Genomic DNA, 72089 nt, shown 5'->3' with positions numbered 1-72089 from the left:
ATGGGAAATACACAGAAAATGCTTAAAAATCACTTCCAACCCCAATATTAAAAACTTATTTCCATACAATGGGTGTCCAACCCTACAATCTAGTTAGGTATTATCTTATGTATGGTGGATAGTAATTTAATTACTACTTAGGGCTACTTTTCATCTATTTCCAACATTTGGACAATGTTGTCCAAGCAATTTTAAAAAGTTGCAAAGTTGCACAATGCAACTTTTACATCTCTTGGCAAGTTTTTTCACAACTTAACTAAATGAGCCAAAATGCTCCTGAAACCTCACCAAAGATCATAACTATAGTAGAAACATTATTCTAACCCATCCTAGACCCTACTAACCTCATACTAATGTCATCCTTAACATTGTGTAAATCAGGTTATATCACCAGTTGAAACCAATTCTCATTTATTTCCAAACCATTCCTTATATATCTCTTGACTCTTCTAGTGGTAGCTTGAAGGTTGCTAGGAGAATGAGAATTTTTCCTTTGTAGGCATATTTTCATGTCTTCCCACTTGGCTTTGCTTTGAACTAAAAAGAATGAAGGTTTAAATTTACAATCATATGGTACTAATAAAATACTTGCCTTATGAGAGGTTCTATCTATGGTCTGGCCCATTGATTAGCCCATACATTTTTCCAATTAAAATATGTTCTCTACCCTTTCAGTGATCCCTTCCTAACTATAAGATGATTGGTGGCATTTTCATATTTAAAGTATCAAATTCCTCACCTTTAGTGATGTCATTTTGGATCCATAAGATTAGAGCACTAATACGGACATCATCTACATAACATAAGAGATTCCATTTAGTATCTAGTGCAACAAAAAAGTTATGTAGGTAAAATTCACAAAGTAAATGTTTAATGTGATCAAGGGAATCTTGATATGTTTCATACAACTCATAATGAGTTTTGAATGAGGGATTTTTCTCTTGGGATAACCTTATCATTTGAACATTTAAATAAAACTCTTTAAGGTACATTGCATATACTAGAGATGGTGAACTACATTCAAGCATTTATGGAACTAACTTGATTACTTGATCAAGCTTGTCTTTGATATTAGAAATTTCCCCATCTTTACTATTGGTCTCCTTCTTTAGTTTCCTGATCTACATATTTTATGAATTTTTTTTATCAATCATCTCTAATCACACTCCATCACTACAACTAATAAACCTAGTTACATGAAGAGAGATTATGATATTATATCTCTTTTCTCCTTCCTATATTTTTTCCTAGACATGTGTCTCTATTTGTGCCCTAGAGACTTCTGCATCTTCTTCTTGAACTGCTTCAGATCCACCAACATTCTCATGTCACATATCAGCCTTAGCAGGATTAACATTTAGACCATGCTTCCTTAGAAAGTTTAGGGACCACATGCACTAGTTTAGCAGTAGGTGGTTGTCTATTAAGTGGCACTTGAGGCTCTTGTACCACAAGAAGAGGTTGTTCCTCATTTAATATTTTATTATTCTTAAGACCATTTCAGGTGTCTCTCTACTCCTCTTGCATAATATTTTCATCTTCAATCAATACTTCCCCCTCCTGTAGAGGCTCCTTTGGAACTTGCCCCTAAAATACTTCCTATATTTGTTCTATTGTTTCTTCCTACATTTTTTCTTGCATTTATTCCAAATTATTCCTTCTATCTCAACAAAAATTTCTATTATTATAACTTCTGGCATCTCCCATATTCCTTCCTCTATACTGCATTTTGTTTATCCCATTGATTCTTTGCCAAAAACCATTTGTTCCTTAATAGGTAATTATTTTTCTACCATGGTTGATACTCCTTTTGTAGTTTCATTTTCAAGTTGCCACTAATTCTTCCTGAACTTCATCTCTTTTATCCCTCTATTATTCACCTATTAGTTCATCTTATACTTGTGTTGTGACAACTACCAAATCCCAAGTCCTGACCCTAAAAAAGTATCTTCACCCCTAGGCTTCTTGCTTTCCTCTTGTAATGAATTAATAGAATGTGAGGCAATTATTTCCAATCCATTGACTTGGGACAAAGGGAATAAGAAATAATGTCAATGAAGGGTGGCTACACGAAGTAGATTCTAAAGGATTGGACTCTATATGCATAGTGGGTCACTCTTGGCTTAGCTAATGTTGAAGCCTAGTTCTTCTTATTAGAAAGATAGAAGTTAGTTTCTTCTTTATTTATATAGTGGCTATAGGATTAGAAATTATTTTATACTCCTTTCATTTATCAACTTTTTCGGTAGATGTGGGAGTGTCTATCTATGGGGTTTCTTTATACATTTTATCCTTCCCTTTATGGCTAGAAGGTCTAACTTTAGAATATTTTTTTTTCATTATGGCTCTCTTCATTCTTTCAAAAAGGGGAATATTATTAGAGTGAGGGGTGTCAGAAGTGGATTTAGAGGCTTGAGTTTAAAGGGTTTAGATGTAGAGGACTCAACTTCTAGTTTAGAAACTCTATGTTTATGAGTGAGTGGTTACCCTCTAGTGCCAACTATACCATCCTAAATTGGAATCACTTTAATTTATGACCCTTTAGCACCTATCCAATGTAATTTAATGATAAATTTTCATTTAAGTTTCTCACCCATCCTCCTCTTAAATGGGATCCAAGTAGGACCTTATAAGTCTTCATTGGTATTCCTATTCTGCAACACAAAAATTAAGGTAAGAAATATTTATCTAATTCATCCCCTTTCCTTTCACTTCAATCAACATAACTCCTTTCCAAATCGAAACAAGATTTCCTTAGAATCTAGACCTAATTTCTAGATTTTGGGACCTGCTATGGCATTCCAAGTCAATCCTAGGGGTTTTTACACCTAATTATCATCGGAATATTTCACCCTTGACCAATTAGGGTGCAATACACTCATGATGGGACAATCAAGAGTACAATGCACCATTTATATGGTCCCATTTTGGGTCTTGATAGTTAGTCACTTCTCAAGGTTTGTTCCAAAGTTAGGTTTTGAGCCCAGTTAGCCTACGAGAGGAAATTAAATCTAAATCCTTACATAAACACCATCAATTACTTCATTTGGAACATATAGATGATGTATGTGGACTATCAAGAAAGCAAGAATAATTAGGTTCAAGAAAGATCCGCCAAGGATTTATTATGTAGAAAAGCCATTGTGGACATCCCAATTTATCTTACCAAATTTGCAAGGTGTAAACAACAAGGCTTGGAAACATCCTTTTTAGCAAGAGAGTTTTTCATCTTACTCTTCTCATTCTACCATTTAAGCATTCAAGATTCAATCATAGAGTAACAAATATAGATCATGACTATAGCTTAGAGTACTTTAGCCTCAGGGGATTTGTATGCTTTCTAGGTTATCCTTAGATCTAGTCATTGTTATTTCATCCACATTCAACCATAATTATTTATTCTAGGGTTTCATATCTAAGAATTTGGATCCTTTCATTTGCACATTTAAAGCTCATACATGAGAATCACACACATTACATTTTCAAATCAGCTATCCATGGAGGTGGGAATCACCAAAACATTGGGTTGACAATTGAAAACCTATACATAGCCATCTAACCTCCCAAAATTTAGATGTTAGCATATCTTGAAAGGAAAAATCAATTATGGATCAGAGTATCTTTTTTATCATTTATTAAAACAATGAAATTAGAACCAACGTTGTACATCATTCATTAAGGGCACATGCACCCTTGATGATCCATTTCAACCCTGAAGATCCATTTCACCCATAACAGATCACTGAAAGATTTATTGGTTTTGTCTACCTCACAATTTTAGGCTTCTTATCCTTTCTTGTTCACTATCAATATCAATACAACACACAAAAATCAAGGTTCAAAATCTCAAGATAAGTAGCTTTATTTCTTTTTGTCAATTTAGCATTTCTTGTAAGCATTTGGTCTAGTTTAGATTGTTGATACTAAAGGCAATCATAGTGTTGTTAGTTAGTGAAAAACACTTAATCATTAACTATGCAAATGTTTGTTGGTCATCACTTTGATCGAGTCTATATACAGGCGAAGCTATTTAGTACTAAAGTGAAGAAGTTTAGTTGGTGTCGAGGTATATATATTTTCCAAGCGCACATAAGTTTCACTAAATATTTCAGTAGTTATCAAGTGATTTAGGAGGAAAGATGTGTCGAGTAATCTAGAAGGTAAAATTAGTTATAGTTGAGTGTAGTTTATACTGAGGGATAGCATGTTAGAACAAGCATAAATGAGTGCCAAAAGCTATATGAGCCAAGTAACATAGTTTGATGTATTTGAGTTTGGAATGTGACAAACTCATATATAAGCCATTTTTTCAAGTTGGAAGTGTGTTTATATGATTGAGGATTCATTGATAGATGTAATTATACATATAATTGTGGATCATTAATCCCTCTATTATGTGACTAGACAATCAAAAAAATGGAAAGGTCAAGCGATAAAAGCAATAAATTGTGATTGTTGATCAAGATCTAGAAGCTTCATCATATTGCTATTTAAGGAGGGTTTAAGACCTAATTTTGAGTTATTAGGTTATTGAGGTATTGTTAAAGTTGTAAGAGAAAGGATTGCATAGTTGAAAGTATTACAGAGGTTGAAGGACAAAGACGACCAAGTAGTGTAGAGAGGAGATAAAGTATATTTGTCACATTGAGGTGATGGCATATTGGAAAGAAAAGATCTATCATCATTAATTAAGTGTAGACTAAAGGATCATGGTACTAATTTCATTCTAACCAGTGAATCAGATGAATCTCTTAGTAGAGTGGTCTTAACAAAGCTACTATAAATCTCCTAATAGATTACTCACTTTATTATGATCTAAAATACTTTAATCAAGGTAGACTTAACATTTTTTTAAGGTCTTAACATGGCAGACTCCACATAGGGTAGATCATCATAAGTGATCAAACTTTGTAGCCCTAATAGTCACAGTTTATTGTTGTGGTGGTGAAGATTTCATGGGTGTCATCCCCACTATAGTTTTACCTTCACTTTGGAGGGTTTCTAGATTACCATATCTAGTGTCATGTGTTGGTGATTTCTTGTAAGTGTTATTCATGTTATTAGATGTTAGATTTGATATTACATGTTGACATAAGATGTTGAATGTTAAATTTTAAAGTTAAGGAAGAGATGTATGTAGTAAATTAAGTATGAATGTGATTCATGTTGTGGTGGTGAATGTTTTATAGATCTTGGTTCATGCCCTCCCCACCCCCTCCTTAGCATCTTACTTTCCCTATTAGATTTCCAACAATTTATTAGAATAATATTTATGTTTCTTTTTAATGCTCACTATTGTATCTCATTGTATCTCTATAAATATTAGAATGTTTCTAATATTTAGGTGTAGTCTAGAATAGAATGTTTCTATTCTATTCGACTGATCTCTTTGTATATATAGATAATTTGATCTCTGATAAACAAGTCAAGTATTCTACCATTTACGTTTGTAACATGGTATCAGAGCAAGGTTGGATTTTTTTTGAAAATAATAATTTCTTATTGAAAATATCTTAACCTTATTTTCAAAATTATTCTTTTCCTAAATTTTTTTGCTTCATTATACTAGGTCAAGATAGGGTTTGGGATGAGAAATATCTACAACTCGAGTCTGTAAAGTGCAGTATCAGTCTACAAATCATGAGTTCCTTGATTGAATCGTGTAGGGTTTTTTACTCATGATTTGCAAATAGCCAGTTCTTGACTCATGTAGGGTTTGTTACTAAGGGATTCAACTTTTGCAACTATAGAAATTATGCATCCTATCTGCAACTTACATGTTTTCTCAAATCACGTTCTCTACAACTTGCATTTTTTCTAAAGTCACAGTTTGTCAAACACAACATTTTTAAAGGTGAAATCATAGTCCTTTTTTTTGCTAAAAATTCCTTTCCTACGTTGTCACAGACAAAATCACCCCTATTTTGATCAAAATCGAGTACTTTCATACTACAAACACCATTTTTCTATTATTTTGACCTCCATGTCTACCAATTGGTTTTTTGGCTTAAAACCCTAATTTTTGGGGTTAGAAAAAAAAATTGTTTTTAGATTATTGGTGGGTTTTTCAAGATCTCAAATGGGTTATCATCAAATTTTTCTAGTGCCTCAAATTTTGAGCCAATGGATCCAAATTCTGACAGTATATTATTTTTGGATTTTTCAAGCTCTCTTCTGGGTGCTTCTCCAATTTTTCTAGGTCTTTAATTTTCTCACCTCAAAGTTTGTGCCATTCACATACTATGAGCATCTGTATCAACAGCATCAGAAGTCAGACTCAATTAAAAAGCAAGCTAATGTTGCCCAACACTCAGAGAAAAAATAATCTATCTACCATGCCTTTATGGCCAGCATACCTATAGATCATGTGAAATCTTCTGCCTAGTACATAGATTCTGGTGCCTCTCATCATTTCACTCGTAGGCATGATTGGTTTGTTGAATTCACTTACTATTCTAACTTAGTAATACTTGGAGCTGATGAAGAATACAATATTGTTAGCAAGGGCAATGTTTAGATTTAGTCTAGAGGAAGAAGACTCATGTTCCTCAATGTATGTTATGTTCTTGGCATGAAACATAATCTTCTATCTGTTAGTCAGAGTATGAAACACTCTTTAGGAAACTAGTAGGTAGTCTCATCTACCTTACTATTACTAGACCTAATCTTACTTTTGTAGTCAACAACATTTCACAGTTCATGATGAACCTAAAGATTGATCATTGGATTGCAGAAAAATGTGTGTTGTGTGATGTACACATTACTTTAGATTATGGTCTTCTTTACACAAGGAGTGCTACTCCTCAGCTTAATGGATTCACTGATTCTAATTGGGCCAGTTCAGTTGATGACAAGAAATCTACTTCTAGCTATGTGTTCAGTATCAAATCTACAATATTTACCTAGACCAACAAGAAGCAATAAGCATAGACACTCTCCTCTACAGAAGAAGAATATAGAGGAGCTATCAAGGTAGCTTGTCAAGTAGTTTGGCTCCATTAGATGCTTGCAGATATGCATATTCCTCAAGTAGGTCTGACTTCTTTATTTTTAGACAATCAGGGAGTACTGAAACTTTCCAAGAACCCATTGTTTCATGAATGAACCAAACACATAGAGCTTCATTTCCATTACATCTGACAGTTAGTAGAAGATGGATCTATTCAATTACTCTCTATCCATACCTTAGAGCAACTAGCAGATATTTTCACAAAACCCCTTCGTCCTGGCAAGTTTGTTAAATTTAGGGGATCTATTGGTGTAGTAAATAGATTAAGCATTAAGGGGAGGTATTAGAATAATCTTTATGTTTCTTTTTAATTCTCACTATTGTATCTTATTGTATCTATGTAAATATTAGAATATTTATAATATTTAGGTGTAGTCTAGAATAGAATGTTTCTATTCTATTCAACTCTCCTCTTTGTATATATAGATCATTTCATCTCTGATTAACAAGTTAAGTATTTTACCATTTACATTTGTAACACAATTGGTATCAAAGCTAAGTTCTCTAAGGAATAAATTCTAACCACTTGAGAGTCAAAGATCTTGGAGATGGAAGCCTACAAGTTGGGAAAGGTTATTGAGAGTCAAAAGATTGATTTGCAACTTGCATTCAAGAAACTCAAGACTACATAGGAGGAACTGAAGAAATACCTAAAGAGAAGGAAGGAGGTGACAATTCAGAAAAACCACACACAATACATAAAAGAAAGCATTGAGGACCTAAGTGATGAAGGCAGATTTAGTGAAACTAATGTAACAATAGAAGATCTATTGGATAAGAATAACATTCTAAATGAATAAGTAAGAGCACTAAAAAGAGAACATGAAATACAATTAGTAAGACTATGTGAAGTTACTAAACAAAAGAAAAATGTTGAAGAAGATAAAGGACAAGTGGCTACAAGTCTTGAAGAGAGAATCAATGAGGTACATAGGCTAACTCACAATCAATTTGACATGGTCAATCAATTATTAAGTGCCAATCATGAGATTTATAGCAAGGTGGAAGAAATTTCAAATATTCAATATTTGAGAATAATCAACTGAAAAATGAATTGAGAGGGGATAAGAAAACCATTGAGAGAATGAACAAACCCAAGCAAGCCATAAGACTATTTGATGAATAGATGCAAGCATAAAGAATAACTCATGACACTACTAGGCTAGGTTATATTGATTTCATATCATCTACCAAGCAAGGAGATTCATCAAATCATGAAGAGTAAAGAAATGATAAGAACAAGAAGCCTACCTATTATCGCTGTAAAAAACTAGGTCATACACCAAACATTTGCAACAAAAAAATTGTAACTCTTATCCTAAAGCTAAATTCAATGGCAATTGTTTCAATTGTAACAAGCATTGACATCAAACACATGAATGTAGATCAAAGACTAGTAAGAGACAAGCTACATCTAAATTTGAAGGTTATTGTTACACATGTTAGAAGTATGGCCATAAGGCACAAGACTATAGATCTAAAGAAAAGAAAAAATAAACACCTAAAGATCAAGACAAAGAAACTAGGCAAGAAAATACTATAAATTAGGATTACAGTACTTGAGTCAATAGTCAATTTTGTGCAAAGTATGGAAACATTGTAGAAAAGTGTGCAAGGATATATCTTTGAGGAAGACCAGGAAATTGGAGGAATTTTGTACAAGTATATTTTAATTGTCAAAATGTCAGTCACCTAATGTACAAACTACATGAACTGAGCACTAGTAATAAATAATAAAGAGAACAATGGAAAGACAAAGGTTAATGGTAAAGAAGTGACAACCCAAATGAATCAAACATGGAAAAAGAAAACTAAAAGAGAAAGAAGTGCAAATGGTGAAGTTGTGATCACCCAATCCAATGGATTAGGCGATTCCCTCACCTAAATCTAAGCAAAGCAATATGTATGGAACTGTATTCTAATTTGCTAAATCTTACATCAATTCCTAACATTGTAAGTGAAAAATTCAAAATCTGCATATTGTTAGTTTTATAAGGACAAATTTGAAGCTAGAACCAAGTAATGTGTGGAACTAAGTTGATAAGTTAGAGATGGCTAAGTGTTACTATTGAAGGATGAATATGTTAAGTGACCAAGTGTGATTGTTAGTATGGATTGAGTTGTGGTACTAGATTAGTTAAAGGAAGTGCAAGTTTTTTGAGTTTCATAGTAAAAGTCGAGACAGATGTCATACACCCACTATATGTATGAAGCATTTAAGAGGCCATAAAAAATAAGTTTTTGACCCTTATAATGAACTTCTTTTACCATATTAAATATCTTGCATTTGAGATTCTCGTGCAAAGAGGAGTTGTACAAATTTGAGAGCGAAGCTAAGTGATTTATGTCAAGATTCTATAGTGTGTCATTGATAATTACAGAGATTTTAAAGTTGAGTTATCATCGAGAGAAGTAGAGTTCAATTTTGAAACCCCAAATGCAGAAATGGCATAAAATCCTACAATCGAGAAGGGTGAGACATTGAATGTTGGTGATATGTAATACATTTGTAATGAAGCTATAAAACCACCAAAGTTCAAAGCTTATCCTCAAATTGCATTGAAGGGTGATGCATTAAGTACCATGTTATCCATCCCACATAGGGTTATATTGATTCATGATGTTAGCTCATGTTACACATGTAAGATTGGTGAGATAAGTGATTTTTTAGTTAAGAAATTCACATGATAGGTTATGCATTGATTGGAAGTTGAAGGATGAACACAAAAATGTTATCGAGGCCAAACTAACCCATGCCCTAGATTTCCCAAAAAAATTAAGGTTGAGTGGATAAATATTGTCTTAAGTCATGTACATGAAAAAAAGCTATGGCTTGAGGGTGGACTAGTGGAAATCACAAAGAAGATTATACAACAAGTGACTGGTTACCCTACCATTGATAAAGTAAATAGCATCAGATGCCAAAGAAAATATGTGATTGAGGCTAATACATTGGCTATGTGGAATAAGTTTGGTATGACAATATCTACTATTTAGGACACCGAGACAAACTTTTTTATGAGGGTAATAGCTCACAAGGGTAAAAGTACAAGGTCGTGTCACCTTTCAGGATGACTTATCAAAATGACCAAATTTGAGTATTTCTATCTAAAAATCTATTTTCTTTAAACATATGATCTAGATAAATTCATTATAGCTAAGTTATATATGATCTAACATTTTTCCAATTAGAAATATCTATTAAATGCATGTTTTATACTAGTTTGTAGCCAATTACTCAAGAAATAAAATTATTTCAAAAAGCTGATGTTGCAATAAGTCTTACCATTTTTTAAGATATTTTTTTTAGTAATATATAAACACAATTTTATAGAGCTCAAAATCAAGAATATTCTTATATAGAGTTAATAGTGTTTTAATTAGATATAGTAAATTGTAATTAAAAAATTCTACAAGTACATATTTTAACACTCGATTGAGAAAGAAAAAAAATACTAAATCACATTAAAAAAATTAAAATTATATGGCATTCTAGAGAAGGGAGTCCTCTTTTAGAATGTTTGATTTTTCTTCTTGTTAGAACAGATTTTTTTTGAAAAATGTAGTCGGAGATGAAAAGTATTGATTTCAGGTGAGATGAAATTTGAATCATTAGAAAGAGAAAATATAGGACTAAATCCAATTTTTATTTTTATTGTTCTAGCTATATATGTTATCTATAACATAGTCTGATTTCAAATAGAAATAAGTTTATTTGCATATTATTTTGTGGTGGGAACTAAAGCCCTAATTTTCAGCATTTTTCAGCTACTAAAAAATAAACTATAAAAATTGGGAAAATATATTAATTCTTATTTCAAATAATTGGGTGAATGTACAAAGTTGGGTCACAATTCCACAAAAATCAACTCTGTAGAATGAGACCTCTTATGAAATGGGTACCCAATTTTTAAAAATGGGCACCCATTTTCGGCTCGAGTACCTGATCCTAAATTTAAGAAATGGGCACTTGTTTTCTTTAAAATTAGGAACCCATTTTTTATTTTCAAAAAATGGGTACTCGTTTTTGAAAAAATAAAAAAATTGAGATTTTTAGAAATGGGTACCATTTTTTTAAAGTAAAAAAATGGGTACTTGGGTAACCTTTTTTTAAAATCGGGTACCCATTTTTTAGTTTTAAATAATGGGTACCCATTTCTAAAAAATATTTTAAAAAAAAAAAAAAATTGAAGGGATTTTGAATGATGCTTTTAATTTTTCAAAATGGGTACCTGTTTTTTGAATTTCAAATAACAGGTGCCCGTTTCTTACAACATGGAGTGGGATTTTTTTTTCCTGCCTTGGATTATAGATCGGGATAGGCTTGGTGAGACCAAGCCTATGCCTTGACCTCTCAAGATTTGCCTAAAGCATTGAACTAACAAATTCATGTCTTGCCATGATTTTTAGAGGATATTCTCGATCAGTTTTTTGTATGAAAGAAAAGACCATTAGGGCTCTCACTATCCTAATTTCAGAAATATAAATTTTATAGTGTTATGATTTTATTTACTATTTTTGTATTATTTTTTAATCAAAGGGGGTACCTAAGTGTAAAATAGTGATGTTCACTAAAAATTTAATTACTTTTTATTATATGATTTTTATTAAATTAATTTATATGTCATCAATCTATATTCAATTCTTTTGAAGTTTTTAAAAAAAAAAAAATTGAAAAAAGTGAAATTTTGATCAAATTATCGTGGCTGTACATGAGAAGTCTTAAAATTTACCTTTTTAGCCAATTAAAAATTATTCAATAAAAATTTAAGAAAAAATATTATCATCAATATTTGGTGTATTAGGTAACATCATTTAAAAGGATTTTTAAAAAATTATTTATTTGTGTCAAATTATGGTGTTTGTACACGAGTGTGGTATGGTCCTGAAACAGACATTTTTAAAAAGTGGTTTTCAAATATCCATACCAAAAAAATTCTATCAAATGGATACACAAATAAATTACATATTCAAAAAGTAGATTTCGAACACTACAATTTTCATTTCTGAAGTTTTTTCATATTCAATCTCTAAATGCATCAATTTTGACATCAATTTATAGGAAATTTCAAAAATAGGAAAAACACTTCCACTTTTTGCCCAAAAGTGAGACCCAACTTCTTGCACTTACCCAATTATTAAAATTTGTATTCCCGAACTTCATCTATTTCTACATATTTAATTAGTTTACTTCATTTTCAAATTCTAACTAATAATACCAGTTTTATGTCATTGAAGGTGAATAGTTATACTTTTGTTAGCCTTTTCCTTTACAAAAGGGTGGCATAGGTTTGTGCTTTTACCCACAGGTTCTATCAATCTAGAAGACCAGATAGTGTTCCATGCATTTTGGTTGATGTTGCTTTTAAAAATGTGAAGAAAGTTCATTCATACAACCTAGCTAAGCTTCAATTGCAACAATTGGAAGAAAATCTAAAGAGTATCAGGAAGGATAAGAATACTATGTGTATGTTTGGTTCTTTGTTGATTTATATATTTTTCTACATGCAAAATTATTTCCCTACTAAAGGTAATGTAACTTGGAGTAAGAAGAAGTTAGTGACGAAACAAATCAATCAATTCATCAATCGGTTTGGAGATGATTTTGAGACTTTGATGGATGTATCCTTTGATGAATCCAAGCATAGTATGAAGGAAACATCTAGGGTCCCTAAGTCTTTGGTTAATAAGTACTATGAAAGCATTATTTTTTTGGTAGATAGAGATCATATCAAAATCCAAGTGGACATACCTAGAATTACATGGCTAAAGAAACTAGGACATGAAATCAAAATTGATGAAGCAATTGTAGTAATCACAACATTTTTGGATGAACCAATAGATAAAGAAGTCAATCCATTAGGAACATATGAAACTACAAAGGTTAAGATCGTGATGGAATCAAAGGTTCCTAAGTTGAATAGGAAGATAAAAGGGATGATCAAGAATCTAGAAAAAGTTTTGGGTGAAGGTGTTGAGCAGGAGGCATCCCTATAGATCACTGAAGGAAAAGGAGAAGACATGTCTAGTGATGAAGAAGAAGAAAAAGGAGATGCAAAAGAAGGAGGTCAAGAAGAAGAAGAGTTTGAGGATAAAGGAAAAGAGATAGTTGTGGTCAATCCACATATAAGAAAAGGCAAGAAGAATGAGTCTAAGCTACCCTTGAAACACAAAGCGTGACAAGATAATGAACTAAGAAAACTTCTACTACACTTGTCAAGCCACAAAAAGAAGGGAGTAGTAAAAGTGATAAAATCTATTGAAGTAAGGAGTGCAACAAAGAGGAAGGTTAATCCTGAAGGGGTCGAGCCAAGTGAAATAGTAAAGAAACAGAGGAGAAGGCTTATAGTTGAAAGAGAAGATGATGATGAGGACAAAACATAATTTGAAGATACAAGTGAATTTGGAGTGGTTGTGCGCAAGAATCCCAAGAAAATTGATGAGGTATGTGAAAATATCAGAGGTAGTATCTTGTATTAAGTTTGATAAATTGAGTACCAAAGATAAGAACAAAGTGGAAGAGAGGATGATATATATGATGGCTAATTTTAAGTATGCATGACCATTAGAGTTGTAGATCATGATAAGAAATTAGCTCTATGGTATAATAGATGGAAAATGGAAATAGGTAGTGACAATTGAGAGGCAAATCAGAGAGGGTACACTTGCCCAAATCATGCCTAAGTTGAATAAGATATAATTTGCTAAATTTATAAAAGAGTTCAATAATAGATTTTTACCTAAGAGGAGCCTAGCTTTCCTAATTTTGAAGAGCAAAATTAAACCTTTTGTAGAGGAAAGAAAAATGATATGGAAAAAGATATATGGATTGATCTCAATGATGAATAAAAGAATGAGGAAGAAAAGGTTAAGCAAGAACATGTGGAGTTCAACAACACTAAAGATATTGATGATGGTCAAGATAATCTTGTTCATAAATTCAATAATTTGGCACAACTGAGTGAAGGGTAGACTAGGATAGTGGTTATTGATGATGAACTAAAGAATATCCCTAACAAAAATGTGTTAAGTGAGGGTACATGTGCAGGATCATGGTCAACCAAACTATGCTCTTAAGTGGCAATAAAAAATCAGCGAATTAGGGTTATGTCAACTTGACGTGCAAATTTCAAATTGTTATAAACTTTATATAAAAAATTTTGAGAGAAAAGAATCTCTAGGAAATAGAATTTATTTTCTAAAGTGCAAGGTCTTATTTGAAAAAGATAAAAATTAATTGGTCAAAAATTTGAATTTTAATGCAATGGTACAAAAATTTTAGGGCAAAAATAAGAAGTAGAAGTATGTCTAAACACCTTAATCAAAATAAAATTATAATATTTTTTCAAAATATTATAGACATAAGAATTAGACTCATGTCTAGATGTGACATATATTTTTTGGTATTTTTATTCTAAATAAATAATTAACTATGAATTTTCTAATATAGTATTTTTTGAATAAAAAACTCTCATGTCTGACCACCTTAACTAATTCAAAACCCTGCAAAATTTAATTTTTCCTTTTTCCCCTTATATCAGAAGAAGCATAAAATGTGATTCATCTTTTGAATTAAAAAATGTTGTACCATTTGAAAGTTATAGTTGTTTTTCAATCAGTGTGTCAATCAACACTTTATACATAACTCCATTAGAAAATAAGTAATAATTAAGTACTTATAAAACTTTTAATTTGAAAACATTATAAAGAAACCCTTTTCATTTCATCAAATTTGGGTGAAAAAAGTCATCAACTACATATTTGAAGTGAAAAATACACAAGAATAGGCCAAAAACACATTTTTGGGTCACTTTTAAAGTTGACCATGTGGGGTTGGTATCCAAAGATATAATAGGACTTATAAAGGTATTAAATTTTTGGTTTGGTGTCAAGATGGTGGGAAAAAAGGTGGAGTAGATTTTGAAAAGCTTTGAAGCATTCATAACTACATATTTTTTAGATCACCACTTTTTGGTACACCATGATCCTACACATACTCATGAAGGGATAGTAACAAATGAGAAAAGGGAGAAAAGTGAAGACCCTATACAGACCAAGTCAGTATCAATGCCACCTCATGATAATTTTTTGGGCCCCAATCCTATGATTATGCAAGTAAAATACTATCCAAAGATTGGTGCACAAGATGCCACACAATAGGTACAAACTACAATTATTATTCCTATGGTTCTCATTGTTAGGAATAAGGTGTTTCAACCTTGTATAATTCCTATTCTTATTATTATTTTTTTTGTTAAATGTATTTTTTCAAATAATATGTAAATGTGAGTGTACATGTCTAGTTGGCATGTTGATCACTTACATGTGTCGGCATCTTGAATTGTGTGAAGGAGATCATGGCTGAAATGGTTATGACGGATTCCTATGATGCGTAAGAGCTATTTAAGGAATGAGCTATGATAGGTGTAAGAGCATCTTATGACATGAGGCCTATTTGGGCACCCAAGAATGAGTGGTTGGTGTGTGTAAGAGAATATGCCAAAAATAGGTTGGTATGACAGATTCCCTTACACTTCTCTTGTGACCGCTATTTTTGGCGGATTCTATGACAAGCTGTCATTGTCTATTCAAGGGATGGATGCCCTTTTCTTGGTATTGGATGTACATGTGGAATTTTGCATGTTTCTTGGTGGTTGAGCCATAAAAAATGCCCAACTCCATTATGGGCATTTTGTTGGGTCTTAAGATGTTCATAAAATGGGTATTGCATGTTGTAATGCAATAGTGTGATAGATGAAAGTTTGCAAGTACTGAGATGCTGTTGGAGTCTTCTATTGTTGCTATTGAACTTTCATTGCAAGTGTATCATAATCTTGTGTTGAAGATAATACATTGTGCAAGTTTTGGAGGGGTGGGGTTGTTTTGCCGAAAGGTTTTTCCCCACCGGAAAATCTTTGTGTTATGTGTTCTTTCTCTATCTAATTTCTGTATGCATGGTTGGCTGCAATAATGTTGTTTACATGATATTGAATCTGTAAGTGTAGAAGATTTTAAAAGGATTTGCACTATACTTTCTTTATGAGATTAGTGTAGGAAGTTGTTTCCACACCTGAGTTTCCTTACAAGTGGTATCAGAGCTTGATCAACTTTTGATCCTAGTTGTTGGGTAGGGTTTTTTGAGCTAATCTCAATTTGAGTGGGAGTATTGTGTAGAGCATCCTGAATCTTATTTGTATATTAAGATGGCGAGTTCATCATATGGAAGAATGGAGGTGGAGAAATTTAATGGCACTAATTTTGAGTTGTGGAAACTCAATATGGAAGACATGTTGGAAGATCGTGACCTATGGGAAGCGACTACAAGCGCTACAAGACCAGCAACTATAACTCAAGAAGATTGGGATATCAAAGATTGTAAAGCTAAGGGTCTCATAAGACTCTATTTAACTGATGCAGTCCTTCTGAATGTTCTAGATGAAAAAACCGCATATAGTTTGTGGGAGAGACTTGGGGCCATGTATCAGGCCAAATCTCTAGTGAACAAGTTGTTCCTGAGGAAGAAGTTGTATTCTCTGCGAATGGAGGAAGGTGGATCCTTAATGGATCACTTAAATGCATTTAATCTGCTGGCTACACAGTTGACATCTGCTGGTGTCAAGTTAGAGGAGGAGGATCATTGCTACACACTTTTGTGTTCTTTACCGGATTCATGGGACCATCTTGTGATGGCTCTCGAAAGCACATTAGTCACCTTCAAAATGGATGATGTGGTGTCTTCACTGCTATCAGAGGAGATGCGGAGAAAGGCTTCCATTTCAAAAAAAGAAGCCCTTGCTGTTCATGGGAGATCCACGAAAAGAGGAAAGAAAAATGCCAATAAGTCTGACAATAAGGGTAGATCCAAATCCTATGGGAAGTCAAAGACTTCCAATAAGTCCAAGGAAAAATGTTGGAACTGTGAAAAGACTGGGCACTTTTGTAAAGACTGTAAAGAGCCTAAGAAGAAGAAGAAAGCCTCAGATTCTGGTTCTGAAAAATCTCAAGAATATGGCAATGCATTCATCATAGCTTTGGCAGCCCATGCATCTGATGATGTGTGGTTGGTTGACTCGGGTGCATCTTTTCACATGACCCCTCATCGAAACTGGTTCTCAAGATATGAAGAGTTCGATGGTGGAAAGGTGTACTTGGGTGATGATTCTCACCTAAAGATAGTTGGACGCAGAAGGGTCACTATCAAATTTCCTGATGGATGAGTAAAGGGAATCAATCGAGTTATGCACATTCCAGGCTTGGAACGAAACCTATTATCTATAAGTATGTTGAACGATGTAGGTGTGCAAGTTGTTTTTTTGAAAGAAGGATGTAAGATGATTCGAGGATCAATGGTGCTTGCTAAGGGTACTAGGAGAGGTACTTTGTTTCAGCTAGATGCATGTATTCCTCTATGTAATATTTCTTCATCCTCACCATCTAAATGAGCAGTGAAGAATTCTATGGTTATTGGTTCTGATGGCAATGCAAACACTTTGGAAGGTAAGCTTCCTGCAGAAAAGACAATGTTGTGGCATATGAGACTTGGCCACATTGGTGAGAAGGGTCTCAGAACCCTAAAAAAGAAAAATCCCATTGAGGGGTTAAATGATTGCAATCTCGAGTTCAACTTCTGTGAACACTGTGTATATGGTAAACAAAATCGTGTTCAATTTTACTCTAGTTCTCACAAATCTTCTGATGTTTGGGATCTTATTCATTCTGATGTATTTGGTCCTGTAAAAGTTCCTTCGATCTCCAAATCTGTATTTTTTTGTATCTTTGATAGATGATTACAGTAGAAGGACATGGATTTATTTCCTTAAAAGTAAGACACAAGTCTTTAGTCGATTCAAGGAATTTAAATCCCTTGTAGAGAATCAGACTAGTAAGAAGATTAAGTGTGTGAGAACTGACAATGGTGGTGAGTTTTGCTCAGCAGAGTTTGAACAGTTCTATAAAGAACAAGGTATCGAGAGGCATAAGACAACTCCTTATACCCCAGAGCAAAATGGAGTTGCAGAGAGAATGAATAGGACACTGATGGAGAAGGCTAGGGTATGCTTAGTGGAGCTAGTTTAGAACAAAGGTTTTGGGCCAAAGTTGTGGCCACTGCTTGCTATTTGGTTAACAGATCTCCTACATCAGCTCTTGTTGGTAAGACACCCATGGAGGTGTGGTCTGGTAAGAAGCCTTCAATTAGACATCTTTGTGTTTTTGGTTGTGAAGCTTATGCATATTTTCCAAAGGAGAAAAGATCTAAGTTGGAAAACAAAGTTGTTAAATGTATTATCATCGGGTACAGTGCTGGTGTGAAAGGATACAAGCTTTGGGATTCTGTGACTAGTAAGGTGTTGTATAGCAGAAATGTTATTTTTAGAGAGCTAACATCTTCTCCTATTGTGCTACAACCAGATGAAAAAGAAAAGAAAAAATATGTTGTTCAGTTGCCTCCTACCCCTAAGAAGACTGAACAGAGAGACCATGTTGGGTCTAATGATGAGGAGAGCTCTAGTAGCTCTAATAGTTTAGAAGAAGAGGAAGAACAACCTCAACCTCAACCTTTGAGGAGATCCACGAGAGAAAGAAAGCAACCAGAAGGGTTTGGTTATTCTATGTTAGATTCTAGTTGTGCTTTTTCTTTGATTACTAACACTGATGAGCCTAGATCTGTGAAAGAGGCTTTGGGCATGGAAGATGTAGGTTCCTGGATTGAGGCTATGGATGATGAGATGGCTTCATTAGAGAAAAATAAAACATGGGACCTTGTATCTTTGCCTAAAGGGAGAAAACCTATTGGCTGTAAATGGGTGTTCAAGAAGAAATTTTGTGCAGATGGTAGTGTTGAAAGGTACAAAGCTAGATTGGTTGCAAAGGGGTATTCATAGGTAGAGGGAATAGATTATGGTGAAATATTCTCCCTTGTTGCAAAGTTGACATCCATTAGATTTCTGTTATCTCTTACTGCATCATATGATTTAGAGATAGAACAGATGGATGCGAAGATAGCTTTCCTTCATGTTGATTTGGAGGAAGAGATTTATATGTCACAGCCTGAGCACTACATTGTTAAAGGTAAAGAATCCTTTGTTTGCAGATTGAAGAAATCTCTATATGGTTTAAAGCAATCTCCTAGGATTTGGTACCTTAAGTTTGATGCCTTTGTGTTGTCAATTGGATTTGTAAGATCGAAATCAGATCATTGTGTTTATTTCAAAGTTGAAAATGATCGCCTTCTTATTGGTGCATTATATGTTGATGATATGTTGTTGTTTGGGAAGGGTAAGGGTATGATTTCTGACTTTAAATCTCATTTGTCAGCATAGTTTGAGATTAAAGATCTTGGGGCAGCTAGGTACATCTTGGGTATGGAAATCAGTAGAGACAGGTCTAATAGAAAACTTTGGTTGAGTCAGAGTAAGTATGTGAAGTCTATGTTGGACAGGTTCAGCATTGCAGATTGTAGACCACTATGTGTTCCTATTTCTGTGGGAACAAAGTTATCTGTAGATGATTGTCCAAAATCTCCTAGTGTGGTGGAGGACATGAGTAGAGTACCTTATGCTAGTGTAGTTGGTAGTCTTATGTATGCTATGGTCTGTACTAGACCAGACATTGCCCAAGAAATGGGAGTCCTAAGTCAGTTTATGGCTAATCTTGGACGGATACATTGGGATGTAGTTAAGCGAGCATTCAAATATTTGAGGGGTACATCATATTACTCTATATGTTATCATGGTAACTCTTCTGGGTCTACGCATTCAGTTTGTATTCATGGGTTTGTGGATTCAGATTGGGTAGGTGATATTGATCGCAGGAGATCCACCAATGGTTATGTGTTCACTATGTTTGGTGGTGCCATCAGTCGGATGAGTAAGCGACAACCTACGGTTTCTTTGTCCACTACAAAAGCTGAGTACATGGCTGCTACTCATGCTTGTAAGGAAGCCATTTGGCTTAAGAGATTGTGTTCTGATGTTGGTGTTGATGCAGAATAGATTACTATTTGGTGTGACAGTCAAAGTGCTATTTGCCTTGCGAAGAATCCAGCTTTCCATGCCAGAACGAAGCACATTGATGTGCAGTTTCACTTGGTGAGAGATATGGTGGAAGATGGAAAGGTAAATTTGGAAAAGGTAGATACTGTGAAGAATGTTGCAGATGCATTAATGAAACCAGTGGGCACTAAGAAGTTCAGATGGTGTTCGGAGTCTACAGGCCTTTCGGCCTATAGTGATTAGTTCCTGTTATGTTCCTGATTACTCTTACAAGGTGTTCGACAAGTGGGAGAATGTTAGGAATAAGGTGTCTCAACCTTGTATAATTCCTATTCTTATTATTATTTGTTTTGTAAAATGTATTTTTGCAAATAATATGTAAATGTGAGTGTACATGTCTAGTTGGCATGTTGATCACTTACATGTGTCGGCATCTTGAAGTGTGTGAAGGAGATCATGGCTGAAATGGTTATGACGGATTCCTATGACGCGTAAGAGCTATTTAAGGAATGAGCTATGATAGGTGTAAGAGCATCTTATAACATGAGGCCTATTTGGGTGCCCAAGAATGAGTGGTTGGTGTGTGTAAGATAATATGCCAAAAATAGGTTGGTATGATGGATTCCCTTACACTTCTCTTGTGACCGCTGTTTTTGGCAGATTCTATGACAAGCTGTCATTGTCTATTCAAGGGATGGATGCCCTTTTCTTGGTATTGGATGTACATGCAGCATTGTGCATGTTTCTTGGTGGTTGAGCCATGAAAAATGCCCAACTCCATTATGGGCATTTTGTTGGGTCTTAAGATGTTCATAAAATGGGTATTACATGTTGTAATGCAATAGTGTGATAGATGAAAGTTTGCAGGTATTGAGGTGTTGCTTGAGTCTTCTATTGTTGCTATTGAACTTGCATTGCAAGTGTATTGTAATCTTATGTTGAAGATAATACATTGTGCAGGTTCTGGATTGGTGGGGTTGTTTTACCGAAAGGTTTTTCCCCACCAGAAAATCTTTGTGTTATGTGTTCTTTCTCTATCTAATTTTTGTATGCATGGTTGGCTGCAATAATGTTGTTTACATGATATTGAATCTATAAGTGTAGAAGATTTTAAAAGGATTTGCACCATACTTTCCTTATGAGATTAGTGTAGGAAGCTGTTTCTGCACCTGAGTTTCCTTATACTCATTTTTACAATTAGTAAAGAACAAGGCCAAGATGAAGCAACAAGATTTCTCAATCAATGAAGAAAAAAATGTCCAAATGACTGAACAGAAGAATGATACTAGTGAGGGAAATGTTACCATTGAGGAGAAGCATGAAAAGAGCTAGAATGATCAAGTGGATCAGTCCACTACAAGTGAGAGATCAAGTTCGTTAGGACCTCAGATTGAGGGAGAAAAGGAGGCTAGACAACCAAGTTCTATTAGACATGATGAAAAGGAAAAGGAGGATGCACCTAAGAAGCAAGTGACTACTATTGTTAATAGTCAAGCAAAAATTGTGGAGTATATAAAAACAATAGAGACATCTAGACAGAGCATAAGTATACAAACTAAATTCTATAGTTGACTATGCCAAGCTCCAACACCCCAAATTCAAAGGGGAAGAGGATAAAGAAAAAGAAAAAGAAATCTCTAGTGAGAATTCAAGGTAAGCCTATTACCTTAGACAAAGGGATTGAGATCCCCAATTGTGATACAAAAATTTTGACTCTCAATCACTTGAAAACATTGACTGAGTTGTTTGCAGGGAAGACGAAAAAAGAGGAAATGAGGAGAGAATATCAGCAAAATTAGGTACTACATGAGATCAAGGAGATATTTCTTGAATTTTTTTGATTTTAAGAATCTGAATGAACATGCCCTAATCATTGAATAGATGGTTCAAATTATGGAAAAGTTGAATGACCCTGACATTTGTACAAGAAAAAATCTTATGTAGAGGTCAAAGAGAAAGTTTGAGAATCAGGTGATGGAGAAAGTTGAAATAGAGATTGCAGTTAGACAGGTTGAACTTTCTTCCCTTGTAAATGATTTTGAAATGATTGTACAAAATGTAAATACATTATTTATGAAACTATGTTATATTCTCTCATTTACAAAAGAAATAAAAAAATCATATGGATAAGATTGATGTTGATTTAAAATAGAGTAGAGACACATTGACATTGGATGCAAGTTCAAGTTCAATTCATTTTTCTAAATTGAGATTTTCACAAGGCAAGCAATCTGAGTTGCTATAGGAAGAAGGAAAAATCAAGGCAGCGATCATAACAATTCAATCTTTGTTGACACCTCATTTGGAGGTCATGCAAAGCCACTTGAAAAATACCAAGGATCTGATTCAAATAAATTAGAATTTATCCATTGCAGACAATATGCTAGATTTAGAAAGAAGATTACAAATTGAGTATCATATTCTTGAGACACTAAAGAATAATTTAGATACCACAATGGATCTCATCTTGCAATGGCATAAACCATTTTTGACTAAGTATGGTTTAATTCCCAAACCCCAACTTAAAATATGAAGGAAATCACAACAAGAAAAAGGAGGAAATATATAGAGATCAGATTAGAAGAAGAGGAAAACTTTGTATACTGAAGAATAGAATCATGTATATAGTTACTGATCCAAGGTATGGAGTATATCCAAATGGGGGAGTTATATTTTGAATTTTTGAAATTTATGAGCATTTTTTATAATCATAAGTATTTTTGCCACTAATGTCAAAGGGAGATATTGTTGACCCTAAAGGTAATCATAGTATTGTTAGTTAGTGCAAAACACTTATTCCTTAACTAGGCAGTGTTGGTCGGTCATCACTGTGACTAAGCCCCTATATAAGCCGAGTTATTTAGTAGAAAAGTGAAGAAGTTTAGTTGGTTTTGAGGCATATATAGTTGTTGAACACACATAAGAATGACTAGGCATTTTAGTAGATGTTGAGTGATTTAGGATGCAACATGAACCAAATCATCTAGAAGGTAAGATTGGTTATAGTTGAGTGTAGTTCATGCCAAGGGACAACATGTTAGAACAAGTAGAGCCAAGTGTCAAATCTATATGATTTGAGTAACATAGTTTGATGTTTTTGAGTTTGGCATGACACAAACTCAAATGTAAACCATTTTGTCAAGTTGGAAGTGTGTTTATATGATTGAGGAGTCAATGATAGAGGTAATTATGTGTGTAATTACAAATTATTAATCCCTATGTTATGTGATTAGCTAATCAAAAAAATAGAAAGTTCAAGTAGAAAAAGGAATGAATTCTCACATTGAGGTGAGTGAATATTGGAAAGATGTTGTGGTTTCACAATACATGCCCCATTTATCCTAGAAATAGGGAAATCCTAGTAAACTTTTTTTCTCCTAGACCCCTATTCTGGGGCCTGGGTCACTTTGGGAACTCCACTTGGAGTCGAGGTCAAGCCCTGGTCCTCTAATTGAGAAACCCAGAGGTTAGAATTGGAGAAGTTGAGTGTTAAAGGGTGATTTTTAGTACTAAAGGGTGCACTAGAACACCTAGTGCACATGTGTACCTATCCAAGGTGTGTACGTGCACTATATCCATAAGTGTGTACTTTACTCCTTTGGAGATGGGCACCTATGCACATGCACAAGTGTGCATCTCCAAAGGGTACGCACCCCCGTGCCCCTCTCTCACTTGCACAAAGTACGTAGATGCACGTGTGTAGTTGCATAGATGTATGCCGTGCATGCCTTGTCAAAGTGGGCATGTGTGCTAGTGCATAACTGCACACTTTGTCAAATTTTGTGAAGTAAATTAGCACACTAGTGCACCTTCCAAGGTGCTCTAGGTGTGTTGGTATGCAAAAACTAGCTTTATTGGGGGGAAATTATCTATTTTGACTAATGTTGACCCAATTTTGTCAGTTTGAGTCCTAGGGAGTCCTCGTTTGGGTCTTCTAACATGAGATAACTAATGTTTGCTTCTTTTTGTAGATGAAAAGACATTCTCAACTTGTCAAGGTAATAACTTTTGACTTAGAGCTTAGAATTCAAAACCATTTACACCATTGGAAAAAAGAACTAAAATCTAATTTTAGTCCCTAAAATAGGGAGTCTTTGGCTACCCAATTTTAGGGACTGATGAAAGTTTCAATTTGAAATTTTGAGCAAAAGGCCTTTGAAAAAGATAGTTAAAAATGCCTAGAAAATCTTGTTAAAAATATATATATGAAAAGTTTCAATCATTTGATCATTCTAGATAATCAGGATCGCTTGGTCTCTAATCGAGAACGATTGGAAAATTTGCACAAAAGATCAAAGATACAAAGGCTGCACATATGAAATAGAACAAGTTTCTCATCTTATGCAATTAGTAATGACAAGATTCGACATGGGTGCCTTGGAATTTCAAATAGAAGAAGTAGAAGGAGTTCAAATATATGAAAATGTTTGGATATAAAGAGGGCATAAATTATCAAAAAAGGGAAAAATAAGTACAATAAAGTGCTCATAGACTTCACTTGAGAAAAATCCAAAAACCATTTCCAAAACTAAGAACTTTGATTTTTTGGCAAATTGAGCACCTTGCAAGCTTCTGAGGTGCACAGGTGTGCAGGTGTGCTTGGTGTGCTAGGTGTACCTCTTTCAAGATGCACTTCTTCTTTTGAGGTGTACCAAAAGTTTTTGAAGAAGTCAGAGGTGTGTCGACAGTTAACTACTAGTTCTAAACTTAGAGTTTTCCATGCACTGGAAATGCATTATGATAGCAGTTTAACTCCTACAAACATCCAGTGAATGTTGAGCTTCTATTTTTTGCACCTCTAAAGACTCCTAGGTCATCTAATGCCTTTCTTCTTCTTATTTTATCATGCTTTCTTTGTTTTAAGACATGTAAAATCTCATGCATCCATTTAATGATATAAATAAGGCTGGATCCTACTTAGCACCAATTAGAGAGTCAGTTTGTACATAAATAGATTTTTTTTATTAGTTTAGAAGCATATGTTTCCATAAAGAGATCTCTCACTATCAACACAAATTAAGGAGAAGATTTCTTATAAATTCAAGAATGTAATATGTATTCTAGGCCGTTATTTTGATGCAATAATATATACTATTGGTGCTCTCATTCGAAGTGTAGTTATTCTTCCCTAAGTGTGTTATATTTTGTGAATGTATGTTGATGGAATGTAATGGAGCCAATATTTTTATTGCATTATTTTGATTGAGTGATCTTTTAATTCTGGTGTTTTCTATGGGTTGACAAATTCTATTGATGTACTTAGTTCAAGAAGAGATCACCCTATTGTACCTACATAGCTTTTTGTCTTGCATGAGCACACTTTCCATGGCCTTGTGATCTGATGAAAAGGGAAACATCTGGTGGTTACTAAATTCTCATCAATGATTGCATCAATGGAATTAAAGAAGCATTGCTCCTATTTTCATTGGTTACCTACTAATCTTTTCAAATGCTTGACTCCCAAACATTTTATTTATGTAGCTTATGTCTATTAGGGATTTAATTTTCAAGTCATTTTCTTGAACTTCTTTTTACCTTATCTTTATTATTTTCTCTACTTACCCATGGTTAAATTAGGAGCATATAGTTACATTATTAGATTGTATTCATTTAAAAATAGAAAATACCAAAAACAAATTTCTTTTTGTGGTTAATTTTGAAATGGAAAGCAGATTGTTATCTTATCTGAAATCGGTTTGAATGAGCAAAGGCCTCCCTATGAATAAATAAATTCATCTTCAACTGAGCGGATTCTAGTAGGTCACAAGATCGCCCTAAACCTTGGAGTTGATTCTAGACCAACTTTTTAAGAGAGGTGTTCAAAAGGATTCCTACTGTTAAGCATCATGCAAAATGACAGCTCAACAAAAAAGAAGATATTTCATCAAGAATTAAGTGCAAGCTGAAGGATCATGGTACTGATTTCATTCTATCTAGTGAATCAGGTGAATCTCATAACAAAGTGGTCCTAACAAGCCCATTATAAATCTCCTAACAAAGTACTCACTTTATTATGATGTAAAATCCTTTAATCAAAGAAAACTTAATAGTCATGTAAGCTCTTAATAGGAAAAACCCCTAATAGTGTAGATCATCATAAGTGATCAAACTTTGTAGCCCTAATAGGCACATTTTATTTCTATAATAGTGAAGATTTTTTGGGTGTAATCCCCATCCCAGTTTTACCTTCACCTTGGAGGGTTTCTATATTACCATATTAGGTGTCATGTTTTGATCATTTCTTATGTGTATTATTCATGTTATTAGATGCTAGATTTGATATTACATGTTGATATAAGATATTGCATGCTAAAGTTTAAAGTTACGGTAGAGATGTATGTGGTGAATTATGAATGTGATTCATGTTTGAAGTGGTGAAAGTTTTAAATATCCTAATTCACCCCCTTCCCCCCCACTCTCTTAGCATCTTAATTTTCCTATTATATTTCCAACATACATTGTATATATTGCATAGATCTAGAAGCTACTTGTTTAAATCTCAAGAATGATTGACATTCTTTTTCCTACCTTCATAATCATTAGATCTTGGCTTTTGTTGATTCTATTTTATCCCTTGGATTGCATTAACATATTAAGATTTGACATCTTTTTGGTTGATATGAAAGAATATCTCTCCTTGGACTCCATCCTTTTGAGGTGTGTGTTGTTATCTATGAACTTAGGGTTAGTCTCCTTAATTCAAGTTTACCCCTACACACCAACTTTCTGGATTTATGGCTCAAATCTCTTGCACACTAAAAGATCCTCCTAGAACATGTGAGAAATATACCTTACATAAATCTCTACTAAAAGATTAATTAAACAATGATATGAAATAGAATTAAGCATGCCTCTCCTATACTCAGTGGAGTATTTGAGAGTAGATTATAAAAGAAATTAGGGATATTCATTAATCAATCTTGGCATAAATGAGATATCAATTTAAAGTGATGGGAATGAAGAACTCCATCAAAGATCAAGAAAAAATAAGAGACATATGCTACCATTTTTTATTTAAAGTTTATACAAATGAATCCAATGACAATGCTCTAATTACATATCAAAAATTCATGATGGGATTCATTACAAATTGTGATATTGGTGCACAAGAGACATGCCATATGCTAAAAAAATTGCCCCCTATAATTCATAGTCAAAACTTTAACTCTTTGAATGTTAGCAAAAAAATCCTACATTGAATCATAAATTTAGACAATAAAGAAGAATTGAGCACTACTTATATCCACTCCTATGCTAAACAACCTCTTGAACTATATTCTTTGTCACTCATTCAAATATCCCAAATGTACTCATCAAAACGTATGAAAAATCAAATGACAATAGAGGAAAACAAAAAAAATTGTCAATGTCTACCCTCTATTCAAAAATATTCTAGACAAAAACAATGATAGCTTTGAAACATTTTTCTTGACTGAAGTCTTACTATACAAACCATTTTGACATATCACAATAAACACTAGCATTATAGAAGATATTGGAAATCAATAAAGTCAACCAATTACTCACCTTGGTACATTAATCGAGCTCAAAAAATATCCACAACATAGTGAGTAGATGATAGTGATAATGATGATCTTCACAATCAACATGAATTGGAGTTATAAGAGTGGGAGTTATTATTCCAAATGGCTACCTCCAATCATTTTAACATTAATGAGCTTGATGTGCTATGTAAAAGAGACATTGGTATTAATTACTCATGAAATCTCAACATTTTCCAAGAACTAAATGATCAGCTACAACCTTCATCTCAAGAGGAAAATTATAGACAAATTACATAATATCCCATGCACAAACAACACATCCAAAGTTCAAGATGGGCAAAAAATAACAATTTGCATTAGCTATCATCATTAAACATCATATAAACCAATTCCAAATGATAGTATTCTTCATGATTATCCAGGGTACAGCTGGTATAGGCAAATCATACTTGATTCACTATATTAGACAAAGCATTAACACAAGTGTGGAAAAAAGAAGAGTCATTGCTAACACTAGCTCCTGCAGGTGCTATTATATATAATATACAAGTAACAAAAATCCACACATGTCTTTGGATTCCAATCAAAGGTATACATCCATTACAAGGCCAATCATTAACAACTCTCCAAGAAGACGTAAAACATGTCAAATACATTCTAGTTGACAAAATGAGCTTCTTAGGACCAAAAATACTATTAAAATTTGACAATTGTTTATGTAACGCATTTCTTCAAAATAAGCATGAACTATTTGGTAGAATCTCAATCATTCTTGTAGGTGACTTAAGCCATCTTCCACCAGTTATGGATAAGCCAATTTATGTCTCACACTCAACATCCCTAATGTTGTGGCACATATTCAATATAGAAATCACATTGGATACAATTTTCTGCCAACAAGGACAAAGTGACTTCCAAAGATAATTTCATAGAATGCCACATAATATAAGAAACATTGTATTACTAAAAGATGACTCGGATGACTCAAACACAAAAAAAATTAAGCTAAAATCAAAATATAGACTTTGATAAATTCACACATCTATTTTTAACCAATGACTTGGAAAACATGCATAATAGAAAATGCTAAAACAATTGAACCTCCTAGTTGTTCATAGTACAACTAGATTTTTTGCATGAAAATCAAATGAACAAATTCATCATGATCAACTTCAACAAGAGGTACTCCTATGCATAGGCCAACAAATAATGTTAACAACAAACTTATTGATACAAACTGGACTTGTAAATGGATCATTGGGACAAGATAAATCCATTATTTATGATACAAATTCATTTCCTCCAAATCTACCAAAATATTTTTTTGTCAATTGTGAGAATTACATCAGGTGACCATGAGATGCACAAAACTTAAACAATGTTCTCATCATTCCAATTACTAGAGGCAGTCATACACAAATTCTACTAACTATGGCTAGAGCTATTACAATACACAAATCTCAAGGACTCACACTAAATAAAGAAATAATAGAGATTGGAAGAAAAGAAAGGCAAGGATTGACATTTACAACAATAGCAAGGGTCAAACTATTAACAACCTTCGAATTGGCCCACCTTTTTCTTTTGAAAGATACAATAAAATAGAAATTAATAATTATACAACAGCCAAGAAAAAGTAGGGAGCACGTCTAGAACTACTATCACCAAGTTCACTGTCCTCACAAGCCAACAATAAAACTACGGAGATAACCGCAGAAACTACCCTCCATTTTTTCATAAAATAAAAATTGGCTCCTAAATTTTAAAAGTCTATATAATTACAAATGTGTCTTCACTCTTACTAAGTTTTAAAAAATGCTGCAGGTAAATAATATAGAATGATTCATTACAGCTTTACCTTTCTCAACCATGCATGAATCTCTTGATGGGTAAATACTCACAACTTCACAATCTTAAAAATTTGAGTGTGTTGTACTAAAACTAATTTGGTAGATTATACAAGAGGTATTTCATTCTTATATGTGTAAGTTTAATTACTCAATTATTATGGAAATGAATACATGCATAATGTCATGTTGTCTACTACTGAAAAATCCATACATATTTATGATTTTACCATTTTTTTCAGGTTATTCAAATTTTCTCAAATTTATTATGTTCCCTCTCACATACAAGAAATCATTGTACCTTATTTACCTTAAATTAAATTAATTTTTATGAAGCTTCATGCACCATACATTTCTATCCTAATTAAACTATACAGAGTTCACTATCTTGTAACTTAAAATTGCCTATTTAAACAGATTAGTAACAATCATGTATTTTAACAAACATTCTCATTCTATATTTCAATACTTTTCAATCATATATTTTAACAAACATTCCAATTCCATATTTCAATGCTTTTCAATCATAGCTTTTAACAAACGCTCCCATTCCATATTTCAGTACTTTTCCATTTTCACATGTCAAGTTTCTATAGAAAATTCTTTACTAACCAAAGCTTTTTTACTATTCATTTCACTTTTAAGAAATTAAAATTGATTACTATTTATGTCCACTATGATTACCAATCTACAACATGTAAAAAAATGCGCAAATGGAAATCTTGTACTTAACAAGACTTAATATATAATACCAGTCAACGGGCCCTTGGTCTATTGGTGAAGTTGAATGGCTCACAAAGAGCCCACCACGGATCATGTCTTGCTGAGTGCAAGGTCCATAGACATCATAAGGGATGAGACCGGGATCGTGCCCTGGGCGAATTTGGCAGCGTGGATGCTCCTCAGTCCTTGGCTCTTACCCGAAGAGGTGTTCAGTATTTAGGCACGTGTGGGCCCGTATCGGGTACCTAAAAGTTAATGGTGGCCTTCACTGCTTGGTAGCTCGCAGGCTTCGTGCCTCGCTGGACTGCCTCGCAGATCTGAACCCTCCATCAAAATATATATATATATATATAACCAAGATGCCTAAAGTCTAAGGGTTGAATTAAGGAGGACCACGTGAAGCAGAGGCCTAAATAGACAGTGCTTAGAATGTGCTGGTAAAATCCAGACCTCAAAAAAGTCCACTCAAGCTAAGATGGAATCAAAACACTCCTCAGCCTCGGTGTAATGGCTGCGCAAAAATTTCAAATGGCATTCATTGCATTCTTATCGTGCCAAAGCATAATAACCAGATATGTTTTTTTGGGTATAAACTTTCTTCAAGTATACCACCTCCATACCATTCCAGTGAGAAGATATTTGTTTCCTCCTACTAGATGAACCCTGTTATTTAAATAACAGATATATATCCATACGGCTCTCTTGCATGTTATTTTCCTATATAAACCCTGTCTCCTATCCCTACTTTCCATCAGACAAGCATAATAATGAAGTTCAAAACTCTCCCTTGCGCGGGATGGATATTAATGTTCATCTTCCCCACAGTCTTTTGTTGTGATCGGTGTCTTTACAAATCAAAAGTGGCATATTACGCTTCTTCTGAGGCTGTCAATAGTAAGTATAAATGTTTTAATTATTAATGGAAGTTCAGCTTTTTAAGTCTGGTCTTTTTAATTAAGAACTAAGGATTAAGAGGTATTCATTAATAAGCATAAATTTTCTGAATTCTTAAATCTTATTTCTTGTTAGAATAACATATTCTACGATTTCAATAATAAGTATAGTATGAATTACAGTGGGAGCATGTGGGTATGAGTCCTTTGCATCAAACATGAGCAATGGTGACGTGGCTGCAGCGAGTCCCAAAATATATAGGGAAGGGATTGGATGTGGCTGCTGTTACCAGGTATGAACCAATCATTCACACCACCTTTATCTTGTATTGGGATCATGACTAAGATTAAGACTGTTTAATTAGCTTGGTTTAAATAATATTTATAAATGGTTTATTTTTAGAGTAAAAGTATTAAATAGTCAAAATCGATTTGAACTTTTATTTTGTGCAGATAAGATGCACTGATCCTAAGATTTGCACCGACTCGGGAGTAAAAGTTTTGATTACAGACTTTCCTGAAAACACTCAAACAGATTTTGTGGTTCCCAATAGCACATTTTCAAAACTGGCGCAACCCACAAAATCTTTTGAGCTTCTAAAGATGGGCATTGTGGATATCGAGTACAAACGGTCAGTAATTGGCTTTAGTTATAATGATAAGTAGGTGATATTTTGTGCAGCAAATCAAATCGCTATATTATTATTAGGATTCAACACTCATTCAGTCATGTTTCATTAGTAGTCATTCATGAATGACTTAAATGTCACACACTAAGGCTTGTTTCCTAGGCTAAAAATGTTAAATAGTCAAAGTTGACTTTCATTTTCAATCTTGATTGTTTGGTTCAAATCAACCCATCTCTCATGACAATGAATGGAACACTTAGCATTCCCTACAATTAGGTTATGCTAGGGACCCGTACTACTTCAATTTGAGCACTAGAACGAGCACTCATCTGAGTACTATTCCAACTCAAACATACTTGATTATGAAATTTCTCTATGATAAAACCCACTCAATTTATAGCTCATATCATTTTAAATTCTCACTATTCAATCCCACAAGCCATATGGGTGTTTCAATCTTGATCTATGTTTTCTTTTGGGCAGAAACCTATGACAAATGTATCATTTGACAAAAATCCTTCATTTCTTTCTTTGACAAAATACCATGTCCCAATTGAACATATAATTCAATTGAATACAGAATTGGAAGTATTTTAATGATTTGAAGAGAAATGAGTCTTTTGATAAGACTGTTTTATTTCATATTTTTCTTTGACAGAATACCATGTAAGTACCCAGGGAAGAATATGGCGGTGAAAATAGACAAGATTAGTAGTAATCCATACTTTCTTGCAGTGCAATTTTTGTACCAAGGAGGGCAGACGGATATCATGGTCGTACTGTATCTTCTAATTTATTTAACACTTTAACTTAAGAATCAAGGCTTAGTGTATGATGTAAAAGTTTCACACTTTAACTTAAGAATCAAGGCTTAGTATATGATGTAAAAGTAATCTGAAACTTAGAGATGAATGTATACTAATAAGTTATAATTGCAAAGCGGGAACTTCTATTTGAAAACACATGACACACAACTACGGCGCAACGTGGAGTTTCGATTAGCCGCCAGAAGGAGCTCTGTCTTTACAGATGCTTGTTACAAAAGGATATGATTCTTATTGGGTGTTGACCAAGGAGGCTGTGATACCGGCGAATTGGAGTGTGCGCTCTGTTTATGACACCAAAGTGCAGATCAACAAGAGAACTGTTCTTCCTGTGCCACCCTAGATTGGCACCGGTCTGAATAGTAGCATATAAGTACATGAATTTCAAGATTAGCCAGTGTGTTTTAAATTTCTATGTAGGGTTAGAAATAATTTTAGTTAGTCAGGAGGATGATGGTATGTGATATAAGATTATCTATAAAAGTTCAATCTTTAAGTAGATTTGGACCACGTTCAATTGTTAATTGAATTTGATAAATTGGTTCTCAATGAATGTCTATTTAAGTAAAAGTTATTTGTGATTTAGATATATGCTTATTCAAATTGTTATATTTATCTCTCTTAATAGAGATGTCCTATTTCAATTTATTTTTGTAAAACAAAAATGTTCTTAATGTTTAGTTTCAAATTATGATACTTAACTTTTGAAAAGAAAATAAAAAGTTTTTTAAGGATCAAGCTTGTAAATAATGGAAGTATAAATTAGTTTAAGGTGAGTATAGAGATAAAAAAATTCAATAATAAATGATAAGTTAGTGAACGAAATGCTTCATAAGTTAGTATTTAGTTTGAGATGAGATTTTATGATCTATTTGATGTGAGTTTGGCAAAAGTGTCTCTTTGTCAATGACTTATTTGAAATTCTATGTTGGATTTGTATCAAAGGACAAGTTTGTTGGTTTGAGATGAATTTTTAGCTATAAATTTGTCCTCAAATATTAAATTCATTCTAGCAATTGGTAATGTTTCTCTATAAAAAAAATTCTTGATATAATATGTCACCTCCTTTTGAAAGTTTGTCAACAAACAATATTTGAGAATGTCTTAAAAAATGCTATCACATTATAAGGAATTGTTGTTTTGACTGATCTGCCTGAATTTGAAACAATAATGAAATTATAGAGGAAGATAAGAGTGTATATATTATATAGGCCTTTTAGTGAACCAAAACAAAATGTGGCACTTTTAATTATTATTTTTATCAAATGATTTATTTATGGTCTCTAGATAATGTTGTATTCGTTTTTAGGTGATTACAATGAATGTGTCAAATATATTTAAATACTAGTGTGAAACACATTTTGTGAAACATGCAATTAATGTCTTGGTGTACAAGGGTGAAGGTAGTCAACTCACCAAATTTGATTTTGAATATAAATTAGAAATGAATAAATTTATAATTGCTCTTAGAATGATCTCCTTATATCCTTGGATGATTCTTCTATGACTCATAGGTGATTAGAAGGAAGAAATTGATTACCTTTAATACTAGTACATACCATAAAATTAATATGTGAAAAATACACAACTAGTCTACTCAAGGTGGAAGAATATTGAGGGATAGTTTGTTCAATTTGAATTTTAATGTAAAATTGGAAAGAGACATTCTCATGAGAAAAACTTGAACTTTAAATAAATAATGATAAAATCGATGTCACAAACAACTAAATAGAGGAAGGTGTGCATTAAATAATGAGATAAATAAGTAGATTAATAAGATAAATGTAAAAGAGTGTCTACAAATAGATAAGATACTTGATGAGGTATATAGGGGTATGGATTTGAAAATATACCATATTTAAATATTCAAAAAATAAGAATTCAAGATTAAAGACTTGTTAGGTTCACTAAGATGATATGCATGAACATGAGATCTTAGGCCTCTGAATCAAAACTAAGATCTCATATTTTTTTTACATAACATTGGAACACGAATACAATTCATTTAGTCCTAAAAGGAGAGATAAAAAATTTAATTGTGTTCCTTTATAACAATACAATTGAGATTATGAATTTTGTGTTTGAGATCTAGGTATAATGAAAAATTGACTATTTTAAGTAAAACAAAAAATTATAAAATAGAAAACCAACATAATATGATAGATTTTAATATAAGATGTAAAGAGAAACCTAGATTTATAATTTGGAGCTGAAAATGAAGGATGTGTATACTAGAATCCTAATCTAGGTGACGTCCAAACTGATAGGTCAATAGCGAAAAATGTAGATAAGAGGTGTTGTAGGTTTTTCTCCCACATATTGAGCTAGAAGATGTTAGATATGGTGTTGGGAGTCCTACTCCTAGTATTTTTGCATATTTTAAATATGAGATTAATGTTTTGGGTTGTCAACTATTCTTATCTCTATCCTCTTTTAATTTTAAATTAGGATTTACGAACAAAAAATTGGAGAAGAATAAATTTGTTGTATAGGGGTTTTCCTTAGAAGGTAGACCCTATGTTGAGTAGTGGCATACAAGTTCATGAATTTCAAGACTAGGCAGTGTGTTTTAGATTTCTATGCAGGGTTAAAAATAATTTCAGTTAGTGAGGATGATGGTATGTGATATAAGATTATCTACAAAAGTTCAATCTTTAAGTATATTTGGGCCACCTTCAATTGTTAATTAAATTTGATAAATTAGTTTTTAACGTATGCCTATTTAAATCAAATTTATCTGTGATTTAGATATATATGCTTATTCAAATTGTTATATTTTACTCTCTTAATAGAGATGTCCTATTTCAACTTATTTTTATAAAACAAAAATGTTCCCAATGTCTAGTTTCAAATGATACTTAACTTTTGAAAAGAAAACAAATTTTTTTTAAAGGATCAATCTTGTAAATATTGCAAGTATAAATTAGTTTAAGGTGAGTAGAGAAATAAAAGATTTCAATAATAAATGGTAAGCTGGTGAACGAAATGCTCAGTAAGTTAGTATCTATCTGAGATGAGATTTTAGGATATATTCGATGTCAAGTTTGGCAAAAGTGCCTCTTTGCCAATGACTTATTTGAAATTTTATGTTGGATTTGTATTAAAGGACAAGTTTGTTAGTTTGAGATGAATTTTTAGCTATAAATTTGTGCTCAAGTATTAAATTCATTCTAGCAATCGGTAATGTTTCTCTATAATAAAAAATCTTGATACAATATGCGACCTCCTTTTGAAAGTTTGCCAAAAAGCAATAATTGAAAATATCTTTAAAAATGTTGTCACATTATAAAGAATTATTGTTTTTATTGATCTCAGTAAATTAAACAATAATGAAAATTATAGAGAAACAAATGAGTGTATATATTTTATAGGCCTTTTAGTGAACCAAAACAAAATGTGTCACTTTTAATTATTTTCAATCTAATGTATTATTTAGGGTATCTAGATGATGCTTTATTCATTTTTAGGTGATTACAATGAATGCATCAAATATCTTTAAATAATAGTGTGCAACAAGTTATGTGAAACATGCCATTAATGTCTTGGTGTAGAAGGGTGAAGAGTGTCAATTCACCAAATTTTTATTTTGACTTTAGATTAGAATTGAATAAATTTATAATTGTTCTTAGAATGATCTCCTTATATCCTTTGGATGATTCTCTATGGTTCATAGGTGCTAAGAAGGAATGCATTGATTACCTTTAATACTAGTACATAACATAAAATTGTGTGAAAATTTCACAACTAGTCTACTCAAGATGGAAGAATGAGGAGGGATAGTTTGTTCACTTTGAATTTCAATGTAAAACTAGAAAGAGACATATTCATGACCAAAAACTTGAACTTTAAATCAATAATGATAAAATCGATGTGGCAAACAACTAAATAGAGGAAGGTATACAAAATAATGTGATAAATAAGTAGATTATTAAGATAAATGTAAAAGAGTGTGTACAAATAAATAAGAAATCAATATTAAAGACTTGTTAGGTTTACTAAGATGATATGTACACCAACATGAGATCTTAGGCCTATGAACAAAAACTAAGGTCTCATTTTTTTTTTACATAACATTGGAACACAAGTAGGCTCCATTTAGTCCTTAAAGAAGATATAAACAATTGAATTATGTTTCTTTATAACAATGTAATTTGGATTATTAACTTTGTGTTTGTGATCTAGATATAATGAAAATTGAATACTTTAAGTAAAACATAAAATTACAAAATATAAAACCAACATAATAGGTTAGAATTTGAAATAAGATGTAAAGAGAATCCTAGATTTATAAGTTGGAGCTGAAAGTGAATGATGTGCATACTAGAAATCCTAATCTAGGGCACATCCAAATTGATAGAAATAGAGAAAAATATTGTTGAGAGGTGTTGTAGGTTTATCTCCTACAAATTGAGCTAGAAGATGTTAGATATGGTGTTGGGGGTCCTAGTTATGGTGTTTTTGCATGTTTAAAATATGGGATTAATGTTTTGGGTTGTCTAGGATGCTTATCTCTACCCTCATTTATTTTTCAACTAGAATTTATGATCAAAAAAATGGAGAAGAATAACTTTTTTGTATAGGGGTTTTGCTTAGAATTCAAACCTTATGTTGACATTTCAACCTCTACAATAGCTATTTTTATGAAAAATAAATCTTAAAATTAGAATACAGTAAAATGAAACAATGTTAAAATAAAATAATCATATCTTAGAAATGAAAGTGATGGTGATGCAATGTTGTTCAGACAAGTACTTCAAATGTCAAAAAAAAAAAAAAATCTAGACATGAAATCATACTTGAATGCTCAATATGTTGTAAACTAGTCCTTGGAATCACATATGATCTTGGGTGAGAATGTAAATTCATTCCTTTTCCAAAAAATGAACTTTATGAATAATAGAATATTTGATTTATATAAGGTTCACAAGGTATATTTGATTAATTTAGTCTACTTAAAACTATCATTAATAAAAAACCTAAATTCTAATTGTGAATGCTAACACTAGCAATGACTAAAATTTGGTGTCACATTATTGGGAACCTTTATCCCACCATAATAAGACTCCCACAAGGGATTCGTGAGTATAAGTTTTGTAATGGTATATCTTATCTTAAATTTAGTATTTTATGACAATTTGAAATTTTAGGATTGATTTAAAGTACGAGATCTCTCAAATATGGTCTAGGAAAAATAAAATAGAGTTGGTACCAAATAAACTATGAAATTGTAAAGTGCTATGATTTATTAAACACTACAAAAAGTAAGAGATTAAGTGCATAGCTTTATCGTTGGAGATTAATATTTGATTACTTAATATGTAAAGGGTATAGAAAATAATGAAAATATGAAACTAAAAAATAATAATATATATAAAACTATTCATTTATGAAAAAATAAGAGAGGAAAAAAGGCTAAATTCATAATAAGTCTATATAATTAGATTTTTGTCAATGATATTTAAAAGGTTTTATAAACCTTTATTTTCCCATGAGTAACCACCTCCGAGACTATAACTTTCCAACTAAAAACTATAAGTTGGCACTTGTTGATTAATATAAATTATAAACTAAGCTATATGATGTAATGAGATAACATTGCCCGTCATTAGATTTATCCAAATAAGGTTGGAAGTTATAAGGGTTTTCAACACAATCCTTCTCGAATAGAAGCACCTTCACAAATCCTCCTCGCTCACTCAAGAAACACCAAATTGATTGTGTCAGTGGATCTCCTGGCCGTGGAATCTAAAATCATTTGCTATGCTCAAGAAACATTGAATTAACTCCAATATTCACATTGTGAATGCTCCCACCTCTTTTACACAATTAGACATATTTCTTCTAAAATTTCACATCTCTATAAGTGTGCCTAATGCCTCCTCCAACGTTGGAAAATTATGATGTCAAACCCCCTCTTCTATTCTAAAACACACATATATCAACAGTGACCTGATCCACTAAAATTGTTTTCCATTTCATAATTACAATGTATGGATTTTTATTTTTTGAAATAGTAGACAATTGGAATAATTAATTCAGTTGTTATTTTCTATGATTTTTAATATTGATAACAAATTTTAAATTTAAATATAAAAATTTAGAAATAAATAATCAAATTTTAGAAATTATAATTGAAAAAAGTATATTGAGGAAAAAGTATGTACCATAACAAAATATAAATGTCTTAATCTATAATAAATATAATTTAAAATTAATAAATTAGCTCCAATTGATGTACATTTCTTTAGATAGATGTCTTTAAATAGGCTTATTAATTAGTTATCAAGCTATTGATTTAAAGTTTATATATGTATAAATAATCACTTTTAACTTCATAAAAGAATTTCTCTCATGAAAATTGGTGAGCAAAAACTATAATATTCTCAGGCTTATGTTCAAAACCTAAAAATCCTTGTGGGGAATCTTGAGTAGGTAAATTAGAAAAAGACTATTATGGACATGGATGAGGAGAAGGTTGTTGGCCCTAAAGAGGTTTTTTGGTTCAAGAAAGAGGACCCATGCTAGCACAAAGAAGAAAGCATGGAAGATTAATAAACATTGACGACCTAAAGAGTGTTGCTACAAGGATGTTCAAAACCTAAAAATCCTTGTGGGGAATCTTGAGCAAGTAAATTAGAAAAATACTACTTTGGACATGGATGAGGAGAAGGGTGTTGGCCCTAAAGAGGTTTTTTGGTTCAAGAAAGAGGACCCATGCGAGCACAAAGAAGAAAGCATAGAAGATTAATAAACATTGACGACCTAAAGAGTGTTGCTACAAGGATGGATCATATGGAATTGGAACTTGCAGAGCTTCTCAAAACCTTGTCTAGCTTTTCTTTCTACTAGTTTCTTTTTGGTTGGTTTTTGTGTTGGGCTGAATTTTTCTCTTGTACAATCTTTTCTTGTAGGTGGCTACAAGTGACGAAAAAAATTCTTTCTTTTTTGTTAAGCCTTAGTGCTTATATGATTGTAATGATGTTGTAGAGGATTTTCAATCCCTAAAAAACTTATTTTTCTCTTAATAAAAAATAAAATAAAAATAATACATTTGTATGATGATATTTTTTTTTATCGGTAATATTTTTCTTTTAATTATGGGGAGCAAGGATTTGAACCTTGGTTGCACCATTAATAGTGCAACCACTACAACACATAGTGATCCCCAAATTGAATGATGATATTTAATCCTTAATACTTTATCTAAATAAATATAAAAATTTACAATGAAATCATTACGTTGGATTTCAACTTATTTTTTGTTGTGTTTATATGACATTGTTTTGAATCATGAATTAACAATGAACTTTGTGAGATCCATTATGTGCACAAGGATTAAAAAACTAGTCATTTCAAAGTGTTGCTAATAACTGTTGTCACAAAGGTTTGCACCCTTGTTCGAAGTTTTTACCTAAGGATAGCCTTGTGAAACATGGAAACAACCTCCAAGCTGTGGGACTTGAACTGTGAGGTTGAGTCTCCAGAGAAGGTCGGTTTCATTTACTATCAGGGTGCACCTAACTACTCTTGGAGAGGAAAAGGGAGAAGGAATGCATAGAAGAAAATCTACCTATTCTAACCTAAGGTGATGCACCAAAATACAGTGTTCAAACTAATCTCTGCCCATACATGCACTATTGAACCATCATGACTCCAAAAGATATACACATCTAGACTTGATTTAATCTAACAATCACATGTAGATCAAAAAAAACAAATGAATGACACAAGGAAAGAGAGGATTCACTTATATACCATTCATAGGCCAAAAGAGATACAATCATGCAAGATTGCAGATATCTACAATACACCAATGAGAGGCAAATAGTTCTTGCACTTCACATCAATGGTTGAAGGAGATAAGAATGTCATGTAGTTTAGAGGAAAAAAGGATTTATAGTGAAATTACAAACCAATATCAGAGAAGTTAGAGAAGAGTCGACCAGTACAAAATATACAAAAATTTCCTTTATAGCTCAGGCATAACTAAGATATTTTCTAACTAAAGTTACTCCACAACCACTGCCATTAAGTCTTGATAAAGATCTGGAGAAAATCTGATCCGGGCAGGTATTCAAATACAATGAAATCTAATATTCTGTCGAAATAGGGTCTCGAGAAGATAGGAAACGATGCCATTAAACAATTCTAACCAAAAATATGGATAAACTGGGGGGGTGGAGTGTTTTCCTGTTGTTTATTGGGTTCAGCATTCATTCGAGACTGGTTGGAATTGATCATGAGGATCAAATCGCGCAACAAAACTCAATCCCCTTTGTATCTAGCTCGTGAATTAGAAAAGTTAGCAAGTCAACCGAACTCTGCCAACAGGATGAGCCACATGGGCCAATAGTCTTTCAATTTTTTGCCACCCCGCAAAGTCTCCACATGGTTGACCACATCTAAATGACTAATCAAACCACCCTTTCAAAACCCTGACTGTGATATCTCCCAATTGCCAGCCTTAACTGTCAACGCTAACTACAGCATTAACTCCCCAGGCCCACAACTCATAATGTTTAACTTCCTCACATCTCTAGAATGCAGGAAAGTGTTGATCATTGATCTCCATGAGATCAATGATCGTGAAAGATCTTATCATACTGCGCTTGCCCCTCAAAATTCTTGGGCCTATGAACCACTCAGCATCTGACTCAGCCTGACCCTGCCCCATTTGGCATCACCCTACGGCATACAAAACCAACCTGACCCCACAAAGACACATGGCAGCGAGGCGCTTTCTCGTATTACTTAACATCCTTGCACTTTCATGATGCAGGGAAGTGCTAGCCCTCGATCTCATTTGAATCTAATGGTGGAAGGTACAACTGAGAAGATGTGACATCACTGTAACTTTAGCTTTTATTCCTTTGGACTTGCAAGGACACATGGTGACCTAGTGCTTGCCTACATTGGCAAGAAGTATGACAAAACACAGAATGCGGGAAAGCAGGCGCCAATCAAATTGCCAGCTGGACTGACCTTCTTCCTTTCTGCGGCCCATGCAAGAATATTTGCCTCACCTACCATGAGTCACAAAGGGGCTTCCCTAAATTATGTAAAGGTCATTTTTTTTGAGAAAGCGGGAAAGCACCTACCGTAGATTTTTGCAAGATCTGACAATGGGGAAAGTTACGGGTAAGTAGAAATAAATTTAGGGAATATATGGGATACAATAAGGTTTTTTACTCATTTATTTTTTGTATCTTCATGGAATTAAAATAATATTAAAGATGGGAAGTGACCGTTGGGTGGGCTCAAGTGTTTGAATTTCAATTTTTTGGCAGGAGGCAAAAATAAGTAACATTTTGGTGACTCGAAGGGGACGCAAGCTAGCTATGCATATGACCAATGACCTTATGCATCCATTAGGCCATAGAGTCGTAAAAGATTTGGATCAATGCACTATGAAACCCTAACCCTACCTTTGCAGTAGTAAAACATTGAAAGCTCTATCTCTGCTCCTCTACAACTTAGAAAAACACATGTGCTCGTACACTTCTTGGAAAGCCAGAAACCAATAGGAAGAAAACTAAGCTACTTATGTACATGAAACCTCAACCCCTGTCAGAAACATAGTTTGAGGTAGATCTCATTGATTGGGATAGGCAAAATTTCACCACCAGGCTTGCTTAATTGAAAAGCATTAGCCTGCTTGCAATTGACAATCACATAGGGACCACTCCATAGACAATCAAATTTTGAGTGTCTCCTTAGCTTTGCCCTGTCCACATCCCATTTCAAAACCAAATCACCTTCTCTAAAGATTCTGACCCTAACCTTCTTGTCAAAGCTCCCTTTCACCTATTACTAATGTGTTTCTAGGGTTTGCATGGCCTGACTTCTTTTCTCTTCCAGCTCCATCAGCTCTGTCATTCTCACTATCATGGCATCATCTTCAATTAGCTCCAGCTGATGAGCTAGTTCTAGGGATGGAAATTCTAATGAAATTAAAATCCTTTCTTCTCTACTATATACCAACATAAATGGTGAATTTCCTATTGACCTCTTAGGTGTTATTCTGTCAACCCACGGTACAGTCCTCAGCTTTTGATGCCAACACCTCTAATTATCCTCTATAGTCACAATTCTGTCAAGGAATTCAACGATTGAAGATTTTGTGGTGTCCTTCAATGCAACTGCCTCTATCCATCTGGTGAAGTAATCTATAGCAGCTAAAATCCATTTGTGACTAGAACTAGAAGAAGGATTGAGAGGGCCTATGAAATCCAATCCCCATTAAGCAAAAGGTTGGTCCACCTAAATGAGATGAAGAGGAAGAGCTGTAAGCTTTTGCTTACCAGAAAAGAAGGCACATTTTTCACACTTCCTCACATACCTATAAAAATCATAGAATAGGGATGGCCAGTAGTAACTAGCCCTCATGATCTTCATTGCAGTTGTCCTTGCTGAGAAGTGACCACCATCAGGACCATCATGAAGCTCTTTGATCATTCTTTTAGCTTGGTCTATGTCAATACATCTTAATAGGGCTCCATTAAAATATTTCCTAAAAATGATACTATCAACTATGACATAAGGAATTGACTGTAATATATATTGTCTCCTTTTAGTTCTATCTAATCCTTGAGGATATCCATTGCCTAATAAGGAATTGTTCATATCATCCATCCAATTCCTTGGGTCATCATTTCTTGTCTCTTGTTGTTATGTTAATATCATAGCAACTTCCTCATCTGATTCTTGATATGATATCATCTATTTACACAACACCTTCCCTCTTACCAGCTTGGTGATCTGGATGTCAACATCATATTCCATTACTTTAGTAATCCAACCAGCCCTTTTCTCACTAATATATTTGCTCAAAAGGAAATCCTTCACACTCACATGGGGTACTAACAAATGAATTTTATTGTGAGATAGGAGGTATCTAAATTTCTTTAAAGCTCTGATGATTGCAAGGGCTTGCTTCTCTACATAGTTGTATTTGTTTTCATACTCTTTAAGCCCTTCACTAAAGAAGGCTATGGGATGCTCTTCATCTTTATCATTGTTTTGAGTCAAGATGAAGGAGATACTTGACTCACCGCCTAGGGCATAAAGGATGAAATCCTTTTCAAAATTTGGATTAATGAGAGTAGGGGCTAAGGCTATGGCTACCTTGATCTCTGCAAAACTTTCCTTCCCTTCCTTGGTCCATGCAAAGACCATACTTTTCTTGAGAATAGCCATAAGGGGTTTTACCATGGTAGCAAGATTAGGGATAAATCTTCTTACAAAATTTATCCTACCAAGGAAACTTTGCAACCCTTTTTTATGTTTGGGAAGAGGGAGATCAAGTATTGCTTTTGTTCTTTCTAGATCAATGGTTAAACCATCCTAAGACACAATGTGTCCAAATAAGTTTCCTTGATTGGTAGCAAAGACACACTTGCTTGGGTTAAGGGATACCCCAAACTCTCTACACCTTAAGAACACCTGTCTTAAATGATCAAAATGATCTTCTACATTCTTTGAATACACTATGATATCATCAAAGTAAACTAATACAAACTTTTTGATCACATTTTTGAAGGCCATCTCCATTTACTTCTGAAATGTAGCACCTACATTGGTTAGTCCAAATGGCATCTTACAATAAGCATAAGTACCCCATTTGGTGGTAAATGCAATCTTGTACCTATCAAACTCTTTGACTAGCACTTGATTATAGACAGAAAATCCATCAAGAAATGAAAACCTCTTTGAACCACTGACCTTGGACAAAATTTTCTCCATTGAAGGGAGAGGACGGTGATCTTTAAGGGAAGCTTGGTTAAGGTACCTAAAGTCCACACACAATCTAATTTCTCCATTATTCTTCCTAACAGGGACAAGGTTTGATACCCATGACAAGTGCTTGATGGGGAAAATTATATTGGCCTCAATCAATTTGGATAGCTCCTTTCTCATTAAGGGTTCAATTTTTGGATTCACTGGCCTCTATTTTTTTCTTACTGGTTTGACATTATCAATTAAATCTGTGGTATGCTGAAACAACCTTCGGTCAAAACCCTTTAAATCATCATATGTCTAGGAAAATACATCATTAAATTCTTGATATAGATGAATAAAACTTTCTTGCTCAATCTCAGAACATACCTTCCCCACGTTTAAGGATTTCCCATTAGCCACCGTGACTGGGATGTGATCATCTTCGTCAGTAGCTAGGTTCATGACTCGGCCTCTCGCTTGGTCATCAAGATTGAAAACACTCTCTAAGGTAATGAGACCCTTAGGCAATTTTTTATAACTAATATTAATGATTTGATCACCATACTGATCCTGTAGTCTTGACTGGTTTCTATCTAAAAATTATGCTTCATTCTGTAAGAAGTTTACAATTTGTTCATTAGATTCAAACACTTGCCAATGGATGTTGTTGTCAGGGATGGCAAGCCTTACTACCATTTTTATTTTTTGCTTCTTCTTCTTCTCAAAATTCCTTGGCACATCATGAGATGCACCTATTGCTGCAAGCCTATTAGCATATCTATTTTCTTTTCTAAGGATGCTTTGAATATTAAATGCATTGAAACCCTCAAGTAAATCCCATACCTTATGTTTATAAGACTTGAACAAACCATTCTTGGTGATATTATGATTTCTCACTTGATTAACCACCAACTCACTATCTCCATATACACTTAAGGCTTGAATTCCTCTTTTTTGAGCAAGTAGGAGACCCTAAATCAAGGATTCATACTCGGCCACATTATTAGTGTAACTAAATTGGAGTCTAAAGGAGAAGTAGTACCTTACTTGTGCAGGAGAAATCAACATCACACTAGCCCCTGATGCATTCTTATTCCTTGAGCCATCAAAGTACATACTCCATATCCCACTCACATCTTCTTTAGTCTCCACAAGATTGGGAACTAGAGCATCCTTCTCTAATACACAATATGTACTGAGGCTTGTCCCAAGAGTTTCTGACATAAGATCAAATTGATATGCATTAGCCCATTCATCTAAGAGAAAATCAGGTATCTTTGCTAGGGAATTGGTAGGCTCATTCATTATGTCATTGTCATCCATTTCTAGGCTAGTGCAATTCATGTTGATGAGATTAAGGGTGTAGGGTTCAGTATGATGGAGGGCTTGAGGCTCTACTCTAATTGAAGATTTGGTCTCATATCTTGTTCTAAAAGACATACATGACCAATCAAAAGATATGTAACCACCTATTTGGGCAGTGAAGTCTCTTGACAGATAGATGGCAAAATGTGGCTTGACTTCAACAACGGATATATCTTGAGTTACAGTACAAACAAGGCATGCATGTAGGGCCATTTACACAATCCTAAGGGTCCCTATAGTCTTGATAGTACTACCATCCAACTATAATACATTTTTAACAATTGGCTCATATTTCATTTTCAAGGCATCAGCAACACACCTAGGCATCACTGAACTACTAGCCCCTGAATCAATCATGCAATTGTGGACTAGTTTACCCCTATAATTAGAGAAACATAAAATGGAGGGGGTCTAACCTTTTTACTTGTTTCTTCCTCCCTCGATGGTTTTACTAGGCTTGTGGCACTTTCCATGCTGGGTGGCTAATCCTTTCGTTCAATACTTTCCAATTCTTGCTGTAGCAACCTCTTTTGCATGGGTATAGTAGCAACAGCATCCCACATGGAAATATTCACATTTTTCCTCTTCATTTGTTCTACCACATTGAATGACATAGTAGGTACTTTGGTAGAAGCCTTGGGAGATAAATTTGTAGGAAGTTGAGATGGAACAACCTGAGGATCACTTACATCCTTTCGGCCATTATTTCACCTTTGCTGCTGGAAGGTATTTGATTGATCATTTACTGCTTGTTCATGAGGTATTGCATTTGAAGTTGAGGCATGATTGGGAGGAGGAGGGGTAGCATCTTCAATAGCTCTTCCTTTGCTCCTAGTGTTGTGAGCAATGGGATCCTAGTTTACATTACAATGTTCCTCCACCTAATGATTCATAAAGAAGCAATCACCTTGTCCTTGTATATACAAGGCATCTTTAAATTGGTCCTCCTTGTACAATTTTCCTATTGCAAGCTCTTGGATGGTCAAAGCCAAATAAGATTCAGCCTTTTGACACATGCAACAGGCATAGGAGTAGTTATAGGAGGGACAAAAATCTTGATCTTGGGCCATGTTGTTTTGAGAAATAATGGCCCTACTTTGGTTGACATTTGAGGTTGAAGCATGGCTATTCTACCTATTCTAATCAAAAGAATCGTTCCCATGATTATGATTTGGAGGCCTACCATTGTTTAGAGTTTGATATTGCAATTGATGAGACTTACTACCTTGAGCTTGTTGTCTCTCTAAAGTCACCACCTTGTTGTTCACTTTCTGCATCACAAAGAAGCTATCCTCCAGCTTCTTCTCTTGGCCCTGCAATCTTTTATCTATGTTCAGCATCATAGATTGCATCATCTCCTTTATTTCATCTATTCCATTTGAAGATGTGGAAGCTTGAGGGACTAGAGCAAGGGATTGTGATGTGGAAGTTGTGGGAAGAGGAGCCATTGTTGGTTGGTGATTTGGAACATCAGGAAAGAAAGGCATAGGAGGCCTCAGAGCTAGCTTACCTCCTTGTATTAGGATGTTTTCTAACTTTATTGCTATGTCATAAGCATTAGACAAGGTATCTCCTTCCATAGTTTGGATTGTAGTGGCAATGTCACTTTTAAAAGCTCTAAGGTAATGCAAGAAGGCATTACCAGGGGTAGGTTTTACTAAAGTAGGTATTCTATCCCATGTATTTTGAAATCTATAGTCAAAATCAGTCATACATTCATGGGGGGCTCTTTTTATAGTAGTCAACTATTCTAAAAGTGACAAATGGTCACTTTTGTCCTCAAAGTGTTTGCATAGTCTTGCTCCTAATCCATCCCAATTTGCTACGAAACCATGAGCCAAACCTCTATACCATTGTAGTGCTTTTCCTTTCAAGGATGAGGCTAGAAGTCTAACTGCAACATCCTCCTCTATAATATCATTGATATTACAGACATTTGCAACTTCTTGAATGTGTTCTGAAGGAGAGATAGAAGTTTCACCAGTAAACTATGGTATACTTTTGAGTGTAGCTATTGGTATGTCATGTCTTTGGGCAAATAAAAGAGGACTTCCACCATTAAAGGTGGCAAATGCATGAGCCCTAGGCTATGCCATATAGACAAGTGATCTATTGATATGTGTTGATGGCAATCTAGGCTGAGATCTAACAGTAGGAGAAGTAGAGATTGATCTTGCAGGTGTATTTGTTACTATTGCACTCCTAACTGGTGATAAAGATACTCTAGTCTTGCAATTGAAAGCTCTTGGTACTGAAATTTACCTCTAGAAGATGCCCTTGTTTCAGCTTTGGGCATGAATTACTGCAACTTTGGTCTGGAACCAGATGTATTTGAAGCTAAGAGTTTCCAAGTACTTGAAGAATGAATCCCTTGAAGGCTTGAACACCAAAGTCAGTACTATCTCCTTGGTATTAATCTTGAAATCTTCCTTTTGACACTAGTAGACTTGAAATTTTTTGAATACAGTCCCACCGGGAGTGCCAAAAATTGTTGTAACAAAGGTTTGCACCTTTGTTTGAAGTTTTTACCTAAGGACAGCCTTGTGAAACATGGAAACAACCTCCAAGTTGTGGGACTTGAACTGTGAGGTTGAGTCTATGGAGAAGGTTGGGTTCCTTTACTATCAAGGTGCACCTAACTACTCTTGGAGAGGAAAAGGGAGAAGGAATGCATAGTAGCAAATCTACCTATTCTAACCTAAGGGGGTGATGCACCAAAATAGAGTGTTCAAATCAATCTCTGCCCATACATGCACTATTGAACCATCATGACACCAAAAGATATACATATCCATACTTGCTTTAATCTAACAATCACATGCAGATCAAAAAAACAAATGAATGACACAAGGAAAGAGAGGATTCACTTATATACCATTCATAGGCCAAAAGAGATATAGTCATGTAAGATTGCATATATCTACAATACACCAATGAGAGGCAAATAGTTCTTGCACTTCACATCAATGGCTAAAGGAGATAAGAATGTCATGCAGTTCAAAGGCAAAAGGGATTTACAGTGAAATTGTAGAGCAATATCAGAGAAGTCAAAGAAGAGTCAACCAATACAAAATCTATAAAAATTGCCTTTATAGCTCAAGCATAACTAAGATATTTTCTAACTAAAGTTACTCCGCAACCACTACCATTAAGTCTTGATAAAGATTTGGAGAAAATCTAATACAAGAACAGATTCAAATACAATGAAATATAATATTCTGTCAAAACAAGGCCTTGAGAAGACAGGAAATGGTGCCATTACACCATTCTGACCAAAAAGATGGATAAACTGGGGGGGTGGAGTGTTTTTCTGTTGTTTACTAGGTTCATCATTCATTTGAGAGTGGTTGGAATTGGTCATGAGGATCAAATCATGCAACAAAACTCGATCCCCTTTGTATCTAGCTCATGAATCAGCAAATTCAGCAAGTCAACCAAACTCTGCCAATAGGATGAGCCACGTGGGCCAATAGTCTTTCAATTTTTTGCCACCCCGTAAAGTCTCCACACAGTTGACCACATCTAACTGACTAACCGAGCCACCTTTTCAAAACCATGACCGCGATGTCTCCCAACTACCAGTCTTAACTGCCAATGCTAACTATAGTTTTATCTCCCTGGGCCCACAAGGACACATGTCCTTCAAGTGCTTTCCCTCAATGTTTAACTTCCTCACATCTCCAGAATGCAAGAAAGTGCTAATCGTTGATCTCATGGAGATCAAAAATTATGAAAGATCTTATCATATTGTGCTTGCCCCTAAAAATTCTTGGGCCCACGAACCACTCGGCATCTAACTCAGTCTAACCCGACCCCATCTGGCATCACCCTGCGGCATATAAAATGAACCTGACCCCACAAAGACACGCGACAGCGAGGTGCTTGCCCGCATTACTTAACATCCTTATGTGGGGAAGTGCTAGCCCTCGATCTCATTTGAATCTGATGGTGGAAGGTACAACTAAGAAGACGTGACATCACTGCAACTTTAGCTTTTATTCCTTTGGGCCTACGAGGACACGTGACAACCTAGTGCTTGCTCGCATTGTCAGGAAGTCTGACAAAACATAGAATGCAGGAAAGCACGTGCTAATCAAATTACCAGCTGGACTGACCTTCTTCCTTTCTATGGCCCATGCGAGAATATTTGCCTCACCTACCACGCATCACAAAGGGGCTTCCCCGCATTATGTAAAGGTCATTTTTTTTTAGAAAGCGGGAAAGCGTCCACCAAAGATTTGTGCAAGATCTGACGGTGGGGAAAGTTACGAGTAAGCATAAATAAATTTAGGGAATATATGGGATACAATAAGGTTTTTTACTAGTTTATTTTTTGTATCTCCATGGCGTTAAAATAATATTAAAGATGGGAAGCGACCGTTGGGTGGGCTCAAGTGTTTGAATTTCAATTTTTTTGTGAGAGGCAAAAATAGGTAACAATACCTACTTAAATATGTTCCAATAACCATGCCCTACAACTAGCTCATAAATTACCAATATTTGTGTATTAATGTCCTAATAAAATTGCACTCCTCTAATTAAAACTTAACAAATTTCATCTACTAATACAACAAATGAATGACAATTAGTACATGTGAAATATTTTAATGAACTTTTATTTTTCTATATATGAATGATTGTAATAAAAATGCTCCATTGTACAATTTAATTGATCATTAATTCATGTTCTCAAAGTGGTGCCTTGTGTCCACTCCTTGTCAGGATAATTTTTTTAAGGATGGAGATGGCCCAATAATCATACTTTTCAAAGTTTCCCACTTAGATTTGTGTATAAATAGTTGCTTCTTCCATTCAGTTTTCCCACCAACTCAACATCAAGTGGTAGTATAACCTAAAAAGATCATCATGGAATGAGTTAAGTGAACTCATCTAGAAGTTTAAAGTTGATGCTTAGGCTTAGTTGCTGGCATGGAAAATTTGCCCCTGCTACCTTAAAAGATGGACTATTAAGCACACCTTTTTGTTCAGCTCCCATGCCCAACAACTCTGGAGATTCCTCTTTTCCACTTTTTCGACTTTATTCCCTCAAGCTTGGTACTAGATGAATGCCTTTCTTAGTCTTTCATCAACCCCTACTATTATCATGCATCCTTCAGGCACATTATCCTTAAACATATGTGTATAGTTGTCTTATTATGATATTTGGGACTTCTTGGGAGGTCACACATACCTGTACTACTCCAGCTTGAGCCCGCTTAACTACAGAGTTTCCTCCATCGTTAAACCCACTCTATATGGTTGTCTTTTCACACACTTTCCATTCTTCTCAGGTTTAGTATTTGATGGCCACTTCAGATTTCTCTCCTCTACTTCTTACTTTTAAAGCTGCCCTCCAGACCAACGTCGAGCTCAAAAAGTCTCTTGAAGATATACAATATCAGCTTTGTATGTTTGAAGAAAAGTATAAAGTGTAGGTAAATCAAGCTGCCATCAAATATTCTTGAGCAATGTGCTTACATCAAAGAGCTCAAGTTTATTGAAGTTGGTTGTCATGTTTCTCTAGAGGAGTCTTGTTGAACAAATATATGTCATGGTTCTTTCAGCATGGAATACAAATAGCTTTGTTGTAGCATTGCTTCAGCATTATATATTAAAAGATGCTGATATTTCGAAGGAATCGCCTAATATCTGGAAAGAAGTTTGGAAGTAAATAACATTTTCAAAACTGTTGAACTAAGATAGTCATTTACTATAATAACATTACTTGTATCTATTTCCATATATTGGATAAAAAGGTTTATTTTTGTTAATAAAATGCTTCTTTCAATAAATAAAAATGAATCTAACAAAACTTAAATCCAAAAGGACTACTTTCCCACAAACTACAAGAAGAGTGGCTCATTATGAAGCCAGGGTCCATTCATGCCCACTGCAAATTGCCACTATCAATATATAAAGGCACATCGTACTCAGTGGCTTCCCTTTTAATGCACGCATTGAATTTGGGTATATTTGCTTCTTTCAAAAAATAGCACGTCCATAGAGTCGGTAAACTGGAAAAGGCTATGGGCCTCTCAAAATACAGTTGGCCACCATATTTTTGTTTTGCATTCCATGGGATTAAATAAAATCACTATTTCCCATGTATAATTACCTTCCTCTCACGCGGCCTTCTTGAATTTTAGTTTATTATAAAGTCTTCTTTGTTTTTCTTATTTGTCATCTATATAACAATGGAGTTGAAAAAGATATGTGCTTTAGTTTGTTGTTATTTAAACATTGTCTCTTGAACTACTAGTTTATAGACATTGTCTTCTTCAACAACTATTTATAGATTCAACAACTATTTATAAAATATAGGCCAATATGTATGGTTCAAAAACTATATAATTAAATAATAATAACAATGTTATAACTAAATTCATTCCAATCTTATAATCTATCTTACAACTATACCTATATACTAAAATGACAGGATTTGAATGATTTGAAGGGAAATGGGGCACATTTGACAAGAATATGTGTTTATTAATTTCATTTCACAGAATACCATGTGAATTTCTAGGGAAGAACATGACAGTGAAGGTAGACAAGATTAACAATTACCCATACTTTCTTGCTCTTGCTCTACAATTTCTATACCAAGGAGGTCAGACGAATATCATGGGCATTGAAGTTGTTCCTGTAAGAAACATTCATCTTATTCATGACTGGATATTCAAACCCTTAATAAATTTGAGTGGGTATAAGAAAGATAGATTTTTTTTTTTATATATAAATATTTGATGGATGTCATCGACAAACAAATTTTAGGTATTTGATACAGACCCAGCGTGCCTGAAACCTCTTCAACTAAGAGCATGAATACTTTTTAACATTTGATCTTTCAAATATTTTTTTTGAATATGTAATTTTAATATTTTGATTAATAGAAAAAAAATCTATTCATAAATTTATTGAATTAATTGAGGTGGGATCTTCGGGGTGGAAATCAATGAGGCGTGACCTTAGGGCGATGTGGAGTATGGAGCAGCCACTAGAGGGGGAAATGTCAATAAGGATTCTTGTTACTAGTGGATATGATGGTTTTTGGGTGTGGGCCAAGGGTGATGTTTTGCCTTCTAATTGGAAAGTGGGTTCCATTTATGACAGCAAAGTTCAGATCAAAGAAATTGCACAGGAATGTTGTTCCCCTTATATTACCAAGTTGTAATTCATGTTTCACACATCAATGCTTGGGATTATTGTGGTCCTCTCCACTACTACAACCTGAACTATATGGGACAATAATGCAAAGGAATTCTTTAAAAATTATTTTGATTTATTGGTGGGTGGAAGAGAGTTGAGGTTGACTGATCGGACACAAGTCTAAATTTTTTTAGAGAGATCATAATTTGTAGAAGAAAATTTATTTTGGTGTAGGGGAAAGAGAATTTAATAGTCTAGGTATGCATATATATGATTTCTAAAAGTCTATTAATAAGTTTCAAATGTATCTATATTCTAATTCTTTTCTAACCTTTTTAGTTCAAAATATGTTCATTTGTATACTCTTATTGGAACTTGCGTACACTATTACATATGTGCATAAGTTCTAGGGATTTTGAGGGCATGATTATTGGGGCATCTTTCAAAGTAGTTTTTAACTCTTTCAAGTTTAATGAATCCAACAAGAAACTTTGTTAATATTGAAAAAAGTATTTTTATTAGTGTTGCCTTGGTCAAGTGTCAGAAATTTTTTTATTAGTGTTGCCTTGGTCAAGTGTCAGAAATTCCATCTTTTTTAGTTTAAATTGAGCCAAAACATGCCTGACTTCGAGCTTTAGAATGGTTAAACTTTTATCAAATTTTTAGTGATTTATAATTCCAAGGTCTTGTTCTTGTTCCCAGTTTAGATATCAAGAGGTGAAAAAAAATGTGCTCAAAACATGCAATTGCATTCTAATTCTTAACCTCTCTGACCAAAAAAAAGGTTAAGAAAAACACTCCCAAGGCCTGTTTTGACCACCAAACATTAAGGGCCCATTTGGCAACGAGAATACAAGCAGAATAGGCATATGTAAATTCTTAAAATTTTGAACTTTGTTTGGATGCACCAAATCAAAACTAGAATATGAAATAAAATAGGAATGTGTATTCCAATTTTGGCCCAAAAATGAGATTTTGCAATTCCACCCAAATAGGTGGAATTCCAATATGTATTCCTATTCCAATTTTATTTATTTTAGAAAACATAAATTTTTCGGTCCATGAATTTCCCATCAAATTCTAGCTGAACCAAATAGAGAATAGGAATATGTACCCCCATTTTCTATTCCAAAATAAGTATTCTAGAATAGCTATTCCTATTCCCCCAACCAAATGCCCCCTAACCTCCCAAATCCCAAAATAGGCTAAGCGAGAGATCATAAAAACATGTTTTGGAAAAAAATATGAACCTTTCTTCATCAAATGGAAATTGAGATGTTAATAAACCTCAATAAAAATTTAGTTGAACGCTCATGCCAAAACACAAAAAGATGGAGGTATCCATCATTTTAATGGAAGCAAAAATGATAGTGCACTATTTGAAATCTTGGGCATAAGGTGGTGAGAGTTTCTATATGATTTACAAGGTATGCTTCAAATCATTTGATGAAGAAACCAATTAAGAGAGTTGAAGGTGTATAGCAAAGAGCTCGCCTCTAAGCAAAATCAAATCCCCCTTTAGTATCTCTATCAAGTGAATGCAAACAATCAAAATCTTGAAAAAATGTGGACATCTTGTTAAAAGTTAAATTGCAGAATGCTTGAATGGAATGAGATGGTGTGAAATGGGAAATTAATCATTGTGATTCCAAATGAACATGCCTGGGAACTAGAATATTCAAAGTAATCAACCAAGTCACCATCAGTAAAAAGTGAGTACTTACCTACATTCAATCCTATTGTGATAAGAATGATACAAATTGGATTGATTGTAAAGATACTGGCAACATGTATTTTGATCATTTCACATAAGATCTCCTCAACAGATCATTCCTATGATACAAAGAATGATGGAAGGGAGAGCTTAGTTGAAATATGTTTTATTTTTAATGAATGGACTTTCTTTATTAATTAAATATTAAAGATACATATCCACAAAAAAGAGTCAGGGGATACAAGATCACCTTGCAAGCTCACTTGACACGTGGCCAGATAAAACAACTACTCATCAAAACAATATTAAAACAATAAAAAGAAAGGGCCCTCGAGTTGCAAGATCAGTGTCAACTGAAGGATGGTCTTTATCATCAAGTCCCCAAAATTTTGTGGGGTTGGAAGATGGTACAAGAGGAACCCAACCATCAGCAGGGGCGGTAGTAGCATCAACTTTTTATTTTTCTCTCTCCAGCCTAGGTAGAGGAATAGCTAACTCCAGCTAAGGGAAAGCACATTCAAGGTCTCTATACATAGAGGACCAATCGACATTAGAAACAATAGGAGGAGCCACTCAAGACCAACCCAAACCCATCCTCTATGAAGGCGAGAAGGCTATGACCTAGGAGTATACGATTGGCGCACTGAACTACTTCGGCCTCTTCGGTGACTACATGGAGGAGTATGATCACTAGATAAAGTAGCCGGAAGTACCAAGGTAACCATAAAAGGGGCATTACCCCAATGAGCCAAGAGCACCAATAGGTGAGTGGCCTCCAACACCACCTTATATGTTTGTACATGAATCTGCATTATGACATTATTACAAATACATGCTTTAGTGTACATAGTAACATGTATATCAAGAAAGTTGTGAGGGAATAAAACAACATTGTGATCTTTCCAAATAGTAAACAAAATCCTTATTTTGAAAGCATGTCATATATGGGAATTCTTAAAATAGAGTTTGGTCGAATCTCCAAACACAACCATATGCTAGGTGAAGGCCTTTGGGCAGAAAGGCTTAAAAAATCATGAATCCAGAGCCATTAATTTTAGGCTCACCTACTAAACCAAAAAATATGTAGGAAGCTTTCCAACTAGCCAAAAAATGGATATCTAGGGTTCAAGACACCCAAATGTTAGAGCCGAGGGCCCAACGACAACCCCTAGAAAAAAAGACACCAAGAAAAGTGACCAATTTTTAGCTCTGTGATAGCTTGTGAAATGGTGGCAAATATAAGACTCCAAGTCTTGTGAGAGGATTGCAAATGCCAATGCTCGTTGAGAATTTCAACCATCAAAAGGTGGGGAACCAGCCATCAATAACCCAACTTGGGTTTGTAATTGGTCAAAGGAGTGATAGGATACCACTTCTAGTCCTTCCACCATGGGTGAGATGAATGAATACCAAGATTGTGCAACATATGGGGAGGCACCGTAGAAACTAGAAGATCATCTATCTGTTGATCTAGATGGATAAGCTTGAATTGCACTTGCATGTCCTCCCATGAGTGAAGGCTCATGTAGTAACTCTAGAAAAGAGATCTTTGGGTGTCTTGATTCCCCTTCTAAATAAGCACAATGTGTTATCTCCCTGATTTTAGCCAAAGGAACACTTTGAATAGAAATCAAAGGAGGCCACCACAAGTTTTGATGGTTCATATAGAACCCATCTATGAATCCATTACCTACCTAGCAAAGCCAAGGCTTGATGGCTACCCAAGCTTTCAAAGTTCTTCTAGCAACAAAGGTGGCTTGAATTTGCACTGGTTCAGTGGTCACAAGAAGAGTTTCAAAGCCAATCCCCTTCTAGGCTATTCAGTTAACCAATAAGCCTGAAGAAATCCAGTGTCACAACAAAACTTTCCAGGCCTCATCACCAGTGAGATCCTGAATGACCCACTTAGCACAAAGGACAATCCCTTGCTTGTGAGTGGAAAGTAGTCCAAGAACACCAGAGTCTTTGGGAAGACAACAAAAGTCTCAGGCTACTCTGTAAAAGTTGTGATGGACAACATCAGAGGCCTAGAGGAAGTCCCTTAAGAGGCATTCAAGCTTGAGGTATGAAGCTTTGGAAGGGGCCCAACACAATGAGTAGTAAACATGTGTAGTAGCCAACACTTTAGAACAAATCTGAAATTTTCCTACAAGGAAGAGAGGTTTGGTGATCCAATAATCCAAACTCTTCTCAATTCGAGCAAGACAACATTCTACAGCTCCATAGGGGAAGCTTGAAAAGCAAAGGGAATGCCAAAAAAATGAAATATTTATCCATATTTTACCCATTTCCACCCATAGCATTGAAGCCATTGAGGGCCTAGAAAGAAAGATTTTCTATAGAAAAGGGTCGTGTGCCATTGAATAGAAGACCTAGAAGAAGGGTAGAAAGTATCCAAGCATTGCAAGGTGTTGGAAATATTGCCTTCATCTTCTAGAAGGGTGAGAAAGAAGTCATCTGCAAAATATCCATTCACAAGCTATCTAGTGGAATCAAGAAGAGCTATACCACATGCAAGGTCGCAAGAGATGGTGTTGGCAAGAAGATAGCCAAACCCTTTAGTAGCCAAGACATAAAGAGAAGGCACTAAAGGAAAACCTTGGTGGATAGATCTCTAGAGCCTGAAGGCTTCAGATTGTCGATCATTCATGGTAATACAAGAAGAGGCATCTCCAAAAAGCATTTGAGTTGATTATAGAAAGACTGGGCCAAACCCCAGGGCTTCAAGCATGTTCAAAATGAATGGCCATTCAATCCAGTCATAGGCTTTGGCAAAGTCAATCTTAAGAAACAAAGCATGATGTTTGGATTGACGATCCCATTCCATACCTTCTCAAACAAAAATAATATTATTAAGACTATATCTAGATTTGATGAAACAAGTTTGTTTGGTATAAACAATCTGTAGGAGAAGATGTTGGATTTTAAGGGAAAGAGCCTTGCCAATAATCTTGTAGGAGACATTCAATAGAGTGATGGGCCTACAATTCCATATGTCTTCACAATCACCAACTTTAGGTATGAATTTTATGTTGCCCTTATTAATTATGTTTCCTAAGGAATGAATATTATTGTTACAAGCTAGAATTGTTATTGCACCAAAAGATCAACCTATCAATGCCCGATACAACCACTAGACTTAGAGAACACAGGAGGTGGTTAAGCCATGTCATGAATCTTGAAGGGTAATGTTGGTGGTTAGTCAAAAAATCCCTCATCAACATTAGCTGAGGAGATTCAAACCTATGACCAAGCTCAGATACCACTTGTTACAAGCTAGAGTTGTCGTTGCACCAAAAGATCAACTTGTCAATGCCCAATACAACCAGTAGACCTATAAAAAATAGATAGTTACACCATGTCATGAATCCTGAAGGGTTTCGTTGATGGTTAGTCCAAGAATAATATGCTTCTTGATAGACCTAATGTTCAAGGCCAATGTCCTCCCATAATTTTCTTTGTAAAATTCACAAGGGAAGCCATCACACTTGGGGGCTTTATCATCAGCCATGGAGAAGACATCTTCCTTGAGATCAACAAGTGTGAGATTTTTCTCATAGAAGACATATTTCTCTAGAGAAAACCTATTGGGAGTGGCAACAACATAGGCTTTTAAGGCATGGTCACACGCAACAAAGGGCCCTTGTGTAGTGAAAACCTTCTCATGTTGACACACAAAAGCCTAAAGGATGTTGGGAAGATCAAAAAGGACTTGTTGGTCTTCCCTAATACAATTGATGCCCATTTCAAAGTAGCAAGCCCGCACAACATTGAAAAATTCCTTAGAAGCCTGATCACCAACCTCTAGCCAATGAAGACAGGCTTTGATTTCAACTCCCCTAGTAGCATAACTATCTACAACATTTTTTGGTGTTGAAGTTTGGCAAGTCAGACCTATAATTTTGTATGAAATAAATTCATGATGAGAGCTTCTGAGGTCGTACAAAGGTCTTTAGTGGTGGCTTCATAAAATATTTTGGATTACATGGCCAACTATCTCCCCTAAATATGAAGAAATCATGTAGTACAGAGGATGGCATCATTCCACCATTGAATACACCCAACAAAGGTGTGGGGCCTAGGCTTAAGGTTCTAGACTCAAGGAATGTTGGCAATAGTGGGTAGATGGGACAACAAGGAAGTATTGAGAAAGAACTAAGTTTTGCAAGGATGAGGCTAAGTTGTGTGCTAGGTGATAGAAAAGAGGATGGGGTAATGATCTGACAAAGTCACATCTAGAAATGGGGTGACAGGTGATGCACACTTGTGTGAAATGGAAAAAAGGACTAAGTCAAAAGTTGGACCAAGTATATCGAACCCCACCAAACTAATAATGATTAGTATTAGGATCAAAAAGGCCCAGCTTGTTCTATATGTAGAACTAGGCTTCTCTTTCACTAGCTACCCATCGAAAAGGCAGAAGCCCTTCCTTATTAGTAGCCAACTCAACCATATTGAAGTCCTCACAAATAACCCAAGTGGCAAGTGACAAATGATCTACCAACCAACGCCACAAGTGTGAATTTTCTACAACATCATTAGGGGCATAGATATTAACAATACCAAAGGAATAATTCAGAAAAGATGAAAAAATCCAAACAATCCTCTACATAGGGTCTGAGCCATGTGAAATAATGAAAGAAAGTAAACGAGGAGATATAAGATTGACTACAGCACCTCATCTAGTCTCATGCTAGGAAGAAAACAAGGTAATGTCTGACCAAATAACATGACATGTTGAGTTGAGAAGAAACCCAACAACTTTAACTTCTTGAAAACATTGAACATCAAGATTACCAAGCTGATGCTTGGTAACATGAACAAAACATTTTCTAGGGAGGTCTACTAGCCCCTGCATATTCCATGAGAGACAATTCATTGTAACACAATGTGTGTGTCTTCCTCATCCCTAAGAGAGGAGAAGTTTTTTTTGTAGAAATGTGGAGGCATCAAATGAGGGGTCTCCAAGATAAATGACCCATTGTATCTTCTCCCCATTATCAGATACCTCGTCACAGCCTTTTGTGTTGTGAGAACATTGAAGGGATTGGAAAAAAATCATTGAAGCCACTTGCAGTAGTCAAACCCATGAAGGGCAAGACTTGGGGTTATGAACACTCGCTATCCCCTAAGCACCAAGATTTGAAATAGGAGGCATGAGAAAAGAGATTGAAGGATCTGGTAGTGCTATACTTGAGCTGGGATGACTATTATCCTAAGGAAAAGAGCATTGCTTAGTCATAGTGGAGCATTTGGAATTTTTCACAATAATAGTCCATTCATCTTTTTTGGCGGTCAAAGTTGGTTTGCCTTCTTGGACTAGTGGACAGTTGCATTCCAGCAATGGACAATCCTTAATCTTGTGTTCTACACACTAACACCTAGAATAGGTATTCAGGAGGTTTAGGTAAAAAATATTCTAAGTGAAGGCAATACCACCTATCTAAATTTCCACTTATTCTTTGAGGTCCTTGGAAAGGTCGACCTAAACACAAACCCTATGCTAGGGTCGAGCATTTAAAAACTTGTATGGCTCAAGGGAAATGACCTTGCCGACAATTTGTGAAATGGCTTGCAAGAAGGACTAGCATGGAATAGGAAGCCTAGGGAACTCCACCCATACAGGGACCTAAATTTTGTAGTCATCAGAGATAACAAAATCATGGGACCAACATTGAAAAACCAAAAGAGAGGACTTGACAGACTAGTGGCCTCTAACAAACACATGCTTAGCTTGGCTAGGGAAGTGAAAAATTAAAAACCTTTAGTAAGGCTTTGCACACCTTCAAGGAAAACACCCTAAGGTGTCCAAACCTTGGAAACCCATTCCTGTAGCATGCTTTCAGAAGGAGTGTGACCCACAAAATACCCAATTAGGATTTTTTTCTCTAGCCAAGTACACACGCTATCAAATTCCTTAACTTTCAAAACAATATCAGGAGAGGATTTACTTCATGAAACACCATAGGAATGAACTTGCATGAGCATTTATTCAATGGAACTATTCTCACCAAAAACAATAGCTTTAGCACCAACACCAACTATTGGGCTAGAGAAGGTCGACACCATTATAACCAAAAATAAATCTTGTATTAAATTTAGTATGTATTTTCAATAAACATTATGTCTAGTTATGACCATGGTTAAACATCACACACTCAGGAAGAAAGTAAGCTTGAAAAATATGTCAACTTTGACTATTTAACACTTTTAGCCTAGAAATCAGGCCTTAGTGTGTGATGTTTAAGCTGTCCAACTAAACATTATGTCTTTGGATTGATGTATAGTCATACTTACCCAAATTTGGGACCATAAACAACGAAGTGTTGCTCAAATTTTTTGATAAAATGTCCAAGTAAAGTAAAATGTGTCACTCTCCCACCTTTGTTATCATGCTTCATATCCATGGCCCTCATAAATGCTTGAATAACTTTGCAAGTGAGAAGAGATTTTCCATCTGAGGTTGTGTAATGATTGTTTGAAAAAATATTTGTTACTCTACATAGAGCCAAAGACAACACACCCATATTTTTTCACAAGCTTTTTTCAAAGAAATTTTACCTTATTAAATGGTATTATTAATTTGCAAGCATAATCAACAATGTTCATTATTCTCATCAATACTCCAATAAATGACAACACACATTGACTCAAATATGTAAATACTATCACTCCAGTCACAAAAGTATATAATTTCATAGTTCTCAAAAAATCTCAAGAAGACAAAAGGGGGTGTGTGTTAAACTAGTTTATCGACCATTTCCAGCACTCTCTCTACCGCATTAATGAGGCAAAGCTTTCACAAAAAAGGTATTGAGGAAGTGTTTTGTACTATTTAATAATTTTGGTTTTGGAAAAAATAAGTCAACTTTGACAATTTAACACTTTTAGTTTTTGAAAAAATAAGTCAACTTTGACAATTTGACACTTTTAGTTTTGGGATGAAGATTTGTGTGCAATGTTTAAGTTTTCTTGTTTTGTATAGTCAATGTGGCATACAATACAATTATGCAGAGTGGAATATTTGACAACATGAAGTAAAGGGATCACGATTGTTAGATAGGCAATACTGGAAAGACACACAAACATGCGAACCTAACTCTTAACAAAAATCAAAAGAGATGACAAGTCCAATTGAATAATGGAAAAGGCAATCCACTTAGCCAAAGAATGCTAAGTGAAGTAGTAGAAGAAAATCTAACAATGAAGCTATGATACTCAATAGATATTCAATTGTATTTGAAATGTAAACAAGTATATTGATATGAAAGCTTAAAAGTAATATTAAAAAACATAAGTCAAAACCTCCATGATTGTATGCATAGAATCCACTTTGATAGAAGAATGAATAGATCTTGAAGATGAAAAAAGTCTCTTGAAGGAAGATCACACCACCATGATGGCTAGATCTAGGGTTTAAATGATGAATCTTGAATGCTTGAACCAAATCCCTTCAAAGGCGTGAATGCTTCAATCCTTGATCTTCAATAGAGAGCTTGAATTCTTGAATAATAAAATGCTTGGTAATATCTCCTTATGAATAATAGGTAGTCTCTCATAGATCATGAATGCTCTTACGAATCATGAATGTCAAAATGAGGGAAGAAGGATTCCTTATATAGAGATCTAGGGCACTAACTCCTAGAGAATGCTAACATAGGAGCATTAAATCCCATTTAACCTTAACCCCTAGGAATAGACCTAGATTAAGTGTAATTTAAGAGTCTACCATTTTGGAACATGAAATAGCTGACTCGGAAGTGGGAAAAGAAACTTTCTGAAGGCTGAGATCCCAAAACTCCAAAAAATTGAAAATGAGACCTAGGGTCAAGGATGAGGTTGACCCTACCTTAGGTCAGGGTCAAGCTCATCCTTGACCTAGTTTAGGTTCAAGGTCAACCTTTACCCACCAGGTTGTCCTTGACCCAGAAGTCAAAGTTGTTAGTTTCATAGAGCAAGTTGTCAGAAATAGGCTAGAAATAGAAAGAGAGAAGCAAAATAGGGGGAAAACTATAAGATCCATGAAAAAACTCATTCAAGGTGCTTGAAATGACCCCAAACCACTTACTCAAAGGGCTAAAAACTTTTAACATAGAAGTGCTTCCATTTTAAGATCATACATTTAGGCCTCACTTTAGCAAGAGTATGGATTCGATGCAAACTCTTGGTAAAGGAAGAGAAGAAAGAAGAGATCCAAGTGGTTTCATAAAAAGATAAAATAATAGTTAGCTAAGGACATAAGCCCCCAAGCTAAGGATTCTATCTCAAGATACACACACGAAAGTGTGAAAACCAAGAAAAATAAAAACAAAGCAACATAAAAGAAAAAGGGTTAGTACTAAACAAACCCAAATCAACTAGCATAAGAAACCTTGCTAAGAAATATTTCTCATACTTATATCATATTTGGAAAGCTATCATAAAAATTAACTATAAATAACATAGCTTCATGATTCAATCCTACTAGCATGAAAGAGAAAAAGAAAGAAAAAGAAGAATTGATTAACTCACCCAATAAGATGCCCACCTTACCATCAATCACCAAAGGAGAGGGAGAGACAAATAGGTAGCCAAACCTAATAGTTCACCCATAAATTGTGCTTGCAATTGTAAATGATTCTTCTGGAAGCTTCTAGAATACCCATAGATCCACCTTCTTGTATCACTATGAAAATAAAATGTGTGTCTTGCCATGATTTAGCAACTTATGTGTGTTACCTTTGAAAGATTTAGCATATTGAAAATTTTAAAAGTGCATATATCTTTGGTATTTAGAAACTTATGTGCATTACCTTCAGAGGATTTAGCAATGAGTGTCTCTTCAGGATTTAGCAACTTATGTGTGTTAGCTTCAGAGGATTTAGCAATGTGTATCTCTTCAAGATTTAGCAACTTATGTGTTTTACCCTCCAATATTTAGCATATAAAATAAAAACTATAGTACAAGGGAGACCTTATATATGCCCCCCACCTTATCATGGCTATCTACTAGACATGATAAGGAAGATGAAAAGGTTACCTACTTCACAATGTAAGGAGATATCCTATTAACAACAATGTACACTATGGTCTTACTAAAGGGTTTTGACCCCTACATCCAAGAGCATAGATAATCGTGAAAAGGATATGTCACTTATGGAAAAAGGATCCTCAAAGAAAGAGATATTTTGAACAAGACCCACACCATAGAGGAATTATTTTAGGTAAAATACCAACTTTCAAATCAAATTAGAACAAAGATTCAATCACCAAGCCCCCTTTAAAGAAGAGGAAGAGGAATCTTTGGAATGAGGTAAAATATTCTAACACCAAACAAAGGGTAAGAGTTTATAAAGAACATAATTTGCAACATAGAGAAGAGGTGATCACCTTGGAAAAAAACCTCTTATAAAAAGATTATCCATAGTCAAAACATCAATCTGTATGAAGAAATAATATTGCAATATAAATAAGTACCATTAAGCTAAGGAAAGAAATTCCCTAGAAAAAGAGAAAGAAAGAAGAAACTTGCCCCCCAAGGAGGAATACAGGAGATACTTTTGCAAAATAAATGTCTTAGAAAAGATATCTTGAATAGAGAATTATACAATATCATAGAAAACTAGGATGAAAGAACACAAATTAAGCCCAAATAAAAGACCTAATGGATATTAGGAGACTGGATTAAATTCACCTCTTGCCCCCTAGTCCAAAGGCAATAGGAGAAGAGATCTATATTATATCAATAGGAGGAGAATCCCCTATATTATAATTATGAAGGAATTGTAAAACTACACAAGAGTGAGATATAATTCCTAAAGTAGCTTTTTCAGAAACATACAATTTAAAATGTCTATAATCAGCAAGTGTGTATTACGATAATGAAAAGGACATTTGTACTTAGATAAGGCATCTTTTTGTATAGTTTTAGAGATTTATTTTTTGGAATTAATTAATTCAGCATATACCTATTTAGCCACCTCTTTATGAATATCAGATTTATCCAAGGTAGGTGTAGGGAGAAGTTTAGGAAGAGGAGGATGATGATTAACATCACCTTCCTTAACTTGAGATTTTGAACAACCAAAACCATGAAAATCTAGTTTAGAAGGTATATGAAAAAGATACTTAATACCCATGAAAATCTAGTTTAGAAGGTATATGAACAATCTTACTTAATAGCATGCTCATTAACTCCAAGACCTAAACCTTTATAACCTTGTTTAGTGATCATTGTATTACTTGTAGTGTACATATCATGTAAATCTTCTATAGGAGGTGATTTTTTATCATGTTCATGAGAAAAAGTTTTATAAGATGGAATAATAGGTTTGGAAGAAGTGTCTTTACCCTTTCATTTAATATCATCATGAATCAGAGGAGAAGGTAAATCAAAGAAGTATTGCACATCTATATCTTGAACTATTACTTGAACCTCCCCAAAATTATGAGAACTAGGGATAAAAGATGGAGAATTAGGAATCATAATAGGAATAATAGGATTAATATTAGGAAGATTAGGAGATGGCATATCATCTACCAAATCCTTCACATAATCCAAAAGAACAATAAGTCTACCACATGAATCCTTAATGAAAGTTTTAAATGTAGAAAGACTAGTATCAATTTAATTCACAAAAGTACAAGCAAGAATAAAATGAAAGATCATGAACATAATAAAACTAATGATACTCTCATAAACATCATAATTATGGAATATATAGAGTTTTTTGTATTTTTTAATCTAAAATGCAAGAGCATAAACTAAATCTATTTTAATGCAAGAAAAAACCTAACAAATATGAGATGAAATATAACACCACAAAACATGATAGGGCATCTAATTCTACAAAAGATAGGGGTAAGCATGTTGGGTTGACCAAAATGAATAGAAAGGAAATAAGATTTTCTCGATTAACCCTATTTTCAATGTGAATGATCCAAATTGATTAAGCACAATAGAGTGATCAATGCAAAAATGGATCATGTGATGGAAAATGAGGAGAGAGGGGGTTATATGATCTTTCTATTTTGAGGAGTATGTGCTTAAATCTTAAAATAGATAAAAGAAAAATAGTAACCTTGAATCTAGAAAATTTTGTTTTATGATGTCTATATACAGTTTCTGAAAAATCTGCAACCCATTCCTTCAGAACTAGAAATGCTAAGATGGAGAAAACCTAGAAATATTTTGTCTTTTTGAAGGGAGTTTGAGCTTGACCCTGATAGTGGGACATAATCTTACCCTTGGGCACAATTGTACCTTAAAATTTTCACCTTGACCTCCATTGCTCCAACAAAATTTCTATTCATGGATCTCGCAAGTTTGACAAAAATGGTATTTGAATTTGATCTTCAATAAGATTTTCTAGACTTGTATCTACAAGAAAAATTATTTTGTTGTTTGGATGAGGGGTTTTCCTTAGTCAAACCCCAGTTTTGAATCAACCTTAATAACAGAATTGAAATAGAGAATGCTAGCATGTAGTAGAAGTAAACCTAACAATAAAACTATGATACTCAATAGATATGCAATTGTATTTGAAATTTAAACAAGTATATTGATATGAAAACTTAAACATAACATTAAAATACGTGAGTCAAAAGCCCTATGATTGTATGCTTAGAATCCATCTTAAGAGAAGAATGAATAGATCTTGAAGATGAACAAAGGATCTTGAAGGAAGATCACACCACTAACATCATGATGGCCATATCTAGGGTTTAAATGATAAATCTTGAATGTTTGAACCAAATCCCTTCAAAGGCTTGAATTCTTCAATCATTGATCTTCAATGGAGAACTTGGATGATTGAATAATAGAATACTTGATAATATCTCCTTATGAATAATAGGTAGTTGCTCATAGATCATGTATGTACTTATGAATCATGGATGTCAAAATGAGGGAAGAAGGCTTCCTTATATAGAGATCTAAGGCACTAACTCCTAGAGAAGGTCAACATAGGAGCATTAAATTCCATTTAACCTTAACCCCTAGGAATAGACCTAGATTAAATGTAATTTAAGACTCTACCATTCCAAAACCTAAAATAGCCAACCCAAAAGCGAGAAAAGAAATTGTCTAAAGCCCAAGATCACAAGACTCCCAGAAATTGAAAATGAGGCCTAGGGTCAGGGATGAGGTCAACCCTACCCTAGGTTAAGGTCAAGGTTGTCCTTGACCTAGTCCATGGTCAAGGTCAACCTTGACCCACCACCTTTCCAATTAAATCTAGTCACTAGGAATACATGGCACTCATGAATCTTGTATGAACACAACACAACCTGATAAGAGAGGTGAACCACTACAACAAGAAGATGAGTTGGTAATGGGAGGGAATTCAAATTTTGAATTCTTAGTTCAAATCTTCCAAGTGAAGAAAGAAGAAGAATATAAAAGAAAATGAAGTTGAGAGGAAGAAGGTTAGAATTCCCAATGAATAGCAAGAGAGATAGTAGAGACAAGCTAAAGTGGAATCCCATAAAGTAAAGAAAGAGTGATCAAGAAGAGATCATCTTCAAGCTAGTGATTGTGCTAAGAAGAGAAGAACAATCCTAAATAGTGCAAAGAGAATCATGAGCTAAAAAAGAGAGTAAAGCACACAAATGATCAGAGATAAAATTTAATCTAGAGGATATTTTCACTAAAATTTGAAGTATCTCCAAAACTCTAATAATTACTACCATGCTGAAGTCCTCACAATTCTGACTCCAATGCAACTTGAATAGGAAAAATTGAAGTTTAGATGACAAAGTTACAACTAGTCAAAGTTTGGTCAAATTGGGACAAAAGGCCATAAAAAGATTAAAAAATAATCATATCAAAAATGGTCAACAATAGATTTCCAATGAAAGAGCTCGTCAAAAGCTTTCCAATCGCATTCATTTCATTAAGATCAGAGATCGAATGTGAAAGTTATGATAGTTTGAAGTTCAGGTAAAAGTGTGGATTATGATGATGTCAGCATGACATCATAAAATCTTAAAGAGGGAAAAAATTCAAATTCAAATTCAAATAATTATTTAATTCAAATTAAAGGAGTTAGATGATGGGAGTTGAACTCCCAACCATTGCCCTCCTAAAAATTAGGCCAACCAATGTGCTATTTATAGTATATTTGTTATTAGAGGAAGAGTTTTTATATACCCATAACAAATCTACCCAACATTATTTAAAATAATTTTTTTGGTTATTTTAACTCAAAATTTGTTAAATGCCAAAAATATAAAATAGCAAAAAGGGGGTGTTTCGAAATTTAATTTGTTAAAGACCCTATTAATGTAAAATATGGTTTTGGCATATTTAAGGCTATTTTTATGAATAAAAGGAGGGGTAGGTGACCTTCCCAAGACATAGAAAAATTATTGTGATTATTCAATTTTTGAGAGGGATCAAAAGGACAACCAAGTGCTAAAAAGGAGAGAAATTTTTGGAGGACATTTTTCAATCCCATACATTGGAGCAGAGTAATGTTGTATTTGAAAGGGTTGATATTGTAACACTTTGTACTTGATTTTGGAGTTAATCAGATCGTTCCACCAGTTGGAGCAGGACCTAGAGACATAGTCTAGACAAGGCGAACTCTGATATCAAATTGTATTGTGCCTTTTATCTCTCATATTTCCTTTTGTTAGTTGATTATGTGTTGTTCTTTTCTACATTTTCAATTATGTTAATTTTCTTCAGTAAAAGAATTAGTTTAACTTTAAGTAATTCGCTAAAATTCCTCTATATCAATCCTAGACTCTTCTTCTTTGTAATTTTCAATAGGTTTTCAATACAAAACCACGCATTTACTGCTTGGATCATGAAATCATATCTAATTGTTGGGATTAAGTCATAAAACATGTAGATCCTAAATCAGATTAGAAGTTGCAGAGCCCAAAGATGGTAGAGCACAATTCTAAGACTGATCAAGCAAGCGAAAGAAGGATCTAAATAAATCTTTTTTCAATAGGTAAACTATTAGATCATTTATCTATTGTTTACTTAGCCATATAACAACAAATCCTATCAAGGGTGGACCCTAACAGGTTCTTTGTATAAATCTCTTAACAAGGTGACTCATTAACTTGTGTTTCAAAGTCCTTTAACTAGGTTTCTACTAACAAAGAAATATCTTAACATGTCTTAGTTAAATCCCCTAAAAGGGTAGCACCTCATAATGTCATTATAATCTTTTAACAAGGATAAGATATTGATGTGCACTTCAGAAGAGTGCAAGCTGGTAAGGATTCACTCACATGTCATGGTTTTTACCCCATATGGGTTTCCAAAATATAAATATTGTGTTATGTGTTATTATTTTCATGTGATTTATTTTTTCTTAACCCTGACTAATTGAGCTATAGCCTACACTAACCTATAGAGAAGTGGTGAGTGTGGTTTGAAGTAAAAAGTAGTGCATACTGAGTATACTTATTAACCCCCCCACCCACCCCCCTCTCCCCAGTATATTGAGTTGTGTGTCAAACCAACACAAACAAGGTAGCATATGATTTGAATAGGAGATTCCTTACTATTCAAGAGATTTAGTTGTAGACTAGTGCAAGGTTAGAGACCTTAAAGAGCCTATATGCAAAATATAAAGATTTTGTAGAGGCATATAAAATATGTTTAAAATTTTCTAACACATTTAATGTTGATAATTCTAAATATTTTTTGTAGGATGGTTTACAATTCTCCATAGAGATAATATCATTAATGAAAAGAACCAAGGTGGTCTTGTAGGATATTTTGGCTTGGACAAGACCTTAAAATAGTTCACTAGGTTCTATTACTGGCCTAAAGTTTAGAGTGATGTGAGATAATTTATTGAGAAATGCTCCATTTTCCAAAGAGCCAAGGGAACATCAACATAGGCTTGTATCAACCTTTATCAATACCTACTAGGCCTTGGGAATGCCTTAGGATGGATTTTGTATTAGGTTTTTCTAAATAGTAAAGGTTTTTCATAGTGTGTATGTAGTAGTGGATAAGTTCAATAAAATGACATTCTTCATACCTTGTAAGAGAACCAATGATGCATCCTATATTGTAGGCCTTTTCTCTAAGAATATTGTGAAGATTCATGGCCTTTCCATCAGCATTGTGATTGTCAGAGATGCAAAATTTGTGGATCACTTCTGGAGAACCCTATGGAATACATTGGGAACCAATTTGTCCTTTTTATCCTCCTATCATCCATAGTCTGATGGTAAAGCTGAAGTGGTAAATAGTTCTTTCAAAAAAATTTTAAGGAGTTTGACCAAGCAACATGGTCAAGTGTTGAGAGTTATTTATGTCTCATTCTATACCATATTTTAGCCTATTTTACTATCCTTTATACACATTCCACTATTCTAATTTAACTCAAATATCATATAGTTTTAGATTAAACTATAAGGTTTAAATATTGATTATTATGGGTAAGAATCATTATTTTAATCCATGGATAATATTCCTTCCTATCATTTTTTTGGCTAGGAACAGAAATAGATGACATTCATTTCCAAGACAAATTATGAAGGATGCATTATTAAAGGATTCACTGCTAGTTGTATATATATTGTCAATTATTTTATTTTGATCTATTTCCACATGACGAGAGAACCCAAAAAAATTTATATTCCTTTATTTATTTGTTGTTATAACGGAATAATTTGTTCATAAAGAAATTGGCCATCTAGACTCCATTTTCATTTCTCTACAAATAGACTCTATTCACATTATTGTCCCTACTTGAAATAAATATTCATTGTTGCATCCAATGCTTTGATAACTCATTGATGTCATGGAGGAGCTACCCATGTGGAGGAAAATAAAATATATAGCAGACTCCTATTTTGATTTGTTGTTGTAAAAAAAAAATTTGTAATTTATGGTCAGCATTCGTGGTAATATTTGTGTCATTATTTTGTTAGACGACCAAACTAAAAACCATATCTTTAAGAGGTGTATTTGATATTAGATTAAAAATGCATGCCTCTATACATAGAATTTCCTATAGCGACATTCTGTGTAAACTCTATTTTATTTATAAATGAATAAAGAAATATCATTATGGCTGAAGAAGTGTAAAAGAGCATTTAAATTTTCTTCAAGAGACATGTTAAAGAGGTAGGATCCACTTCTCAAAATGATTGGTGAGTTATTTTAGATTAGATGTGTTTTTCTCTATGTTCTTATTTTAATTTGATTTCTTACATAGACTTAGTATATTAGTTTATACATTTTAATTTCTGTAATTATAAATAATTATCTTTAATTCATATTTTTTTAGATTTAATTGTAAATTAAGATTGTTATGTTTTGTTATTTATTTCTTACAATTTGTACTATGGATTAATTTTTCATGCTTAATAATGCTTTCTAGTTTTTAGAATAGTTTTCTTTTAGTATTATAGTGTAATTCATGTTTCCACAAAGTGATAAGACTTGTTGTCAGTTCTATTTTGGTTTTTTGTAGGTTTATTTTTGTGTGTTCTTGTTGCACTCATCCCTAATTGACATGTTATCTTCATCCCTTGAGCAAAAATCCACTATACCTTTCACCAGTCTACAAGCCTAGATTGAAATTAGATGCAAGATGGACTTGCCAATAAATCTTATCAATTATTCTTAATATTTGGACTATAGTTTGTCTCTACATCAAGCATGGTATCTAGTGATTAGGAAAGTTTGATATGCCTACAATGATTCAGTAAATAGAAGCACATGGAATAGTCCCTTTTAAATTGTGTATAGTTGTCATCCTAGAGGCATTATGGAGCTTAGGGACATGGGAGTGATGGATAGATAAGTGTTCTAGGTAGATTTTTATAGAAATCATTAAAGACATCCATGAATAGATTAGGAAGACATTGCAACAAAGTGCAAATTGTTAGTGTAAATAATTATTATTTACACTTTACTTAAGTTTACTTAGGTTAAATGCATTATTTTATTATTTATTAGGTTAGACACCTAGAAGTTTGCGTAATCATATGAGTTGTCTTGTTGACAACACAAGAGTAAGCAACTCTAATTTAGCACATGGTGTCCACATCACTGGAGTTTGCATAATCAACTGAGTTGTCATGTTGACAACATAGTTGTTCGCACTCTTAATTAAGCACATGGTGTCTACAACATAATTTTATCTGACACACCTTTGCAGGATCATCCTCTCATCATTGTACTAACTCCTGTGCTTAATGGAGGATAACCTATTCCTAGTGGACATGTGCTTAGTTGTGGAGCTTATCATATGGCTAACTCATAGACATTCTAGATGCATCTTAAAGGCATTTATATACAGGAACCTCTAGTGTAATACATCAATCAATTACAATCAATTGAATATCATATTGTTATTCTGATCATACTCTATTGGTCCTTTTGTGCTAGTTATTGTGCTTCTTGGTCTTGGGTGAATTTTACCCTACGGAAAATTCTTACATGGTATCAGAGCTATACCAAATTCTTACATGGTATCAAAGCCCTAGAGGCATCATTTCATAGCCATTAGAGACCAATCTTGCTTCACCTCTCTAAGGACACCTCGACACAGATCTGGAGTATCTATAGCTATTAGGAGCATCTAGAGCCAAAGTGGACCTCATCATTGCATCTGGAGGGTCGATTTGGTGAAAATTGACTATAAATTTGCCTATGTTGGGCAATAGTCAAAATTGAGGCAAAAGTTTTTTGCAAATCAGCACCCGAAGGCTCAATTTGTAGAATTTGGTATGATCTATTAGATCTATGAATTTAATTTT

The 72089-nt window shown here is 34.1% G+C and overlaps 1 protein-coding gene across 1 annotated transcript; it reads left to right on the top strand.

Moving 5' to 3' along the window:
* Window positions 1-30843: 30843 nt before the first annotated feature.
* Window positions 30844-52679, top strand: LOC149575201 (expansin-like A3). The gene is made up of 5 exons (XM_089816009.1): window positions 30844-30970; window positions 31153-31262; window positions 31423-31601; window positions 52012-52150; window positions 52437-52679. The coding sequence occupies exons 1-5, from the start codon at window positions 30844-30846 to the stop codon at window positions 52677-52679; spliced, it is 798 nt and encodes a 265-aa protein (XP_089672135.1).
* The last annotated feature ends 19410 nt before the right edge of the window (window positions 52680-72089 follow it).

This window comes from Cupressus sempervirens, chromosome 2, assembly GCF_028749045.1.
Source record: "Cupressus sempervirens isolate cs-2001-9-10 chromosome 2, ASM2874904v1, whole genome shotgun sequence".
Classification (NCBI taxonomy): domain Eukaryota; kingdom Viridiplantae; phylum Streptophyta; class Pinopsida; order Cupressales; family Cupressaceae; genus Cupressus; species Cupressus sempervirens.
Note: the sequence above shows the minus strand (reverse complement) of the source record. Positions and strands in the feature narration are given on the sequence as shown.

What these genes read in the sequence shown, in the direction of transcription:
- LOC149575201 (XM_089816009.1), top strand. Translation starts at nt 30,844, where the DNA reads ATGAAGTTCAAAACTCTCCCTTGCGCGGGATGGATATTAATGTTCATC. An exon ending in GTGGATATCGAGTACAAACG is followed by an intron (nt 31,602 to 52,011) that starts GTCAGTAATTGG and finishes TTCATTTCACAG; the next exon opens with AATACCATGTGAATTTCTAG. An exon ending in TGGGCATTGAAGTTGTTCCT is followed by an intron (nt 52,151 to 52,436) that starts GTAAGAAACATT and finishes GAATTAATTGAG; the next exon opens with GTGGGATCTTCGGGGTGGAA.